The sequence below is a fragment of the Salvelinus alpinus genome, chromosome 21 (assembly GCF_045679555.1).
Source record: "Salvelinus alpinus chromosome 21, SLU_Salpinus.1, whole genome shotgun sequence".
Taxonomy (NCBI): Eukaryota; Metazoa; Chordata; class Actinopteri; order Salmoniformes; family Salmonidae; genus Salvelinus; species Salvelinus alpinus.
In genome coordinates, this window is record NC_092106.1 from 18745926 (window position 1) to 18818014 (window position 72089).

A 72089-nucleotide genomic window follows, 5' to 3' on the forward strand; every position below is an offset into this window, starting at 1 on the left:
ACGCAGAAATTATTTGATATTGAGAAGGAAAAAATGGCTGCATTGGACCTTTAAACAAGTGGACAATCAGATATTTACTGTATCTGATGCCAGGTTAACTTGAACCAGCAGTCTGCTTACTTTATGACCAGTTCAAGCTAGTGCACAGCCTACATGTGCATCCCCTTTCACCATACTCATCTTGGGGATATTTAAGCCAAGATGACCACATTTAGAACTTGATGGTGTTTGACAATGAAACACTAAAGGCAAGCTAAGTTTTCACTATCTGTGCATGCAATTGCTGAGCACTCCTTTGCCCTCTTCCTTAGCCCTTAGTAAGCACACACTAATCTTGCATATGTCTGCACAGCAAATCAAAATTGGTTCTCTGAGAATTCCCAGAACATTTGTTTAGATTGGGTGTAATGTTCTCATAACACAAAAACTGTCGTCGTGGTGATGATTATAGAATGTTTGTATATAAAACATTGATGTTGCAAGAATGTACAGTCGTGGCCAAAAGTTTTGAGAATGACACAAATATTAATTTTCACAAAGTTTGCTGCTTCAGTGTCTTTAGATATTTTTGTCAGATGTTACTATGGAATACTGAAGTATAATTACAAGCATTTCATAAGGGTCAAAGGCTTTTATTGACAATTACATGAAGTTGATGCAAAGAGTCAATATTTGCTGTGTTGACCCTTCTTTTTCAAGATCTCTGCAATCCACCCTGGCATGTTGTCAATTAACTTCTGGGCCACATCCTGACTGATGGCAGCCCATTCTTGGATAATCAATGCTTGGAGTTTGTGGGTTTTTGTTTGTCCACCCGCCTCTTGAGGATTTACCACAAGCTCTCAATGGGATTAAGCTCTGGGGAGTTTCCTGGCCATGGACCCAAAATATCAATGTTTTGTTCCCCGAGCCACTTAGTTATCACTTTTTTCCTTATGGCAAGGTGCTCCATCATGCTGGAAAAGGCATTGTTCGTCACCAAACTCTTCCTGGATGGTTGGGAGAAGTTGCTCTCGGAGGATGTGTTGGTACCATTCTTTATTCATGGCTGTGTTCTTAGGCAAAATTGTGAGTGAGCCCACTCCCTTGGCTGAGAAGAAACCCCACACATGAATGGTCTCAGGATGCTTTACTGTTGGCATGACACAGGACTGATGGTAGCGCTCACCTTGTCTTCTCCGGACAAGCTTTTTTCCGGATGCCCCAAACAATCGGAAAGGGGATTCATCAGAGAAAAGTACTTTACCCTAGTCCTCAGGAGTCCTATCCCTGTACCTTTTGCAGAATATCAGTCTGTCCCTGATGTTTTTCCTGGAGAGAGGTGGCTTCTTTGCTGCCCTTCTTGACACCAGGCCATCCTCCAAAAGTCTTCGCCTCACTGTGCGTGCAGATGCACTCACACCTGCCTGCTGCCATTCCTGAGCAAGCTCTGTACTGGTGGTGCACCGATCCCGCAGCTGAATCAACTTTAGGAGACGGTCCTGGCGCTTGCTGGACTTTCTTTGGCGCAATTGAACCGCTCTCCTTGAAGTTCTTGATGATCCGATAAATGGTTGATTTAGGTGCAATCTTTCTGGCAGCAATATCCTTGCCTGTGAAGCCCTTTTTGTGCAAAGCAATGATGACGGCACGTGTTTCCTTGCAGGTGACCATGGTTGACAGAGGAAGAACAATAATTCCAAGCACCAGCCTCCTTTTGAAGCTTCCAGTCTGTTATTCGAACTCAATCAGAATGACAGAGTGATCTCTAGCCTTGTCCTCGTCAACACTCACACCTGTGTTAACGAGAGAATCACTGACATGATGAGAGCTGGTCCTTTTGTGGCAGGGCTGAAATGCAGTTGAAATGTTTTTTGGGGATTCAGTTCATTTGCATGGCAAAGAGGGACTTTGCAATTAATTGCAATTCATCTGATCACTCTTCATAACATTCTGGAGTATATGCAAATTGCCATCATACAACCTGAGGCAGCAGACTTTGTGAAAATTTATATTTGTGTCATTCTCAAATTTTTTGGCCACGACTGTACCTAGAACACATTTAATCTGTTCTTTAAAGGTTCCCAGTGGTTGTTACAGATGTTGTGCACAACATTTTAGTGAATGTTAGGGGAACATTCCAAGGATATTTCATTAAAGAAAAGATATATACACTATCAGTCGAAAGTTTGTACACAGCTACTCATTCAAGGGTTTATCTTTACTTTTACTATTTTCTACGTTGTAGAATAATAGTGAAGACATGAAAACTATGAAATAACATATGTGACTCACCACCTGGATTCGGTCTTATGTAGCAAAATTTGAAATTGTGTTTTTTTACATTAGATAAAAGTAGAGACTCAGAGCTACAAAATGGTATATCATACACTGCATTTGAGGAACAATGGGAAAGTAATTCTGCTTTGAAAGTTGATCAACTTGTAAACTCACTTTTGAGAAAATCGCCTTTGAATGTTTTGCCATCTAGTGAAGAGCTCTTCTTTGTCTACACCCATTCAGCATCGTTCACACCCTCACCCATCTCGTTTCGCTCTCGAAGCGCACACTTGACGCTCTGGCCGATGATTTGTTTACCTCTGGATAGCATGAAAGCAGCCTAACCAGCTCTGCTGGCAACAGTTTTATTACAACCATGTTCAATGTTAGCTAGCTAGCGTTAGGCTCTAACTAGAACAGCACACGGCTCTGGGAAATGAATAATAATGTCAGCTAGGGAGCCAACCAGCTAACTAGCTAGCTAACAGTACACTTTAGCTTAAGACATATAGCTAGCTAGGTAAACAATGTACCTAGCTAGGTAAACAAAGTGTATGTTCACACACACGTCACATAACCTTAGCTAACGAGCCAGCCAGCTAACGTTAGCTAATTAAACAACAATGAACAGTGCCAACAATGCCACAGTGCTGGATCTAACCAACCATGTTCAATGTTAGCTAACTAGAACAGAAAACGGCTCTTGGAAACGAATGATAACATCAGATAGAGAGCCAGCCAGCTAACGTTAGCTAGCTAACAGTACACTTTAGCTTGAAATGAAACCACTTTCGGTCAAAATTAGAAAACGTGTAATATCTGAAAATGTAGCTAGCTATCGCTAGACTATCTTACTGTATACATCATTGTGCATGGACGCATCTCCCTGTCAGGAATGCCATATCACGGTTGCCCTTAGTTTGAAGATGCAATCTGGAGAAAGGGGTTTCCTCCATCTCTTTAGCTATCATATTCTAATTCCACTGATTTCAAAACTTGATCCTCCAGAAAGTGGAGAGCCACACTTATGCAGCTCCACTACACAATACATTTTTTTTAAAGCCGAGTTCGACAGGATTACCAACACAGACTGACGAAATTCTATGGCAGACCAATCCGAACTCCTCTCTCGACATGTCCAGCCCACTCATTATCTCAGGCAATCATGGCTAGTGGGAAGGTTGCTACATTTTTCTGTGGCTTAATCAACAAAGGCTCGTAATTTAACAATTTTATTCGTATTTACAGATGGCATACACGTTTGTTATTAAGGCACATGAAAGTTCACATGTTGAAGAAGGCATTTCTGTCAAAAAACATTTTGATTTAAAAGAAATATACATTCAAACAGCTCTCCTGTGAAATCGTGACTTGCGACATTCGCCTAGTATCCTGAATCGGGTCACGTACAGTTGAAGTCGGAAGTTTACATACACTTAGCTTGGAGTCATTAAAATTCGTTTTTCAACCACTCCACAAATGTCTTGTTAACAAACTATATTTTTGGCAAGTCGGTTAGAGCATCTACTTTGTGCATGACACAAGTCATTTTTCCAACAATTGTTTACAGACAGATTATTTCACTGTATCGCAATTCCAGTGGGTCAGAAGTTAACATACACGAAGTTGGCTGTGCCTTTAAACAGCTTGGAAAATTCCAGAAAATTATGTCATGGCTTTAGAAGCTTCTGATAGGCTAATTGACATAATTTGAGTCAATTGGGGGTGTACCTGTGGATGTATTTCAATACCTACCTTCAAACTCAGTGCCTCTTTGCTTGCATCATGGGAAAATCAAAAGAAATCAGCCAAGACCTCAGAAAAAAATTGTAGACCTCCACAAGTCTGGTTCATCCTTGTCTGGTTCATCCAAACGCCTGAAGGTACCATGTTCATCGGTACAAACAATAGTATGCAAGTATTAACACCATGGGACCACGCAGCCATCATACCGCTCAGGAAGGAGACGCATTCTGTCTCCTAGAGATGAACGTACTTTGGTGCGAAAAGTGCAAATCAATCCCAGAACAGCAAAGGACCTTGTGAAGATGCTGGAGGAAACCGGTACAAAAGTATCTATAACCACAGTTAAACAAGTCCTATATCGACATAACCTGAAAGGCCGCTCAGCAAGGAAGAAGCCACTGCCCCAAAACTGCCTTAAAAGAGCCAGACTACTGTTTGCAGCTGTACATGGGGACAAAGATCGTACTTTTTGGAGAAATGTCCTCTTGTCTGATGAAACAAAAAGAGAACTGTTTGGCCATAATGACCATTGTTATGTTTGGAGGAAAAAGGGGGAGGCTTGCAAGCCGAAGAACACCATCCCAACCGTGAAGCACGGAGGGACTGGTGCACTTCACAAAATTGATGGCATCATGAGGAAGAAAGATTATTTGGATATATTGAAGCAACATCTCAAGACATCAGTCAGGAAGTTAAAGCTTGGTTGCAAATGGGTCTTCCAAATGGACAATGACCCCAAGCATACTTCCAAAGTTGTGGCAAAATGGCTTAAGGACAACAAAGTCAAGGTATTGGAGTGGCCATCACAAAGCCCTGACCTCAATCCTAAAGAAAATGTGTGTGCAGAACTGAAAAAGCGTGTGCGAGCAAGGAGGCCTACAAACCTGACTCAGTTCCACCAGCTCTGTCAGGGGGAATGGGCCAAAATTCACCCAATTTATTGTGGGAAGCTTGTGGAAGGCTACTCGAAACATTTGAGTTAAACCATTTCAGGGCAATGCTACCAAATACTAATTGAGTGTATGTTAACTTCTGACCCACTGGGAATGTGATGAAAGAAATAAAAGCTGAAATAGATCATTCTCTCTACTATTATTCTGACATTTCACATTCTTAAAATAAAGTGGTGATCCTAACTGACCTAAGACATGGAATTTTTATGAGGATTAAATGTCAGGAATTGTGAAAAACTGAGTTTAAATGTATTTGCCTAAGGTGTATGTAAACTTCCGACTTCAACTGTATATGGAATCATGTAAAAAAAACAAAAGTGTTAAACAAATCAAAATACATTTTATATTCTTCAAAGTGGCCACCCTTTGCCTTGATGACAGTTTTGCACACTCTTGGCATTCTCTCAAACAGCTCCACCTAGAATCAAATCAAATCAAGTTTATTTTATATAGCCCTTCGTACATCAGCTAATATCTCGAAGTGCTGTACAGAAACCCAGCCTAAAACCCCAAACAGCAAGCAATGCAGGTGTAGAAGCACGGTGGCTAGGAAAAACTCCCTAGAAAGGCCAAAACCTAGGAAGAAACCTAGAGAGGAACCAGGCTATGAGGGGTGGCCAGTCCTCTTCTGGCTGTGCCGGGTGGAGATTATAACAGAACATGGCCAAGATGTTCAAAATGTTCATAAATGACAAGCATGGTCAAATAATAATCAGGAATAAATGTCAGTTGGCTTTTCATAGCCGATCATTAAGAGTTGAAAACAGAAGGTCTGGGACAGGTAGCACGTCCGGTGGACAGGTCAGGGTTCCATAACCGCAGGCAGAACAGTTGAAACTGGAACAGCAGCAAGGCCAGGTGGACTGGGGACAGCAAGGAGTCATCATGCCCGGTAGTCCTGACGCATGGTCCTAGGGCTCAGGTCCTCCGAGAGAGAGAAAGAAAGAGAGAAGGAGAGAATTAGAGAGAGCATACTTAAATTCACACAGGACACTGGATAAGACAGGAGAAGTACTCCAGATATAACCAACTGACCCTAGCCCCCCGACACGTAAACTACTGCAGCATAAATACTGGAGGCTGAGACAGGAGGGGTCAGGAGACACTGTGGCCCCATCCGATGATACCCCCGGACAGGGCCAAACAGGAAGGATATAACCCCACCCACTTTGACAAAGCACAGCCCCCGCACCACTAGAGGGATATCTTCAACCACCAACTTACAATCCTGAGACAAGGCCGAGTATAGCCCACAAAGATCTCCACCACAGCACAAACCAAGGGGGGGCGCCAACCCAGACAGGAAGATCACGTCAGTAACTCAACCCACTCAAGTGACACACCCCTCCTAGGGACGGCATGAAAGAGCACCAGTAAGCCAGTGACTCAGCCCCTGTAATAGGGTTAGAGGCAGAGAATCCCAGTGGAGAGAGGGGAACCGGCCAGGCAGAGACAGCAAGGGCGGTTTGTTGCGCCAGAGCCTTTCCGTTCACCTTCACACTCCTGGGCCAGACTACACTCAATCATATGACCTACTGAAGAGATAAGTCTTCAGTAAAGACTTAAAGGTTGAGACCGAGTCTGCGTCTCTCACATGGGTAGGCAGACCATTCCATAAAAATGGAGATCTATAGGAGAAAGCCCTGCCTCCAGCTGTTTGCTTAGAAATTCTAGGGACAATTAGGAGGCCTGCGTCTTGTGACCGTAGCGTACGTGTAGGTATGTACGGCAGGACCAACTCGGAAAGATAGGTAGGAGCAAGCCCATGTAACGCTTTATAGGTTAACAGTAAAACCTTGAAATCAGCCCTTGCCTTAACAGGAAGCCAGTGTAGGGAAGCTAGCACTGGAGTAATATTATCAAATTTCTTGGTTCTAGTCAGGATTCTAGCAGCCGTATTTAGCACTAACTGAAGTTTATTTAGTGCTTTATCCGGGTAGCCGGAAAGTAGAGCATTGCAGTAGTCTAACCTAGAAGTAACAAATGCATGGATTAATTTTTCTGCATCATTTTTGGACAGAACATTTCTGATTTTTGCAATGTTACGTAGATGGAAAAAAGCTGTCCTTGAAACAGTCTTGATATGTTCGTCAAACGAGAGATCAGGGTCCAGAGTAACGCCGAGGTCCTTCGCAGTTTTATTTGAGACGACTTTACAACCATCAAGATTAATTGTCAGATTTAACAGAAGATCTCTTTGTTTCTTGGGACCTAGAACAAGCATCTCTGTTTTGTCCGAGTTTAAAAGTAGAACGTTTTCAGCCATCCACTTCCTTATGTCTGAAACACAGGCTTCTAGCGAGGGAAATTTTGGGGCTTCACCATGTTTCATTGAAATGTACAGCTGTGTGTCATCCGCATAGCAGTGAAAGTTAACATTATGTTTTCGAATGACATCCCCAAGAGGTAAAATATATAGTGAAAACAATAGTGGTCCTAAAACGGAACCTTGAGAAACACCGAAATGTACAGTTGATTTGTCAGAGGACAAACCATTCACAGAGACAAACTGATATCTTTCCGACAGATAAGATCTAAACCAGGCCAGAACTTGTCCGTGTAGACCAATTTGGGTTTCCAGTCTCTCCAAAAGAATGTGGTGATCGATGGTGTCAAAGGCAGCACTAAGGTCTAGTAGCACGAGGACAGATGCAGAGCCTCGGTCTGACGCCATTAAAAGATCATTTACCACCTTCACAAGTGCAGTTTCAGTTCTATGATGGGGTCTAAAACCAGACTGAAGCATTTCGTATACATTGTTTGTCTTCAGGAAGGCAGTGAGTTGCTGCGCAACAGCTTTTTCAAAAATGTTTGAGAGGAATGGAAGATTCGATATAGGCCGATAGTTTTTTATATTTTTTGGGTCAAGGTTTGGCTTTTTCAAGAGAGGCTTTATTACTGCCACTTTTAGTGAGTTTGGTACACATCCGGTGGATAGAGAGCCGTTTATTATGTTCAACATAGGAGGGCCAAGCACATGAAGCAGCTCTTTCAGTAGTTTAGTTGGAATAGGATCCAGTATGCAGCTTGAAGGTTTAGAGGCCATGATTATTTTCATCATTGTGTCAAGAGATATAGTACTAAAACACTTAAGTGTCTCTCCCGATCCCAGGCCCTGAATGCTTTTCCAACAGTCTTGAAGGGGTTCCCACATATGCTGAGCACTTGTTGGCTGCTTTTCCTTCACTCTGCGGTCCAACTCATCCCAAACCATCTCAATTGGGTTGAGGTCGGGTGATTGTGGAGGCCAGGTCATCTGATGCAGCACTCCATCACTCTCCTTATAGCCTTGGAGGTGTGTTGGAAAACAAAGGATAGTCCCACTAAGTGCAAACCTGATGGGATCGTTGCAGAATGCTGTGGTTGCCATGCTGGTTAAGCATGCCTTGAATTCTAAATAAATCACCGACAGTGTCACCAGCAAAGCACCATCACACCTCCTCATTCATGCTTCACGTTGGGAACCACACATGCGGAGACCATCCGTTCACCTACTCTGCGTCTCACAAAGACACGGTGGTTGGAAACAAAAATCTCAAATTTGGACTCATCAGACCAAAGGACAGATTTCCACCGGTCTAATGTCCATTGCTTGTGTTTCTTGGCCCAAGCAAGTCTCTTCTTCTTATTGGTGTCCTTTAATAATAGTTTCTTTGCAGCAATTCGACCATGAAGGCCTGATTAATGCAGTCTCCTCTAAACAGTTCATGTTGAGATGTGTCTGTTACTTGAACAGTGCTGCTATGGTGACCAGTGAGCTGAGATAAGGCAGGGCTTTTCCTAACAGAGACTTTTGTGCTAATATTCTATAAGAGGTTCAGGAGCTCAGGCAGTAGAAAAATGTAGGTGCCGGTACTCAGCTCCTGCCCAAGTCAAGCTCTGGAGCAATTACAACAAACGTGAGCCCTGCAGCTGTTCTCTCTCCTCCTGCCTGTTAGTTTCTGTCTTACACGTCTGGCTGCACTATTTTCTAATTTGCTCTAAAACAAATACATTTCCATTGATGATACTGGATACATCTCTTGTTCTTTATTCCCTGTCTGCACTCATCCTAAATGAGAGTTCTAATGAGTGTAGCCAGAGTGTAGGTGAAGGAACGGAGAGAAGGTCGCTTTAGATTTACACAACAGACTTACATAACACAATGTCACAGGGATAATGGCGGACCGAAGACAGGGTGGTGCGGCAGGTGCCCCTTCTCATACGAATGCTGTTATTTTATCTAAAACATCAGGTGTACGCCGACCCCAGCGAAGTAAATCATGCAAAGAGTTAAAGTGCAATTATGTGTTTTATCTCCAGTACTTTGCCATGATTGTCAGTTATGCAGCTGCTCTACTGATAATCTCAGTGCGTCCTTAGCTGGGATGACACAACTCTACTGCCGGAGAATATCAACACCAAACACATTGGTTCACCGTTCCACGGGAGCGGACAGTACACAGCATACCATAATGTTCTGAATAATGGCCAAGTCTACCTCGCTCCCTATTCCACTGAACCGCTTAGGCGTAACAAACACAAGTCCAACATTTATCGGAAACTGTTCAACTACCTGTTCACTGCTCTCCGGGGATGTGCAACTCAACCCTGGGCCTAACATCACCGAGCCAGCGATACTCACCGGAGTGGATGGCCTCGTCCACTGATCGTCGCTACTGTGGAGGTGGGTGAGTGCTATGGTCCCATGGTTTCTCTCGACTCACCCGGCTCTAGGATAGATTTTGACTCTTCAAACATACCCAAGTCGCTATATGCGATCCCTGACTCTGCTTCTGGTACGCAAACTGTTTTAATTAGTTCCTCGCATCCAGTGCAGGCGGGAGGGATTGTTAATTGCGCTACCGAACTGCCCCTAATCAAAACGGCCTAAACCCAGTCGTCAGAATACACAGAAAATGTCACTTTTAACTCAACTTTTAACTTTGACTTTTTTCAATGTGTCAATCACTCTTGAGTCATCTGGGACCCACGAGCTAAGCCCAAGGGACTACTAGGGGGGCACTTGAACATTCGTAGTGTCATTCCAAAAAGTGATCAAATTCAACATCTTCTCACAGACTCCAACCTTGACTTCCTCTGCCTCTCAGAGACATGGCTCCATAAAAACTCTCCATCTGCTGCTTTGATTGTGCCTGGCTACAATGTTTTCAGGAGAGACAGGATTGAAGGAAGAGGAGGGGGTGTGATGATTTACATATCCGATGTAAACAAATTGAGTGGTCATGTGATCATGAACTAGAATGTATTGGCCTGAACGTTACACTGTTTCCCCAAATGTCTTTTACCCTTATTGGAATGTATAGGCCACCTTCCACCAAAAGTGTGTTTTTTGATCAGTTTAATAACATGCTTAGGGAATGTGATTTTGGGAAAGAGGTCATCTTAATGGGAGATTTTAATATTAATTATGAAGACAAGTCTTGTAGGAAAACCCTCAAACGGATCACTAATACCTTTGACCTTACACAGCTAGTTAAAGGACCAACCAGGGTGACTTGTTGCTCTAAAACTCAGATTGATTTGGTGTTCAGTAATAAACCAGAGAGTGACTAAATCATTCAATATGGTTACTGGGCTATTTGATCATAATCTGACACTTATAGCCAGAAAGCTGTCTAAGAGCAGGTTTAACCTCTACTGTTAGAAAGCCGGATCAACTAAGAATACCTAAGAGTGAATTAAACTATTTTGAAAACGCAATTAAGGGTATTAACTGGAATGATCTCTTGTCCTATACATACGTGGAAGCTGATAGTCAGGTTTGTCTATCCAGACTACAATAAATGGTTTCCTGAAGAAAATGGCCAAAAGAGCACTCTTCCTTGGCTAAATGGAGAAATCTGGAAATTGATGAAAGAACGAGATTATGCTCTAAAATTAGCCCTAAGATCCTAATTAGAGAATGACAGACGTAGGTTTAGGTGATGAAAGAAATCAGACAGGCAAAGGCAAAGGCAAACTTTTTTTATTAACAGAATTGGTGAAGCAAAGGGAAATTCTAAATTGATCTGGGAGAATCTAAAAAAGCTAACAGGGAAAGACCATAGTAACACCGCAAAAAGACTAGAACCATAATTTGCAAATAAATTCATAAAAAATCCTACAATGTGATTTTCTGGATTTTTTTTTCTCATTTTGTCTGTCATAGTTGAAGTGTACCTATGATGAAAATTACAGGCCTCTCTCATCTTTTTAAGTGGGAGAACTTGCACAATTGGTGGCTGACTAAATACTTTTTTGCCCCACTGTATATATATATATAAACTCAGCAAAAAAAGAAACGTCCCTTTTTCAGGACCCTGTCTTTCAAAGATAATTCGTAAAAATCCAAATAACTTCGCAGATCTTCATTGTAAAGGGTTTAAACACTGTTTCCCATGCTTGTTCAATGAAACATAAACAATTAATGAACATGCACCTATGGTCGTTAAGACACTAACAGCTTACAGACGGTAGGCAATTAAGGTCACAGTTATGAAAACTTAGGACACTAAAGAGATCTTTCTACTGACTCTGAAAATCACCAAAAGAAAGATGTCCAGGGTCCCAGCTCATCTGCGTGAACGTGCATTAGGCATGCTGCAAGGAAGCATGAGGACTGCAGATGTGGCCAGGGCAATAAATTGCAACGTCCGTACTGTGAGACGCCTAAGACAGTGCTACAGGGAGTGTCAGACACGTGTAACAACACAGGATCGGTACATCCGAATATCACACCTGCGGGACAGGTACAGGATGGCAACAACAACTGCCAAAGATACACCAGGAACGCACAATCCCTCCATCAGTGCTCAGACTGTCCGCAATAGGTTGAGAGAGGCTAGACTGAGGGCTTGTAGGCCTGTTGTAAGGCAGGTCCTCACCAGACATCACCGGCAACAACGTTGCCTATGGGCACACACCCACCGTTGCTGGACCAGACAGGACTGGCAGAAAGTGCTCTTCACTGATGAGTCACGGTTTTGTCTCACCAGGGGTTTATCATCGAAGGAATGAGCGTTACACCGAGGCCTGTACTTTGAAGCGGGATTGATTTGGAGGTGGAGGGTCCGTCATGGTCTGGGGCGGTGTGTCACTGTCACGACTTCCGCCGAAGTCGGTCCCTCTCCTTGTTCGGGTGGCGTTCGGTGGTCGGTTGTTTGTCTTGTCTTCCCACACACCTGGTTTCAATTCCATAATTACATGTTGTGTATTTAACCCTCTGTTTCCCCCATGTCCGTGTCCGGAATTGTTTTTCTCAAGTGTTTGTGCACGTTATGTCTGGTGTGCTACGGGGTTTTGTCCCACTTTATATATTGTTTTTGTTTTTGTTCACAGTGATTATATTATTAAACTGCGCCGTTGTAACACAGTCTTTGCTCTCCTGCGCCTGACTTCTCTGCCGCCAGTACGCACTCATTACAGAATTCCGGACCAATATATGGAGTCAGCAGGAGCAGGTACCCCGGGTATAAGGGTGGAGGAGCGCGTGCTCCACCATCTTGGCAATGCTCCACCATCTTGGCACCGCCATGGACTGCGTTGTCCAGGCAATGGACCGCACCGCTGGGAGAGACAGGGAGTTCTCCCAGCGCCTCCACCAGCACAACCGGGGTCTTCACTATGCGCCCCTCCTTCTCCTGGTTCCAGTGGAATTCGTCTCTCCCTTCCCCAGGAATATGATGACGGCTGCGAACTGCCAGGGGTTCCTATTGCAGGTGGACTTATACCTGGAAACTGTCCACCCGGCTCCTTCGGGCCGTAAGAGGGTGTCCGCCCTCGTCTCGCGCCTCACCGGGAAAGCCCTGGAGTGGGCTGAGAGAGGGAGAGGCTGTGTTGGACCAGTTTGAGGAGTTCACCCGCCCAAGGGTAGAGCGGCGGGTGAGCGCCTCTTCCATCTGAGGCAGGGGACGAGGAGCGCCCAGGAGTTCGCCCTGGAGTTTCGGACCCTGGATGCCGGCGCGAGATGGAACGACAGGGCCCTGATCAACCATTATCGCTGCAGTCTGCGCGAGGACATCCGTCAGGAGTTGGCCTGCAGAGACACCACCCTCACATTCGACCAGCTGGTGGACCTGTCCATCCGGCTGGATAACCTGCTGGCTACCCGCGGACGTTCAGATCGGGGTCTGTTGGTTCCATCCCCCCGCACCCCCTCTCCGATACCCATGGAGCTGGGAGGGGCGGTGCGCAGGGAGACCGGAAGGGGTTCCAGCTCGTGCACCATCTGTGGCCGCAGAGGTCACACTGCCGGTCGGTGCCGGGTTGGTTCCTCTGGGTATCGAGGCAGCAGGCAGGGCGCTCTGGCTCCACCCCAGGTGAGCCGGTACCATTCTCTCCCAGAGCCCTCTGTTGCACAGATGTTTGTGTATGTCACTTTCCTACAGACCAGGCTCCCAGAAGGTGAAGGCAGACGCATTGTCCCGGCTGTATGACACAGAGGAGCGGCCCATGGATCCCACTCCCATACTCCCCGCCTCCTGCCTGCTGGTGCCGGTAGTGTGGGAGCTGGACACGGACATTGAGCAGGCGTTACGTGCAGAGCCTGCTGCCGTCCAGTGTCCCGCTGGGTGTCTGTACATCCCGTCTGCTGTTCGTGACCGGTTGATCTATTGGGCCCACACGTCACCCTCCTCTGGTCATCCTGGAATCGGTCGGACAGTGTGCTGTTTGAGCTGGAGGTACTGGTGGCCTACCTTGGCTAAGGACGTGAGGGTTTATGTTTCCTCCTGCTCGGTGTGCGCCCAGTGTAAGGCTCCTAGGCACCTGCCCAGAGGGAAGCTACACCCTTTACCCGTTCCACAACGGCCTTGGTCACACCTGTCGGTGGATTTTCTTACCGATCTTCCCCCCTCACAGGGTAACACCGCGATCCTGATCGTTGTGGAGCGGTTTTCTAAGTCCTGTCGTCTCCTCCCTCTGCCCGGTCTCCCTACGGCCCTACAGACTGCGGAGGCCTTGTTTACGCACGTCTTCCGGCACTACGGGGTGCCTGAGGATATAGTGTCTGATCGAGGTCCCCAGTTCACGTCTAGGGTCTGGAAGGCGTTCATGGAACGTCTGGGGGTCTCGATCAGCCTTACTTCAGGGTTTCACCCCAAGAGTAATGGGCAGGTGGAGAGAGTAAACCAGGATGTGGGTAGGTTTCTGCGGTCCTATTGCCAGGACCGGCCGGGGGAGTGGACGGCGTTTGTGCCCTGGTCCGAGATGGCACAGATCTCGCTTCGCCACTCCTCCACTAACCTCTCTCCCTTCCAGTGCGTATTGGGGTACCAGCCGGTTCTGGCGCCTTGGCATCAGAGTCAGACTGAGGTTCCTGCGGTGGACGACTGGTTCAGGCGCTCGGAGGAGACATGGGAAGCTGTCCGTGTTCACCTTCAGCGTGCCATGCTGTGCCAAAAGGAGAATGCAGATCGCCACCGCACCGGGTCTGGCTCTTGACCCGAAACCTGCCCCTCCGCCTGCCCTGCTGGAAGCTGGGTCCGCGGTTTGTGGGGCCATTTAAAGTCCTGAGGAGAGTGAACGAGGTTTGTTATAGGTTACAGCTTCCACCCGATTACCGTATTAACCCCTCGTTCCATGTGTCTCTCCTCAGGCCGGTGGTGGCTGGTCCGCTCCAGGAGTCTGAGGTGCGGGAGGTTCCTCCGCCCCCTCTGGACATCGAGGGAGCCCCGGCGTACTCCGTTCGCTCCATACTGGACTCGAGGCGTCGGGCGAGGGGCCTTCAGTATCTCGTGGAGTGGGAGGGGTACGGCCCGGAGGAAAGGTGCTGGGTTCCGGTCGAGGACATGTTAGACCCTTCTTTGCTGCAGAAGTTCCACCGTCTTCGTCCGGATCGCCCTCCGCCTCGCCCTCCGGGTCGTCCCCGAGGCCGGTGTCGGCACGCTGCTGAAGCCGCGTGTCAAGGGGGGGGGGGGGTTACTGTCACGACATCCGCCGAAGTCGGTCCCTCTCCTTGTTCGGGCGGCGTCCGGAATTGTTTTTTGTAGGTGTTTGTGCACGTTATGTCTGGTATGCTATGGGGTTTTGTCTCATTGTATATATTGTTTTTGTTCACTGTGATTTTATTATTACACTGCGCCGTTGTAACACAGTCTTTGCTCTCCTGCGCCTGACTTCTCTGCCGCCAGTACGCACTCATTACAGTCACAGCATCATCGGACTGAGCTTGTTGTCATTGCAGGCAATCTCAACGCTGTGCTTTACAGGAAAGACATCCTCCTCCCTCATGTGGTACCCTTCCTGCAGGCTCATCCTGACATGACCTTCCAGCATGACAATGCCACCAGCCATACTGCTCGTTCTGTGCATGATTTCCTGCAAAACAGGAATGTCAGTGTTCTGCCATGGCAACGAAGAGCCCGAATCTCAATCCCATTGAACATGTCTGGGACCTGTTGGATCGGAGGGTGAGGGCTAGGGCCATTCCCCCCAGAAATGTCCGGGAACTTGCAGGTGCCTTGGTGGAAGATTGGGGTAACATCTCACAGCAAGACCTGGCAGATCTGGTGCAGTCCATGAGGAGGAGATGCACTGCAGTACTTAATGCAGCGGGTGGCCACACCAGATCTGACTGTTACTTTTGATTTTGACCCCCCTTTGTTCAGGGACACATTATTACATTTCTGTCTGTGGAACTGTTAAGGCTGTGTAAGGGAGGCGAAGTCAGGTGCAAGGAGAGCAGAGTAGAGTAAACAGGCGCACTTTTATTTCATTCAACAATAGGCACAAAATAATTACGTAAGTGCCCAAAAACACGGAACATAAACTATAAAAGTATCGCGCGTGAACATACACCGTTAACAATGAACAATTACACACAAAGACTTGATGGGGAACAGAGGACTAAATACATGTAGATTGATTGGGGAATGAAAACCAGGTGTGTATGGAACAAGACAAAACAAATGGACATATGAAAAATGGAGCGGCTATGGCTAGAAAGCCGATGACGTTGATCGCCGAACGCTGCCCGAACAAGGAGAGGAGCCGACTTCGGCGGAAGTCTTGACAGGAACTTGTTCAGTTTATGTCTCAGTTGTTGAATCTTATGTTCATACTCATATTAACACATGTTAAGTTTGCTGAAAATAAATGCAGTTGACAGTGAGAGGACGTTTCTTTTTTTGTTGAGTTTATATATGTATATTTAAACATTCATACATATACACATATACTACCGTTCAAAAGGTTGGGGTCACTTAGAAATGTCCTTGTTTTTGAAAGAAAAGCACATTTTTTGTCCATTTAAAATAACATAAAATTGATCAGAAATGCAGTGTAGACATTGTTAATGTTGTAAATGACTATTGTAGCTGGAAACGGCTGATTTTTTTATGGAATATCTACATAGGCGTACAGAGGCCCATTATCAGCAACCATCACTCCTGTGTTTCAATGGCACGTTGTGTTAGCTAATCCAAGTTTATCATTTTAAATGGCTAATTGATCATTAGAAAACCCTTTTGCAATTATGTTAGCACAGCTGTAAACTGTGGTGCCTTCTTTAGACTAGTCGAGTATCTGGAGCATCAGCATTTGTGGGTTCGATTACAGGCTCAAAATGGCCTTTCTTCTGAAACTCATTCTTGTTCTGAGAAATGAAGGCTATTCCATGCGAGAAATTGCCAAGAAACTGAAGATCTTGTACAATGCTGTTTACTACTCCCTTCACAGAACAGTGCAAACTGGCTCTAACCAGAATAGAAAGAGGAGTGGGAGGCCCCGGTGCACAACTGAGCAAGAGGACAAGTACATTAGAGTGTCTAGTTTGAGAAACAGACGCCTCACAAGTCCTCAACTGGCAGCTTCGTTAAATAGTACCCGCAAAACACCAGTCTCAACGTCAACAGTGAAGAGACGACTCCGGGATGCTGGCCTTCTAGGCAGAGTTGCAAAGAAAAAGCCATATCTCAGACTGGCCAATAAAAATAAAAGATTAAGATGGACCAAAGAACACAGACACTGGACAGAGGAAGATTGGAAAAAGGTTTTGGACAGACTAATCTAAGTTTGAGGTGTTCTGATCACAAAGAAGAACATTTGTGAAAAGATGCTGGAGGAGTGCTTGACGCCATCTGTCAAGCATGGTGGAGGCAATGTGATGGTCTGGGAGTGCTTTGGTGGTGTTAAAGTGAGAGATTTGTACAGGGTAAAAAGGATCTTGAAGAAGGAAGGCTATCACTCCATTTTGCAACGCCATGCCATACCCTGTGGACAGCGCTTAATTGGAGCCAATTTCCTCCTACAACAGGACAATGACCCAAAGCACAGCTCCAAACTATGCAATAACTATTTAGGGAAGAAGCAGTCAGCTGGTATTCTGTCTATAATGGAGTGGCCAGCACAGTCACCGGATCTCAACCCGATTGAGCTGTTGTGGGAGCAGCTTGACCGTATGGTATGTTAGAAGTGCCCATCAAGCCAATCCAACTTGTGGGGTGAAATGGGGTGAAATCTCTGGGTGAAATCTCTTCAGATTACCTCAACTAATTGACAACTAGAATGCCAAAAGGTCTGCAAGGCTGTAATTGCTGCAAATGGAGGATTCTTTGACGAAAGCAAAGTTTGAAGGACACAATTATTATTTAAATAAAAAAATATTATTTATAACCTTGTCAACATCTTGACTATATTTCCTATTCATTTTGCAACTCATTTCATGTATGTTTTCATGGAAAACAAGGACATTTCTAAGAGACCCCAAACTTTTGAACGGTAGTGTATGTATACATACATACCTTCATGTCTTAAAATAATGATGCAAACTGGCTCTAACCAGAATAGAAAGAGGAGTGGGAGGCCCCGGTGCACAACTGAGCAAGAGGACAAGTACATTAGAGTGTCTAGTTTGAGAAACAGACGCCTCACAAGTCCTCAACTGGCAGCTTCGTTAAATAGTACCCGCAAAACACCAGTCTCAACGTCAACAGTGAAGAGACGACTCCGGGATGCTGGCCTTCTAGGCAGAGTTGCAAAGAAAAAGCCATATCTCAGACTGGCCAATAAAAATAAAAGATTAAGATGGACCAAAGAACACAGACACTGGACAGAGGAAGATTGGAAAAAGGTTTTGGACAGACTAATCTAAGTTTGAGGTGTTCTGATCACAAAGAAGAACATTTGTGAAAAGATGCTGGAGGAGTGCTTGACGCCATCTGTCAAGCATGGTGGAGGCAATGTGATGGTCTGGGAGTGCTTTGGTGGTGTTAAAGTGAGAGATTTGTACAGGGTAAAAAGGATCTTGAAGAAGGAAGGCTATCACTCCATTTTGCAACGCCATGCCATACCCTGTGGACAGCGCTTAATTGGAGCCAATTTCCTCCTACAACAGGACAATGACCCAAAGCACAGCTCCAAACTATGCAATAACTATTTAGGGAAGAAGCAGTCAGCTGGTATTCTGTCTATAATGGAGTGGCCAGCACAGTCACCGGATCTCAACCCGATTGAGCTGTTGTGGGAGCAGCTTGACCGTATGGTATGTTAGAAGTGCCCATCAAGCCAATCCAACTTGTGGGGTGAAATGGGGTGAAATCTCTGGGTGAAATCTCTTCAGATTACCTCAACTAATTGACAACTAGAATGCCAAAAGGTCTGCAAGGCTGTAATTGCTGCAAATGGAGGATTCTTTGACGAAAGCAAAGTTTGAAGGACACAATTATTATTTAAATAAAAAAATATTATTTATAACCTTGTCAACATCTTGACTATATTTCCTATTCATTTTGCAACTCATTTCATGTATGTTTTCATGGAAAACAAGGACATTTCTAAGAGACCCCAAACTTTTGAACGGTAGTGTATGTATACATACATACCTTCATGTCTTAAAATAATGATGGACTGTCATTAATCCGTCTCAATCCAAGATGGCGTAGCAGTGTAGACGTGTTTCTTTAGTCCTCTTGTGTACGTTCGTATTTTTTCGTATTTCTTGTATATATTTTAACATTTTTTTTTCTATCTCTTTTCGATTTTTAATTCGATTATACCTTCCGGTAACCTACCTCACCCAATGTGATACGGAATCGCTATTATTTTTTAACTTTGGAACACTTTCAAGAACCCCCAGTAGCTAACCAGCTAATCAGCTACAAGCTAATTTAGCCATTTTTTGCCGCTGCTAGCAGCTTTTACCTTCTGCACAGACACCAGCCCTGTTATTAGCCTGGATATTACTCACCAATTTACCAGCATCGGACTGTCTCTCGACAACAACGCCGGATTCCTGCCGTAATCCCTGAGCCACTACTTCTGATCCTCACAGCTAGCTTGCAGCTAGCGCCACTGCCACGAAGCTAGCACCAGTTAGCAAACACAATTCTACAATTCACAACCTCTCTTTCGCCATCGCCATCCGGCTTGGATTCTCTGTCGACACGACCACGTCTGGTCTGCAGACGCATACCCCATCCGCTGTGCCCTCAACCGGCCTCCGTCTGAGCAGACCCCCTCCGTCTGAGCAGACCACCCCCCGGGCTACTAACTTTAAACGCCGCGTGCTAGCTTAGTGGAGGCCTCCCTGCTCCATCTACGACTGCCCCCTGGACACTATGATCACTTGGCTACATAGCTGATGCCTGCTTGACTGTCCATTAATTCACGGTACTCCATTCTGTTTATTTGTGTTTTATCTGTCGGCTCTGTGCTTTAACTCAGGATCTGTGTGTAGTTAATCCGACCCTCTCTGCCTAGTCGTCGCCATTTTTACCTGTTGTTGCTGTGTTAGTGGACTAGCTGCTGTTATCTTACCTGTTGTTTTAGCTAGCTCTCCCAATCAAGACCTGCAATCACTTTATGCCTTATTGTATGTCTCTCTCAAATATCAATATGCCTTGCATACTGTTGTTCAGGCTAGTTATCATTATCATTGTTTTGGTTTGCAATGGACCCCGTAGTTCCACTCTCCGTACCTCTGATACCTCCTTTGTCCCACCCCCCACACATGCGGTGACCTCACCCATTGAGACCAGCATGTCCAGAGATACAACCTCTCTTATCATCACCCAGTGCCTGGGCTTGCCTCCGCTGTACCCGTGCCCCACCATACCCCTGTCTGCACATTATGCCCAGAATCTATTCTACCACGCCCATAAATCTGCTCCTTTTATTCTTTGTCCCCAACGCTCTAGGCGACCAGTTTTGATAGCCTTTAGCCGCACCCTCATCCTACTACTCCTCTGTTCCTCGGGTGATGTGGAGGTAAACCCAGGCCCTGCATGTCCCCAGTCACCCTCATTTGTTGACTTCTGTGATCGAAAAAGCCTTGGCCTCATGCATGTCAACATCAGAAGCCTCCTCCCTAAGTTTGCCTTACTCACCGCTTTAGCACACTCTGCCAACCCTGATGTCCTTGCCGTGTCCGAATCCTGGCTTAGGAAGGCCACCAAAAATTGTGGGATTTCCATACCCAACTATAACACTTTCCGTCAAGATAGAACTGCCAAAGGGGGAGGAGTTGCAATCTACTGCAGAGATAGCCTGCAAAGTTCTGTCATACTTTCCAGGTCTATGCCCAAACAGTTCGAACTTCTAATTTTAAAAATTAATCTCTCCAGAAATAAGTCTCTCACTGTTGCCGCCTGCTACCGACCCCCCTCAGCTCCCAGCTGTGCCCTGGACACCATCTGTGAATTGATCGCTCCCCATCTAGCTTCAGAGTTTGTTCTGTTAGGTGACCTAAACTGGGATATGCTTAACACCCCGGCAGTCCTACAATCCAAGCTTGATGCCCTCAGTCTCACACAAATCATCAAGGAACCCACCAGGTACAACCCTAAATCCGTAAACATGGGCACCCTAATAGACATTATCCTGACCAACCTGCCCTCCAAATACACCTCTGCTGTCTTCAATCAAGATCTCAGCGATCACTGCCTCATTGCCTGTATCCGCCACGGGTCCGCGGTCAAACGACCACCCCTCATCACTGTCAAACGCTCCCTAAAACACTTCTGCGAGCAGGCCTTTCTAATCGACCTGGCCCGGGTACCCTGGAAGGATATTGACCTCATCCCGTCAGTTGAGGATGCCTGGTCATTCTTTAAAAGTTACTTCCTCACCATATTAGACAAGCATGCTCCGTTCAAAAAATGCAGAACCAAGAACAGATATAGCCCTTGGTTCACTCCAGACCTGACTGCCCTCGACCAGCACAAAAACATCCTGTGGCGAACTGCAATAGCATCGAAGAGCCCCCGCGATATGCAACTGTTCAGGGAAGTCAGGAACCAATACACGCAGTCAGTCAGGAAAGCAAAGGCCAGCTTTTTCAAGCAGAAATTTGCATCCTGTAGCTCTAACTCCAAAAAGTTCTGGGATACTGTAAAGCCAATGGAAAACAAGAGCACCTCCTCCCAGCTGCCCACTGCACTGAGGCTAGGTAACACGGTCACCACTGATAAGTCCGTGATAATCGAAAACTTCAACAAACATTTCTCAATGGCTGGCCATGCCTTCCTCCTGGCGACTCCAACCTTGGCCAACAGCCCCGCCCCCCTCGCTGCTACTCGCCCAAGCCTCCCCAGCTTCTCCTTTACCCATATCCAGATAGCAGATGTTCTGAAAGAGCTGGAAAACCTGGACCCATACAAATCAGCTGGGCTTGACAATCTGGACCCCCTATTTCTGAAACTGTCCGCCGCCATTGTCGCACCCCCTATTACCAGCCTGTTCAACCTCTCCTTCGTATCATCTGAGATCCCCAAGGATTGGAAAGCTGCCGCGGTCAAACTGTTACAGACCTATATCCATCCTGCCCTGCCTATCTAAGGTCTTCGAAAGCCAAGTCAACAAACAGATCACTGACCATCTCGAATCCCACCGTACCTTCTCCGCTGTGCAATCCGGTTTCCGAGCCGGTCACGGGTGCACCTCAGCCACGCTCAAGGTACTAAACGATATCATAACCGCCATCGATAAAAGACATTACTGTGCAGCCGTCTTCATCGACCTGGCCAAGGCTTTCGACTCTGTCAATCACCATATTCTTATCGGCAGACTCAGTAGCCTCGGTTTTTCTAATGACTGCCTTGCCTGGTTCACCAACTACTTTGCAGACAGAGTTCAGTGTGTCAAATCGGAGGGCATGTTGTCCGGTCCTCTGGCAGTCTCTGTGGGGGTACCACAGGGTTCAATTCTCGGGCCGACTCTTTTCTCTGTATACATCAATGATGTTGCTCTTGCTGCGGGCGATTCCCTGATCCACCTCTACGCAGACGACACCATTCTATATACTTCCGGCCCTTCCTTGGACACTGTGCTATCTAACCTCCAAACGAGCTTCAATGCCATACAACACTCCTTCCGTGGCCTCCAACTGCTCTTAAACGCTAGTAAAACCAAATGCATGCTTTTCAACCGTTCGCTGCCTGCACCCGCACGCCCGACTAGCATCACCACCCTGGACGGTTCCGACCTAGAATATGTGGACATCTATAAGTACCTAGGTGTCTGGCTAGACTGCAAACTCTCCTTCCAGACTCATATCAAACATCTCCAATCCAAAATCAAATCAAGAATCGGCTTTCTATTCCGCAACAAAGCCTCCTTCACTCACGCCGCCAAACTTACCCTAGTAAAACTGACTATCCTACCGATCCTCGACTTCGGCGATGTCATCTACAAAATAGCTTCCAATACTCTACTCAGCAAACTGGATGCAGTTTATCACAGTGCCATTAGTTTTGTTACTAAAGCACCTTATACGACCCACCACTGCGACCTGTATGCCCTAGTCGGCTGGCCCTCGCTACATGTTCGTCGTCAGACCCACTGGCTCCAGGTCATCTACAAGGCTATGCTAGGTAAAGTGCCGCCTTATCTCAGTTCACTGGTCACGATGGCTACACCCACCCGCAGCACGCGCTCCAGCAGGTGTATCTCACTGATCATCCCTAAAGCCAAAACCTCATTTGGACGCCTTTCCTTCCAGTTCTCTGCTGCCTGCGACTGGAACGAATTGCAAAAATCTCTGAAGTTGGAGACTTTTATCTCCCTCAACAACTTTAAAAATCTGCTATCCGAGCAGCTAACCGATCGCTGCAGCTGTACATAGTCCATCTGTAAACTACCCACCCAATTTACCTACCTCACCCCCCATACTGCTTTTATTTATTTACTTTTCTGCTCTTTTGCACACCAGTATCTCTTCTTGCACATGATCATCTGATGATTTATCACTCCAGTGTTAATCTGCTAAATTGTAATTATTCGATTTATTGCCTACCTCATGCCTTTTGCACACATTGTATATAGATTCTCTTTTTTTCTACCATGTTATTGACTTGTTTATTGTTTACTCCATGTGTAACTCTGTGTTGTCTGTTCACACTGCTATGCTTTATCTTGGCCAGGTCGCAGTTGCAAATGAGAACTTGTTCTCAACTAGCCTACCTGGTTAAATAAAGGTGAAATAAAATAAAAAAATAAAATAAAAATTATCTTTGCTTATTTGAGCGATTCTTGCCATAATATGGACTTGGTCTTTTACCAAATAGGGCTATCTTCTGTATACCAACCCTACCTTGTCACAACACAACTGATTGGCTCAAACGCATTAAGAAGGAAAAAGAATCCACCAAATTAATTTTTAACAAGACATTCCTGTTCATTGAAATGCGTTCCAGGTGACTACCTCATGAAGCTGGTTGAGAGAATGCCAAGAGTGTGCAAAGCTGTCCTCAAGCTAAAGGGTGGCTACTATGAAGAATCTCAAATATAAAATATATTTTGATTTGTTGAACAACTTTTTTGGTTAGTACATGATTCCATATGTGTTATTTCATAGTTTTTATGTCTTCACTATTATTCTACAATGTAGAAAATAGTAAAAATAAAGAAAACCCCTTGAATGAGTAGGTGTGTCCAAACTTTTGACTGGTACTGTATATATTTTGTTATCAAAAACGATCTCTGAATGTTTTGGGGATGTTATCATCCTGATGTTAGATAAAACGGAATATTGGCTAATGTTCTGGGAAAGTTCCTAGTTTTCTGGGTAGTCAGCTGCTCTCTGGCATTGTCTATTACTGCCTACACATGGCATGTTTTTCCCAAGGACGTCCTGAACTCCAGTCTTTATCAACAGTTTTAGAGTCATTTTAAAGAGCAAAGCATGTTTCCCACCTGTGAGAATGTCAGAGGATGGAAACTACTGTGATCGTTCAGTTACGCCCCCTGACCAGTAGAGGGGATAGGCACTCCAAGTGTGGCTGTCCAGGCTGCTCGGCTCATTGTCTCACTGCGCAAGGTTGTAATTGTTTTCTTCCGCCCCATATCTAACAGCCCATCTGTATGGGATCTGATGTCACACCTCATCACAACACAGCAGCAGGAGAGGAGAGGAGTTGGCCATTTTGAACCGAACCAGCCTTCTTCTCCCTCCAGTGTCTCTCTGTCAGCTGGTGCAGTTCATTTGTCTCTGAATTAGATAAACAGAAACCTGGCAGTATTTGAGATGGATCTGTCTCCCTGCTCGCGGGTCAGCATCAACAGAGACCCACAGGGAAACCAGAGAAGTATAATCCCTTTAAAGGGGTGGTGTTGGTGGCTGTATTGTTCCACAGGCTTTGTCCCAAAGGGCACCCTATTCCCTATATAGTGCACTACTTTTGACCAGAGCCCTATCGGCCCTTTGTGCCATTTGGGACTCAGCCACAGACTACTAGGGAGTCTGTCGGGAGGAATTTCCTCATTGGCTCCCAGTGGCTTACACACATAGCGGAGCACATAATGGAAATCCTGTCACCAAACTACATTGAACCTGAAGAGGGGAAAGGCGGATGTGAAGGAGGGGGAAAGGAGGCCGGAGGATTGTTGGAGCCCTTTTGCTTGCCTTGGCCAGCCGGACATCACATAGGCTCTGGCTAGAGGTGGCAATGGGCTTAGCTGGTGAGGGCTGAGGGCTGCAACCAACCATAGAAATATAATCTATATATGGCAGTCCCCATTAAAGCCAGGACTAGCATCCATTGCTAGAGTACCCATGAATTTAGCAGTCATATTGCCAGGATAAAGGTTACAAAACCCTTATGTGGATTATATGTCTATGGCCACAATGCAACAAGCTGTAGCCTATATTTGGCATGCTGCCCAAACTGCGGCCTACCCGACTGTAGGCATACCGGTAACTGCCAAAATAAATGAAACACTTGAGTAAACAAGGGATACAAAGTACATGTTATGGTGTAGGGTGCATTTTCCTGGCATGGTTCAGGTCTACTTGTAGAATCTATGCCAAGGCGCATTGAAGCTGTCCCTTTTTTAGACACTTTATATTTCTTTCATTTTGGCAGATTTTTTATAAACTATTGATTTTCTGTGGCTAAATGATGCTCTCGTGTGTATTTGAACATCGAGAGTGGGCCATCCTGTGGTTGGAAAAAAAGTATAATAATACATTTATTATAATACATTTGGGCCCCCTATGGGCTTGGGCCCCTGACTCACACAATTGACCAGTCACATTTATTTATTATGCAGTTTATTTAATAAATATATGAATCAGTTACCCAATCAAGACAGGGCCCCCCCAGTTACCCACGAGGGCCCCCTACCTCCTCTCCTCCCCCCATCTGATGTTTAGCAGAGTGGCAGCAGGCTGTCTACACCACAGGAGGTTGCTGGCACCTTAATTAGGGAGGACGGGCTCGTGGTAATGGCTGTGTTAGATGCCATTCTGTTTGCTCTGTTCCACCCACTTTTTTAAAATGATTTTTTTCTTTACATTTTTTGCTGCCTCCACAGGCATGGGCCCAGGGGCTTCAGCCCCGGTAACCCCTGCATGTCCATGAGACACCATCTTAACTGACAACATCCAGCCCTGTCCATGAGACACCATCTTAACTGACAACATCCAGCCCTGTCCATGAGACACCATCTTAACTGACAACATCCAGCCCTGTCCATGAGACACCATCTTAACTGACAACATCCAGCCCTGTCCATGAGACACCATCTTAACTGACAACATCCAGCCCTGTCCATGAGACACCATCTCAACTGACAACATCCAGCCCTGTCCATGAGACACCACCTTAACTGACAACATCCAGCCCTGTCCATGAGACACCATCTTAACTGACAACATCCAGCCCTGTCCATGAGACACCATCTTATCTGACAACATCCAGCCCTGTCCATGAGACACCATCTTAACTGACAACATCCAGCCCTGTCCATGAGACACCATCTTAACTGACAACATCCAGCCCTGTCCATGAGACACCATCTTAACTGACAACATCCAGCCCTGTCCATGAGACACCATCTTATCTGACAACATCCAGCCCTGTCCATGAGACACCATCTTAACTGACAACATCCAGCCCTGTCCATGAGACACCATCTTAACTGACAACATCCAGCCCTGTCCATGGGATACCATCTTAACTGACAACATCCAGCCCTGTCCATGAGACACCATCTTAACTGACAACATCCAGCCCTGTCCATGAGACACCATCGTAACTGACAACATTTGGCTTCAGTGAGCTATTGAGTCTTCAAATAGGAATGAATGGTGTCACGTGATCGATGGCTTTGTCCATTCATATATACAGTCAATGGCTTATCCGCATAAAACATCCTATTTTTAATCTCTATTCTAGTCATCATTGTTTTGTTACTTTTAACCTCTTCTGCACCAATTAGGAACAACCTATGTGACAGTCCTGAGGGCCTCAAGTTGGGCCTACTTGTGTATGTTTTGTTATGGGAATTATTATTGTTTTGTGTGGTGATGGGGGCAAAGATCGATACAGTTGCGTATCACAATATTATTTTGGGACGATATTATATTGATATTTGATATATTGCTTTGTAAAATATTTTTTAAATAGTGAGCCAACAGGATATCTGCACTTTTATTTCCTTGACTGTCCAAAACCTCGTTCTCATGTTCTCTCTTCTCTTTGCAGCAGACATATAGTGAGCACTATGTTTGGAACATCAAATCGCAATTAATTTGCAGTATCGAATCACAATACATATAGAATCGTGAGAATCTCAATACATATCGTATCGGCACCTAAGTATAGGGATAATTTCATATCGTGAGGTCCCTGGCAATTCCCACCCCTAGTTTTGTGTGTGTGTGTGTGTGTGTGTGTGTGTGTGTGTGTGTGTGTGTGTGTGTGTGTGTGTGTGTGTGTGTGTGTGTGTGTGTGTGTGTGTGTGTGTGTGTGTGTGTGTGTGTGTGTGTGTGTGTGTGTGTGTGTGTGTGTGTGTGTGTGTGTGTGTGTGTGTGTGTGTGAGAGAGAAAGAGAACTATAGACTCGGACACTGTCATTGGACATGTTTGTTGTATTCCTTGTGCCCACTGCTCAGGCTAAGGGACACTGTTGTTTTCGTGGCTGGAGCAAAGAGGGAGCAGGGAGAGAGGAGGAGGGAGGAGAGGGTCGGGAGACAATAAGAGAGGTGCTGATTGGCTAAGGAGAATCAGCCTTGGCAGCAATTGGAGGAGGAGAAGAATGCTGGACACGCAAACCTCTGAAAATGAATGTCTCACCCACACAGTGTATACTCGAGCATCATCACACACATATTCCAACACATACACAATACATTCACTTCGATAAACACTGGCTTTAATCAGAGCTATGCAGAGAAAGATTAGGTAATTTTCAGACCATGCATCTGCATCATCAAAGCAGTTTAGAGCCTCCCTCCACCACAACAGTCCATAATGAGATCCTGTTCTGTTCTGTTTGCTCCCTCCAATAACATGTGCATATTTCACTGAGCTGAGGTAACTATGGATTTGGATGGCAACCCGCTTCTACCACGTTATAAGTGCTATGCATTGATTGGTTTCAGGGCCAATTAGGCTGAGACGTAATGCTAAAGCAGAGGGTTTCGATCTTAAGAGTTCTTCGAAGTTCTAGAGCCTGTTTGTTCTGTGTTCCACTGCCATCACCATTATTTTACTCACATTGCACAGCGACGACTCCGCGATCTCAACAAGGCTCGTAGAACTCTAACTTAATCTGCTGGATAAAACACTTAATCCATCCCCCCCATTTCCTCCCTAACGGCTTAATCCTGGACGCTCTCACAATATAATATTTTTTTTTTTTACTGATGCTTTTATCCAAAGCCACTTATTAAAGTGGGAGCCCAGTTTTATACAGAGGGCTTTAGTGGAGCCCACCAGATGTCGGCCCTACCTTTGATCAAGGGACACCGCCACAGTTGTGTCCCACCACCAGAGAGTTGAACCCGCCACAGCCCCCCGATAAGCACACACACATACACATACATTCACTCCCAACACACTTACACATAGCCTTCAGAAGGAAGAATTCAGAGTTCCCAGGGTTCTCTCTGCTCCCTCTGCTGCACTTCCTGTGGCAGCTGGTGGGGAAACATCTCCCAGAAACCTTTTCAGTTTGTGCAGCAGCCTGGCATTGCGTATTAGGTTGACCTCAAGATGGGTAGCTAGATTCTCTCCTTCCTCCCTCCCCTCCTCCCCCACAGCGGATCTCTCCGCATGTGGATCAAATCAGAATCGTCCACTAATTGACTATTTACAGGGCTCCAGAAAGGCCGTAATGGACTTGATATTAAATCCCCCCTCCACTATTTAAAGCGTGTTTTCAGAGTGCCTCGGCTGGGCTGAAGGAGAGAAGGAGTCAGAGAGGGCCCGGGTTTTTTTACAAGGCAGCCCAGTTAAGCCCATCGGAGTGGGTCAGAGTCATCAGAGTGGGTACCGCCCAGCCCGGGTCCGTGTTCCAAATAGCACCCTAGTCCCTATGAGGTACCCTACCCTTGACCAGGGCCCATAGGGCTCTGGTCAAAATTAGGGCACTATATAGGGAATTTGTGCCATTTGGGACGCACCCCCAGGCGGCTCTCAGACGGGATTATGGGATGACAGCGGTAAGGGAAGGAAAGGGCAGCGTGGACTGGAGAGAGGCAGGGGAGAGAGGCACCGGCACAGCCAGATCTCATCACCAATGAGTTCCAGATGGAACCCTAGGACCCCAGTCAGGTTCTCACAGATAGGCTGCATCCCAAATGGCTTTTGACTTTTGAAAGGTAGTGCACTATAAAGGGAATAGGGTTCCATTTTGGACGCATATGTTGATACACTGCCATACCTCCGCAGCTCTAGAGTGGGGATACTGTGCTCTGCATGGGGCTTAAACTTGGCTTTTTTATAACAGAGATAGACTGCATTTTATGTGGAAAGTTCGCATAAATGAATGACTACTGCTACATCTGTCTTTTTATGCTCTATTCAAGCTAGCTACAGCCAGAAAAAGGTCATCATAAATTGAACGATGAGAATTAACTTTAGTTTTTTCCCCAGTAGGTTCTTAATAGTGTCTTTTGGGTGTCTCCTGTTTTACAGGCAGGTTGTTCAAACCACATTATGCTTTTATTTATCTGTCCTCACCTCTCACACCACAGCATTGTTTCTGTTAGCCATCCTTGGCCTCTCATCCATCATAGGACAATCAAATCAATAGAGATTATTTTGTAGTCAAATGACTCTTGACTGAATGGTCCAATATTCCCTCTTTTTCTCTGTTGTGTTTCCTTCCTGCTCTTAGATCTGGTTGGCCCCAGCTGCGGTCCGATTCTGCTCACTCCTCCAGACCTACAGTCCAGCCCAGTAGAACCACCTGCACTCAGTTGAATATCCTCCAAAGAAACATGGAGGCCAGTCTAACTATTCAGCCTCACAACCACCATATCCGCCACACATACACAGCCATCCTAACCATACTTCCTCCTGGTGTGCACATGTGAGAATAACACATTTGTGTATATTACAATACACATGGTTTATTACTAATATCCTGTATCTCATTATTGTCATACTTGTGATTTGTATGAAGCTCTATGTCATAAATATGTCTCTTAATGAATTTGACCAGATATTTTATTTTGTATATAACTGTAAAGATTTATGGTAAAATTATGATTTGTATCCACAATAGTTAGGCTCTCTTGTGTAGACACACTGCAAGGCCCCACATCCAATAATTTCTACATCCATTTCAGAGAGGAAATTATCTCTATTTCTCGTATCTTTGGTGTATGTATTGTGGGGTGTTTGTCACACCAGTAAAGGTGTATACATAACCTAAGTTGCTCATACAGTATATGGGAAAATACATGCATTGTCACTGTCATTTTAAGTGCAAATGTTATTCATGTTCAAGATACTAACAGGATCTCTGTTGAAAATATCAGCACCCCTCTTATCAGGCAAAGAAAGGTTTAGTCACCATTATCAGTGCACCAAGTTCTCACCCACCGTTTGACATGGTGGACATTTCATCCTGTCTGAGGACCCTAGATCTCTTGCCATTGATTAGTTGGAGTGGGAAGTTATCCTCCTAGATAGAGAGAAAGAGAACGAGGGAGAGAGATAATGAGAGAGAGAGAAGAACAAGGAAGAGAAATAGAGAGCGAACGAGGTATAGAGAGAGAAAGGAGGTGCTGACAAGAGCCAGGGCAGAACCATCACCATAACTCAGGACCCTAATGATTGCTGTGTGTGAGAGAAAGCAGAGGGCTACAGGACCCGTATGTATGTATGCCCTGGGAGATCTGACCTCCTTTACCTCTACCATTCACCTACATATTTTACTGTACAGCCACGCTGCCCTGACACACACACACTGACATATGACAGACACAAATGATTTCATTTGATAGATAACTAACCCAGTCAATGTTCATGGTATGATGTCATTTAGGTGGGTGTAGTTGTTGTTTATGTTTAATATCTTTGATAGCTTGATTGGTTTTTAATAATAATAATTTGGTGGGTGCTTATATTTGTCCAATTTCACACAAGTGTGTATTAATACGCAGGTGTGAATTGGAAATGTGATTTTTGCATATCCAACCTCTCCCTGAGAGACCCTCTGAGAGTGAGTTCATGGCCGGGGTCTGCCATTATAATCGGCAACCTTGGAGCCTTGCTCAAGGGAAATAGAAATATAATTTATATTTCTGTGGGCCCAAAGCTCTAACCTGCTAGACTACCTGCCGCCCGTAATGATTGATGTGAGCTTATGTGTCTTAGATCACCAATGACAGGTAAGTGCTAGTGGAGGATAGACATAAATTCATTTCATACTGAATCCATTACCATTATTATTACCAATATAATACATCCGCAAAGCTACTCTGTTGACCTTTTCAACTCTATCTGACCTCTTCAACTTTTCGGAGTAAACATAACGCTAAGCAACAATGGGAGGCATACAAATATTTATTTAATCAGGTGTGCAAAAAAAGAAGTTATATCGAATATCAAAAAGAAATGAAAGGATAACGTGGGTCTGCTAGGTAATAGACCACCATATTGTTCTATTATTATCCATTCCTACTTGTCAAGGTCAGACAGGCCAGGCCTTGCCGAATGTTACACGGTTGTCCCTGCTTCAGTTCAGCTCAGCTTGACTTCACAATGTGGCTCCTCGCCCGCCCCGCTCGGGCTGTTTTACATTTGAAGTCTTGTAAGGATTTTTCCAACTCAAGTCATTTGGGGCTGGGATTTGTGCGGAGCTCTGTGTTCTGCACTAGCGTTGACTTAACAGCGATTCCTTAAGCTCCCATCTGGTTGGCCAGGGACCTTCTCCGAAGTCCCACTTCAACAGGCGGGAACGCTGCTTTGGAACGGACCTCGGGTTTGTAGCCAAAGTGCTAAGCGTTTACTACCCTATTGTGGTTCAAAGACATGGGCTAATGCTAACTAAGGGCCGTTAGCCTAGCGGATGTTTGGCTTCATGCTAAGTGGTGTCACGCTAGCTTACAACATGGCTAGCAGAGGCTTATGGCTGAAGGTGAGATCTAGACCTACAAACACTTGAGTTCTGCTCAAATGGACTGCATGGGTGGGCTTGTTGTGTAGTTCACCTGCAGCCCATGTTTAAAAGTTCAACAGATTTCTAACTGGCAAAGTTTCTCAACACAAGCAGAGAAGGCAAATTAAATGAAGGCTTTACTCAAGGTCTCAACAAAACATTTGGACTGTTACTTCAATCTCTTTGCACATACACATCCATGTCCCACTCCGTCGTTTGCTGATAATAATATGATAAAGTTTTGCATTTAAATGTTTTTCTTAGAAACGTTAATCAATTCATTACTGGTACATACGTGTCCATCTTAATCCTAAACACACTACTTCAAACACATCAAAGGCATAATGTATACTCTTCACTTTGCTGAACACATCTCCTTTTGACACTGTTTGACATTGGTAATTTTTTAAAGCCATTATATGGCACGCTATAGGAGGGGTTCTTCCTCTGGAATACTCATCATCATCATCATCACAGTCCTGATGCTCCTCCAGTCAGGATAACATTGGTCTGAAGGTGCAGAGCTTTTGGGCAGATGTAGGCTTCTATTGGAGTTTGGCCACTCTGATTTGCTTCTCCTCATGCTAAACTACTATAGCTTCCACTGTGCAACTTGGCAAGGTCATCATGGCTGTATTTCAACATAATCTCACTTCAGATGCCTCACAGGCAGTTCAAAGTTGGCTGGCTGGCTAGGGGGAGTCTGGTTGATTCTGGACCGACCGGGTGGGTGGACATCGCTGCTGCCTCAGGAGCCACACAGCACCCCATAGCCCTAGCTATCATTCCAGTGGGCCCCTACACTGCTCTGCCCCATCTGGTACTGGTAGGATGGGTCCCGGATGGATGGGGGGGCGCTCTGTGTTGGGAAGGCCGAGAACTCCCTGTGAGGCAGGAGAGGAGACCCAGGCCCAGGCTTCCTGTGGTACAGAGGAGGATAGACCAGCGGCCTACTATCCCTGGAACCAGGAACCGGTGGAGAAGAAGACGAGACGGAGGATGACGAGGGGATGACGGCCAGGCCTCGCTGTGCCGTGGCTGGACTGTAGACTCCTATGTCGGGCTGCGGGCGTGAGGGACCGGAGGGGGTGTGGTGGGGCACCACGGAGGTGGCGGTGGCAGTACTGGTGAAGTGAGCAGTGAAGGGCTGGTAGGGGACGGCTTCCACTGTCTGCACACTGTACCGGGGGTAAGGCTGCACCGACGCCCACACGTTGCAGTTCAGAGAGGGGGGAACCAGGTCGTCAGCACCCACAGCCCCGTGGCCGTTCTCTCCTTCCATCCCTCCGTACATACAGGCCTCCCTGGAGCTTATGGCCTCACCGCAGTAGGGGTGGGACAACAGTGGAGGCTCATAGGAGGGAGGAGAACGGAAGTAGTGTTCCTCCGAGACTGCTGGAGGAGCCGTGTCCAGATACGGCCGTTTACAACCCAGTTCCAAGTGCCTGGTGTTATCTGTAAAGAAATGAAGATTGAATCATCATAACTGAATGCAAAAACTCAATGTATCACCCTGCTGTCCTATGATGCTTCTTCATACTGTTCGGAACTGTGTACGAATCCATTTATATTGTGTGATATTGATGTGTAGCACCAAAAGATGTGTTGCAAGACAACAAAGTTTTCTGAAAGACTAATGAGGACTGCCCATTTTCTGTGATTGACAGGTGTGGAGATTTTCAGGTAGGTCTGTAGCTAACACACCTCTGTGTTTAAAGCAGTGGTAGAGCAGGCTGGGCTCTCGGCTGGGAGGGAAGGAATTGGAGATGTGTTCCTGGTGGTCTGAGTTCCCCAGGGGCACCCCACCCTCATACTGGTAGTGGGACAGGACCTGGGGGTGCCCCGACAGGTGTACCCCAGCTCCCAGCTTCCCCGTCAGGTGACCGTGTGAGGATAGGAGCCTCTGGCGAACCATGTTCTTAGAAATCACTGGGTAGTCTTTTCTACGGACAGGAAGGAGAAACAAGAACGGAAGGATTAGCGTTACAGTGTTGGGGAAGCTAGTCTGAAAATATAGTTTACCAAGCTACCAATTACTTCACACTGGAAGAAGTTAAGCTACACTAAAGCTACCCTTAAGAAAAATATAGTTTACTAAACTAAGTTACTTTGAAAAAGTAGTTCACTACATCCAAACTACTTCGTGAAAAATGATCATATCTAAATCTGAAATGTCATAGACTACAAACTGCAAGAACAGATCACTCTGGAGTCGGATGTTAACAGAATGTGTAGTTTAAACACCAAAAGTGATTATGCAAAAAAGAATTGGGCAGGTCTGATGTAAAAAAGAAGGTACATTCTTGCCTACACCCATATGTTATTTTTGCTACATGGCAACTACTGAAAACACTACCAAGATTTGAATTTAGTTCAACTACCACCAAGCTACTGCAAAATGTAATTAAATTACTAAATGTAGTTCACTACTCCCCAACACTTGCGTTAATAGATTCTACTTTGCAGAGAGAGAACGATGTATTAAAGGAAGCAAGCACAGTTAATCCATTCACAGGTGGGAGAAGAATCTGCTAAAGGAAGAAAAGGAACAAGTTCCAAAAGGAAAAAATGGTTCCAATGAATGATGTACTGTGTCAAAAGAAGAATTGTTTCCATGATAAAGTAAATATTCCATATACTTTTATTGAGTGTCACATTCCCATAAACATACAGAACATACCCCTGGAGTCTGGAGACACGCAGGTCCCCTTCGTCGCTGCCCCGGAAACCCTTGGCAAACGGATTGTTCTCGATCTTTAGCTGAGTTATCTGGGAACACAGCAACAAATATTGTCACTGCACTGACTCATCATGAAATGTGCAGCTAGGTTCAGTCAAAACTTCACTACGAAAACTTGACTTGATCTATAACTGTCCATTTTGGATTTGGAACATTTCTCCTGCAGATAGTGTTTTGAAGACACGCTCTCGTATTACTGACATTAGAAACGTGTCAGACTATGTGCAGAAGACATTGAACATCAGACAGCAGGTGGACAACTACATGGGTGGCACACATACTGTACCTTATGGTTCTGGTAGGAGGTGACGGAGATGAAGGCTGTCTCATGAAACACGTGAGTGCAGTAAGCTGTGTTCTTAGACCCAAAGGCGTTGTTCTCGTCGGCCTTGACGATGTGGAGCCGAGGCTGGTACTTGTGCATCGAGTTCAGGATGATCTATCAGTGGGAAGGAAGGAAATGTAGAAGAAAATAAAACCAGTAGAAGGTCAGACGAACAAAGTCGATCCCAGCACACAGTCCTCTTAGAGGCACCAGTGAATGACCGGCCACCACCACAGTCTTGAGACTTTTTAAGATATGTTTGTTTAAGAGGTTAGTTTTTCCCCCTTTAAATTAATGGCTGTCCCTGGCCTAGATGCTAAATGCCAAGTGATGTAATTGTATTGACTTGAATAGACTCATAGTGTGAATGGGGTGCTTAAGATGCTCATGTTTTCCATGGCTAGCCTTTTTTGGAGGTAGGCCTATTTTAATGCTCCTGGAGTCGGCGTTAGTGTGCATACAATGCCCAACTTTGTCCATACAATGTGGACATTTGTCAATGTACTGTAGTTCAATGTGTTGATACTGAAAAGTGGGCACCCCTTTGTCACACTTGAGTTGCAACTGTATAGTGCATTAATCAGCACGTGTGGAGCGTGCTCAATGTTTGGGTTGGGGGGGGCTAGGTCAGCACATCGGCACCAGTCTGCTCAGAGTAGCCCAGTAGCCTAGGAACATGCTCACTGGAGTGTCAGCAGCACTGGAGCAGGGTCATCTCCAGCGTAGCTCTGTCAGGACCGATGAGCATCAAGCTCTCCCACCTCTCCTACCTTCTAGACTCACAGCCCGCTGGTACCAGAGCCTTGACTTAAGAGGCCAGCCCCTCCAGGAGGCTACCACAGAAAGAGGTTAAGACTAATTTGGGAGGACAGGCTCATAGTAATGGCTGGAACGGAATAAATTGAATGGTATCGAACACATCAAATGCACGGTTTCCATGTGTTTGACACCATTCCATTCACTCCATTCCAGCCATTATTATGAGCCATCCTCCCCTCAGCAGCCTCCTGTGCTATCAGGGCACAGGCGGCTGGGGTCATAGTTGCACCCTGAACAGCCCAATGCTCACATGCCCCTTCCCCCCTTTTGTTGAGGCAAGGTTCAGACAGAGATAATCAATTGGTTCATTGGCTGACTACAGACTCTGTAGTGACGGAACTGATAGAAATAAGCTAGTGGTTGGTTGACTGGAGACTATGCTCACGACCTTTGTCTAGTCTGCTAGTCTGGCCGGGGTCTGTCTGGAGGCAGTGCAGGAAGGAGTCTGACTCTCTCTGTGCTGTATGGTTGCATTCTCTCTTTCATCTTTTGGGTAAAAATGCCAGCCCCAGACAGTCTGCTAACTGGTTTATAAACCAAGACACTCAGTGACAGCTGGGAAGTGACAGCATTTCAGGAGTGATTCCTTGGACCATCTCTTGGTCAAAAGTAGCAGGGGTCAGTGGGAGCCCAGATCCCAGATCAGTGATAGTGTTTTTACTGCTGATGCTGACAGGTCAGCAGCAAAAGGAGGGGAAGGGCAGAATTTGTGGGGGATGGTCAGGAAGGGGAAGGGTTGTCATAGATCTGAGACCCCTGGGTTGAATCAAGCTGATGGTCATCCTGCTCTGGACTGTGGACTAGCAGCCATGCTGACCCACATACTTGCACACACAGTCATGCAGACCGCATTCTCACATATACATAAACAAACAATCTTGAAAAGACACACTCTCAAATGCACAAACAACAGAGTCTGTCATTGACTGTCATTAGCTCACTTCACAAGCTGTTCTATTTCAACTGTGCGTCAGTTTATAGCAGAGGTGTCAAACTAATTTTGCCTCTCGGTCTTCAATGAGGTCCGGAGGGTTATATTTCCTAGGAGTCAAAATATGCAAAAAATTGTCCTCTATCCATCGTTTTTAGAATTTTCTGTGCTCCCTGACTGTCTAGCTTTCATTTCAGTGATTATTAGCAAGCTGGATTTTATCCCCCCCGCCCCTATGGGCCGTATGCCATATGTTTGACACCCCTGGTTTAGTGGGTCAGGTGGGTGGTGGATCCAGTGCTATGCAGGCCAGAGGGAGGGAGAGGCTCTCTGGCTCCCCTGCTGGCGTGGGCTGTTCTATCAGCAGGGCTTAGTAAGACCTGGCCCCTCTCTCTCTCTTTGTCCTCATTACTCGCCCTTATCACTATCCAGGCGGCGGACTCAACCTGACAGCGGGCCCCGCCACTGATCCCAGGGGTTATGAACCTAATGAGCTCGCCTTCTGACGGGATGGCTTTGGACAAGCCTGCTCAGAGTTCCGCCGTCACACTTCTCACTCCCTCTGTGGCAAGATGCTCACTTTCTCTCGTATGCTTTCTCTCTCTCCCTCTCTTCTCTCACCGTCACTCCCTCCACTTCAGTCCATCTTTCCCCCTCTCTCCTGCTCTCTTCCTTTTCCTCTCTGGTCATCCTTCCTCGAGTCCTTCCCCCTCTCTCCTCTCTCCCTCTCATTCAATGAAGACAGCTTTATGACTCTGTCTCTTGTTAAAAAACACATCTATTCGGCTGTTGTTTTAACACTAGTCTATTTAAGTCTCATGTACTGTGTAATTTTTACAAAATGAGCTGTGTCCAATCACCTTTCTTGTTTTACATGACCAGGAGAAGTGATAAGCTCTATTGTGTGAAATGACCCAGTGCCTTCCTGGGATGTGAATTCACCTACATTGTGAGGCATCAGTAAAGGGAAAGAGGGATACCTAGTCAGTTGTATAACTGAATGCGTCTTCTGCATTTAACCTAACCCCTCTGAATCAGAGAGGTGCAGGGGGCTGCCTTAATCAACATCCACGTCATCGGCGCCCGGGGAACAGTGGGTTAACTGCCATGCTCATGGTCAGAACGACAGATTTTTACCTAGTCAGCTCGGGGTTTCGTTACCTGCCGCCCAGCTAATCATCTCTCTCTCTCTCTCTTAACCCCTTTACAGTTAATTGAGCTTAAAGATTATAAATGTTGACATTAGTTTGTAGACTGAGGGTCACTCACATGCCCAAAGGGGTCCAGGTGGTTGTTGGTGAGCTTTAGCTTCTGGAAGGACACCATCTGCCTCATCCAGTGGGCTCCTGTAGCCGGGGAGTCTGGATGGACATAGAGCCTCCCTGGCATGGCTGGCTCCGCCTTGCCTGCCACCATCCTGAGTAGAAAGAGAAGGAGAAGAGAGAGAAGAACGAGAGTGGGAAGGAAAGAGAGGGAGATGAAGAGAAAAATTAAGGTGCAACGTTGTGATCGTCATAAGGACCCCTTGGCTAGCAGCAACCAACGGCCATTACTCTGCCAAGATGTCTCAGCCATTGTGGCAATCCAGCAACCATATGCAACCCAGCAGCCCAGTGATCTAGCAAACCCTATTGTCAACTTCTTGTCACGGCATGGCTAAATCTTCCAGCAGCCACACGACTCCATTCAGGCTCACTGATTGTCCTCTGAGACTGAAGAATCCCTTTTTTATAACAAACACATGTAGCTACAGTCAGTAATGGCAGCGGTTTCAGCCCTCACACTATGGGCTAGAGGAACCATTCCCCCAGACTGGAGGCTGCTTCAACCGTAACATCACTGCTAATTACGCTCCTCCAAGGTGTCGCTGAGAGACTCCAGAACCCCACGCTGGCAAACGCTGGGATTCCAGGCCCTCCCAGCCCATCCCACAAAGATCGGGAACAAATGGCTGTAAAACAAGAAATGGCTGGGTTTCTGCTAGAGAAAACAAAGCACAGTTGTGCATTTTATGGGGGCTTTGTTTGGGTCTCAAATGGTACCCTACATTGTGCACTACTTTTGACTACGGGCCCTGGGATTAGGGTGCCATTTAGGACGCAGACTTTTCTTTTCTTGGCGTGACGTCGGGTTCTGGTTTCAGTAAACCCTACCCTGGAGACGGTTGTTTTGTCATTTGCACGGCCAGCAGTGTCAACGGTTGATGCTGCTCCGGTGGGCAGTGGCAGAAGCATGCTGTGGTGGCATCACCGGTCATGGCTAGAGGGATACAGTTTATATCAAATTGATGTCAAAAGTTGCATTTTTTTGCATTTTAGCTAAACCTAACCCTTTTCCTAACCTTAACCTAATTCTCCTAACCTGCTACGTTAATTCTCCAAACCTGTTTTGAAAAGTCAATTCTTTCTGGTCAATTCTAACATAAGTTGTTTCCTCTCTAAGCATCACCCAAAGTAAAGGGTCACTGGAAGGCCAGTGGGTACAGCCAAGCTGTTTTTATCCCATAGGTTTTGACAGGTGGCTTGCCAGTGCCCTGCGGTAATGAACTGTGTGCTAATGACAATCCGTAGCTACAGTTAAGTTTGCGCAGCGACTGAGACATGAGGTTCTGGTCTTGGTGTGCTCTGAAAGAACAAAGGAGCATGCATGGCATGGCATACTATTGTAACATGACCTCAATAACAACAAAGTTGCCTGTGGACAGCCTTGTCACTTAAAATATTACAGTACTAGAGATTTTGATGATCATCATACTGTATTTGCGTCCTCTCTCTCTCGTTCTGAGAAGTGGTGATTTTTCTCTGCAGCCAGGATGTTTGAAAATGGTTGGAAGAATGTATTTTTAGACGTAAACGATCCCGTTTTTGTGGGAAGAGGGGATTAGGGTGCAATGATTAAATTGACAGAAACCAGTTGGTTTTCCTCATTATTCAACCTCAACAGACTAAATTCAGACATCCATGACTGGAGGCAGCAAGTGCCTGGACTCACGCTCCATCTCTCCATTCCATCAATGATAGAGATGAATGAATGAACAGATGAGTGGGAGATGAACATCACACATGTTGGTCTTGAACACAAAGCAAATGTTGTTAACCAATACACACAAAAAAATGAGGGTTCCTCAAGGGTTATTTGTGAAGGGTGATGGTTCTATGTGGAACCATACTGACCCAAAGAACCCTTTGAGCCCTTCAATAGTTCTTTGCAGTTTGCGGAGTCAAAAAAGGGTTATTTCCAATTTCAGTGATAATTAAAATTATTAAACTCATTATAATATTTTGGGGGGTGGTTTGTGCACCACTCTTTTTGTACAACAGTGAGTGAGTGTCATTCCAGTTTATCTAATCTTTTTTGTTATGCCATGTTAAAAATGACTATGGCCAGTGACAGTGTTTTGTGAAAGACTCACATATGGCCTTGTGTCAATTGAGAACTGTTGTGTAAGTCAGTGGTTCTCAATTCTCTCCTTAAGGACCCCCAGCTGTTTCAGAGCTAGCACACTTGATTCAACTTGTCAACGAACACTTAAGCCATAAGGCCCGAGGGGGTGTGGTATATAGCCAATATACCATGGCTAAAGGCTGTTCTTAGGCACAACGCACCCCGAGGTGCCATATTGCTATTATAAACTAGTTACCAACGTAATTAGAGCAGTAAAAATACATGTTTTGTCATACCCGTCGTATACGGTCTGATATATCACGGATGTCAGCCAATCAGCATTCAGGGCTCGAACCACACAGTTTATAAAATAATATAACCTATGGAATTTTAACAATATAATATGGCTAACCAGAAAAAAAGAACCCTGTATGGTTCTTCAAAAAGGTTATTTGTAGAACTTTTGAGTTTGAAAAAGTTTTTTTATAGAACCATTCTCCATAAAGGTTCTATATTACAAAGTGTTGTACTGTATAAAGCACCGAAAAGGGTTGTAACCATAGCGGAACCCTTTTTGGTCCTATAGAGAACCTTTTTTTATAGTTCTTTATAGGAAAGGGTTATTTAACGCACCATAAAGGTTCCATTTAGAAACATATGAGCATAGTTCTTTATAGAACCTTCAAAAAAGGGTTCTATACAGCACCAAAAAGGGATCCGCTATGGTTACCATCCTTTTTGGTGCTTTATACAGTACAACACTTTGTAATATAGAACCTGGTATGGTTACACATGTAACAACGTTACATTATCCAACATGACATTTGTGAAAGGCGAGGAAGAGAGGGAGGTATAAATAAAGAATATAATGCAGAAAACATGTTAATTTGTACCCTTCCATTTATTTGGTTTGCATAATGATGTCACAGCATGTAAAGTGTTTGTTCCAGAGCCTGCCGGGAACAGTGCCCTCCACCAGGGATGTGTGTGTGCGTGTGTACTGCTTGTCTGTGTGTATACTGAATGTGGGAGGCAGCATCACCTCAAGCATATAAAACTGTCTGAGAGTGTTAAATGTCTCTCTCATTTGCACCCACCGTTATTGTCTACTCTACAGCACTGGGGGTTGTTTTCCTAAGGTGAGAGGAAGGCCTCTACAGAGCGGTGGGGCTGAAGCTGTGGATCTGAGAAGATGAGAGCTATTTTCACCTTCCTTAAGCTCACCGCTCCCTCCCCACCCTCCCTCACCACCCCATTTCTTGACCCCCCCCCTTTCTAAAGCCATGCAGCATCTGAGACAGGATAGAATGGGTAGATGTCTCATAACAACCATTAAGGATGTTACTCATCTAAACCCTGAGCTTAGAGAAGAACTTGAGCAATACTGCAAACTGGAAGAACCACCCTGACAAGGATTTTGGCAGGATTTTATAATTGTCTTTGTATATTTTGTATACTGTTGTGTTGTATGTATTGCTGTATTGTCTGTTATTAATATGTAGATTTTTGTATTGACTGTATAGGGGCTCCCGAGTGGTGCAGCGGTCTAAGGCACTGCATCGCATCTCAGTGCTAGAGGCGTCACTACAGACCCTGGTTTGATTCCAGGCTGTATCACAACCGGTCATGATTGGGAGTCCCATAGGGCGATGCACAATTGGTCCAGCGTCGTCCGGGTTTGGATTTGGCCGAGGTAGGCTGTCATTGTAAATAAGAATTTGTTCTTAACTGACTTGCCTAGTTAAATAAAGGTTTAAATAAATACATAACAAATAGCTGCTGTGTTGGTGACCAGGTTTCCCATGTAAAGGAGATTCCTTATCAACGGTCTTCCAGGTTAAAGAAAGAATCACATTCTTTAAAAGGTGTCTCTAACTTAACTCACCACTTGTTGTCGCAGAACTTGTAGCGATGGTCGTCGGCAGGGACGATGTCTGTGAGGAGGATGTACTTGGTTTTGGGGTTCATACCCGTCACTTTCACCTTGTAGCTGGGGAACATCCTCCTGTGAAGGACACGAGAAGGGTCTTACATTAAATTAGACATTCCCTAATGACGATGATTTCACCCACCATTATACCCACTAGACATAAAGCTCGCTCCCCAACTCACTCAAACACGAATTGGGTCAGCAGGTGTTTCGTTATTGGTGACGAAGTCACCTCATCCTGATCCAATTTGGAAAGACTGCCATTAGCTTCTAAGCACCTTCAGTATCGTAAGACCCGTAAATACAGAGGTTTATATAATGCCTTTTGTCATCGTGCTGCCCTCACACCTTAGAGCTTTGAGGGATGTTGAACGGGATAAGGCGAGTTGATAAGGCGCTTTAGGCAATGATGTCACCCAAGCTTTTTGAGCACCTAAGTACCTTCCCTCACCTAGCTACCTTACACTGGAAAAGATTTAACTCTTCAGATGAGCTAATGAAAATCTGCTTCAGCCCCAAGGTGTCTCTCCGTGGGGCTGAGGGCACACGGTAAGCATGCATAAGAGGCTCTTCTCCGGCTTTGCAGAAGGGTTTTAGCCAGCCCTGAGTGTAGCATCAGCACGGAAAGTGTTCTCCCCGGCAGGTGAGCGGACGATTAGCGTACAGAAAGCGTATCAAGCCAGGCTTAAAGACTGATTGGGACGAGCTAGAGAGGTCACAGGGGATCTCAAGAGTTGAGGGACATATGTAAAGTACAATCCCACTGGGCACAAACTGGTTGAATCAACGTTATTTCCATGTAATTTGTCAATGTATTGTGACGTGGAATCTACGTGGAAAGTACACGTTGGATTCACGTCTCCACCTCAACCAAAAATAAAAGTTAAAGAATCGGACTAAATCAAAACGTACTTTATTTATAGTGCATTTAAGTTTGATTAGACTAGATTTTTTAACTGAGATTTCTGGTAGAGATGGAGAAGTGAATCCAAAATATAAATGATTCATTTGTAGAAAAAATGTATATTGAATTGTCTTTGGTAGTCAATGCAACCAAATATCCACATTTAAAGAAGATGTGCACTATATATACAAAAATATGTGGACACGCCTTCAAATTAATGGATTTGGCTATTTCAGCCACACCTGTTGCTGACAGGTGTATAAAATCGAGCACACAACCATGCAATCTCCATAGACAAACATTGGCAGTAGAATGGACTTCTTGAAGAGCTCAGTGACTTTCAATGTGGCACCGTCAAATTTCTGCCTTGTTAGAGCTGCCCCGGTCAACTTTAAGTGCTGTTATTGTGATGTGGAAATGTCTAGGAGCAACAACGGCTCAGCCACAAAGTGGTAGGCCACACAAGCTCACAAAACAAGACCTCCGAGTGCTGAATCGCTTAGTGCGTAAAAATCGTCTGTCCTCGGTTGCAACACGGTTGCAATACCGAGTTCCAAACTGCCGCTGGAAGCAACTTCAGCACAAGAACTGTTCTTCAGAAGCTTCATGAAATGGGTTTCCATGGCCGAGCAGCCGCACACACACCTAAGACCAAAGCTTGATGCCATTGGACTCTGGAGCAGTTGAAAAGTGTTCTCTGGAATGATGAATCACGATTCACCAGCTGGCACTCCAACAGACTAATCTTATTTTGGTATTTTATTAGGATCCCCATTAGCTGTTGTAGTGCAAGGAGTTTTGAATATTCGTTTTATTTTAAAGCTACTCTTCCTGGGGTCCACAGAAAAATGACAAAATACAGAACATTAATAGACAAGATCAGCTCAAGGACAGAACAACATAAACATTTTTTAAAGGCACACGTAGCCTACATATCGATACATACACACAAACTATCTAGGTCAAATAGGGGAGAGGCGTTGTGCCGTGAGGTGTTGCTTTATCTGTTTTTTTTAAACCAGGTTTGCTGTTAATTTGAGCAATATGAGATGGAATTTAGTTACATGCAATAATGGCTTTATATAATACTGTACACTTTCTTGAATTTGTTCTGGATTTGGGGACTGTGAAAAGACCCCTGTTGGCATGTCTAGTGGGGTAAGTGTGTGTGTGTCAGAGCTGTGTGTAAATTGACTATGCAAACAATTTGGGATTTTCAACACTACTGTTTCTTATTAAAAAAAGAAGTGATGCAGTCAGTCTCTCCTCAAATCTTAGCCAAGAGAGACTAGCATGCATAGTATTTATATCAACACTCTGATTACAATTAAGAGCAAGTCATAGAGCCTCCCGGGTGGCGCAGTGGTCTAAGGCACTGCATCGCAGTGCTAGCTGTGCCACCAGAGATTCTGGGTTTGAGCCCAGGCTCTGTCGCAGCTGGCTGCAACCGGGAGGCCCATGGGGCGATGCACAATTGGCCAAGTGTCGTCTGGGTTAGGGAGGGTTTGGCCGGCAGGGATATCCTTGTCTCATTGCGCATTAGTGACTCCTGTTGCGGGCCTGGTGCAGTGCGCGCTGACCAGGTGTACAGTGTTTCCTCTGACACATTGGTGCAGCTGCCTTCTGTGTTGTGCAGTGCGGCTAGGTTGGGTTGTGTTTCGGAGGATGCATGGCTCTTGGCCTTCGCCTCTCCTGAGTCTGTACGGGAGTTGCAGTGATGAGACAAGACTTCAACTACTACCAATTGGATACCATGAAATTGGGGGGTAAAAATAAATAAATAAATGTATTTTTAAAAGCCGTTCTGTTCCGTTAAAAAGCCGTTCTGTTCTGGGCCAGCTGCAACTTAACTAGGTCTTTACTTGCAGCACTGGACCACACTAGACAATAATAAAGATTAGACTAAACCAGAGCTTTTTGGAGTGTGGTGTCTAAAAAGCAGAGCTTCTCTTTATTACGGACAGACCTCTCCCCATCTTTACAACCATTGAATCTATATGTTTTGACCATGACAGTTTACAATCTAAGGTAACGCCAAGTAATTTAGTCTCCTCAACTTGTTCAACAGCCACACCATTCATAACCAGATTCAGCTGAGGTCTAGAATTTAGGGAATTATTTGTACCAAATAAAATGCTCTTAATTTTAGAGATGTTCAGGACCAGTTTATTACTCGCCACCCATTCCAAAACAGACTGCAACTCTTTGTTAAGGGTTTCAGTGACTTCATTAGCTGTGGTTGCTGATGCATATATCGTTGAATCATCAGCATACATGGACACACATGTTTTTCTTAATGCCAGTGGTAGGTCATTGGTAAAAATAGAAAAGAGTAGAGGGCCTAGAGAGCTGCCCTGTGGTACACCACACATTACATGTTTGACATGAGAGAAGCTTCCATTAAAGAAAACTCTTTGAGTTCTATTAGATAGATAGCTCTGAATCCACGATATGTCAGAGGTTGAAAAGCCATAACATAAGTTTTTTCAACAAAAGGTTATGGTCAATAATATTAAAGGCTGCACTGAAATCTAATAGTACAGCTCCCACAATCTTTGTATTATCAATTTCTTTCAACCAATCATCAGTCATTTGTGTCAGTGCAGTACATGTTGAGTGCCCTTCTCTATAAGCATGCTGAAAGTCTGTTGTTCATTTGTTTACAGAGAAATAGCATTGTATTTGGTCAAACACTATTTTTTCCAACAGTTTGCTAAGAGCTGGCAGCAAGCTTATAGGTCTGCTGTTAGAACCAGTAAAGGCCGCTTTACCACTCTTGGGTATGGGAATTACTTTGGCTTCCCTCCAGGCCTGAGGACAAAGACTTTCCTCTGGGCTCAGAATAAAGATATGACAGATAGGAGTGGCCATAGAGTCAACTACCATCTTCAGTAGCTTTCCATCTAAGTTGTCAACGCCAGGAGGTTTGTACACCTATCCCACATTAACTTTACAAAATTCTAACTTGCAATGCTTTTCTTTCATTATTTGTTTTTTTTATGCATGAATATGATGGCGCACTGTTCATTGTTGGAATTTCCTGCTTAAGTTTTCCCACGTTGCCAATGAAGTAATCATAAAATAATTGGTAACATCAAATGGTTTTGTGATGAATAAGCCATCTGCTTCGATGAAAGATGAAGTTGAATTCTCCCCATAACTTAATTTAAAGTACTCCAAAGTGTTTTTTCCATCATTCTTTATATCATTGATCTTGGCTTCATAATACAGTTTCTTCTTCTTTTGTTAAGTTTAGTCACATCATTTCTCAATTTGCAGTAAGTCAGCCAGTCAGATGTGCAGCCAGACGTTTTAGCCACTCCTTTTGCCCCATCTCTTTCAACCATACAGTTTTTCAATTCCTCATCAATCCATGGAGCCTTAACAGTTCTAACAGTCAGTTTCTTAACAGGTGCATGTTTATAAATAATTGGAAGATGCAATTTTATAAATTCATCAAGTGCAGCATCTGGATGCTCCTTATTAATCACATCAGACCAACAAATATTTTTAACATCATCCACATGAGAGTCACAGCAAAATATTTTGTATGATCTCTAATACACTATTTTAGGCCCAGCTGATGACAGGAGAACGCTACCTGCCTGAATGCATAGTGGCAACTGTAAAGTTTGGTGGAGGAGGAATAATGGTCTGGGGCTGTTTTTCATGGTTCGGGCTAGATCCAGTGAAGGGAAATCTTAACGCTACAGCATACAATTACATTGTAGACGATTATGTGCTTCCAACTTTGCGGCAACAGTTTTGGGAAGGCCCTTTCCTCTTTCAGCATGACAATGCCCCCGTGCACAAAGCGAGGTCCATACAGAAATGGTTTGTCGAGATCGGTGTGGAAGGACTTGACTGGCCTGCACAGAGCCCTGACATTAACACCATTGAACACCTTTGGGATGAGTTAGAACACCGACTGTGAGCCAGGCCTAATCAACCAACATCAGTGCCTGACCTCACCAATGCTCTTGTGGCTGAGTGGAATCAAGTCCCCGCAGCAATGTTCCAAAATCTAGTGGAAAGCCTTCCCAGAATAGTGGAGGCTTTTTTAGCAGCAAAGGGGGACCAATTCCATATTAATGCCCATGATTTTGGAATGAAATGTTCGACGAGCAGGTGTCCACATACTTTTGCTTGGATAGTTCCATCTGTGCCACTGACTTAGTCTGGCTTTAATTCCAGTTTGTCTACAAATGAATCATTGATATGTTGGATTCACGTCTCCATCTCAACCAAAAATCTAAATGAAAGACTAGGACTAAATCAGACTTTAAATGCACTTTACATAAAGTTTGATATGATTTAGTCCTATTCTTTAACTTTGATTCTTGGTTGAGATGGAGACGTGAATTCTACATCAATTATTAATTTGTAGACAAACTGGAATTAAAGTCAGTGGCACAAAAGATACATATCCTTCAAATGTTGATATTTGGTTGCATTGACAACCAAACACAATTCAATATGGAGCCGATTCCAATGACGTGCATACTGACCTTGAACTTAAGCATGAGAATAGCAAGCTTTTCACCTGCTATTCCTTTTGGGTGGAGATCGAGTAAATGAAAGTGTGGCTGAGGTGTGTCTACAGATACGCTGTATTCTGACCTTTACTTAATTCCCTCATAACTCCACCACCTTTACGCGCAAGGAAACCATTAAAAAAAGTCTGGTGAACATCCTGGTTCCAAGAGAAAAAAAGCATCAACATAATTTTTTCCCTATATAAATAACACCATTCTCCATGGACTGTAATTTACAACTTGACAAGAGCTATTGATAAGAGCTAGGTAAATTATTAATCTGTTTGGATAAGGGAATTGACAAATATAATAATAATATAACGTTTTAGATATATTTTACCTTATAATCTCTGGAGAAAAATGTGAAACCAGTCTTATGGCAGCAAACTGAGGCATATCAACATAACGTTCCCACAGTAACGTTTATGAAACGCTGTGCCATTATGCAGAATTTTAATTGTACGGCCTTTTAACTTGCAGGGATAGCCACTCTTGAATGTCTTAATTATAGACTACCTCAACTTTCTCTGTCTATCATGTTAAATATTAGCCACTATCAGTATCGACCATCAGTAGGCCTAATAACAACAAATATTTAACTGCCAATTTACTGTTAGTTCCCTTCAGTTGGTATATCCTACATTATCATTCCATTTAATTCCATTTTTTCATTTACCTTCCTTTGCTTCTTCTGTAAACGTCGTCACCGCCATGTGGTTGTTACTGAGGATCATTAGTAACAGTTGATAATATTTTTTATTAAATCGTTATGGAGCTGAGTGCAGACCAAGCTGTAACAGTTTGAACCCGATGCATAGAGCAATACTTGGCTGTGTCATCACACAGTTCCATGGTTAGTGCAGGCAATAGACGAGGGTATAGCCTACTCTTGTACACTATTCTCCCTGTTATAATTCTACGTACACTAATCTTCCAACATTACCATGGGTTAAAGAACTGAATGAGGCAATTTTCAGAATGAATCAAACTACAGTTTTCTATCTTTCATGCATAAAGGCTCTCCTAACCTGTTTTTTATGATTCCTACATACTTTCCAAACCCAAAATAATCTACGAGATCAGAGTATTTTTAAATCTACCAATTGGTGCTGACACAGAAAAATATGCATATATTTAGATGGCTTTTCTTTCTTTCCTAATATTCTGAACCCGTTATTTATTCAAACTTAAAATGACTAACACATCTACGGCCACATGTTGAGGTTAGCCTACTGTAATTATGAATGTCTTCTTGTATCATCGTAGAAGCGTGCATGTTCAAGACAGCACGCAAAGATCGCAGGTCGGTCGAGATCTTCACAATTGCTATAATAATCTGTGCAGAATCTCAAACAGCATTGATCCCCTACACTATGTACTTTTGATGTAATCTCAACTACAATCCATGTAATTTGGTTGTGCTATTAGATGAAGCACAGTGATAACACATTAAGTTGGTGTATGAATACAACATATCCGATATTGTTTTCCCATTTGAACTTTACTGTGCTTCAAAATGTTTGAAAGCGCAGTGATAACACATTTCGATGACAACTGGAATTTGGTTGTGCTTTTAGATGGTTGAAAGCATAGTGATAACACATCAGTTATTCAACAGACTTCTGGCTGTCTTTTTGAGTGGGGGGATAAAGGTTGAAATCTCATTGATCAACATTTCAATCAAATTTCCGGGTTAAAATGACATGGTGTTCCCAGTGGGATGTTCTTAGAACTCACATGATGGTTTTTGAGAGTGCAGCGGCAGCAGCGCCATAAAAAGACAAGTGTAGGAACGCTGTGAGTGTAGCTCTCTGCTCTCATCCGTCTCAGAGAGAGAGGGAGACTTAGGAATGATAGACAGAATATGCTAATATAGCAGACAAGGCCATAAAACACATGAATGGCGCTGCCTTCCGCGACCTCTTCCCTGAGAAACGGCTCTCTTTTTCATCACATCTGCGTCAAAGCAAAAAGTTGCAAAGGGATCTGCAGCACCCCTTATAAACCCCTAAGTGCTTTTTAATGGCGGTTCGGATCAGACAGCAGTTTTTACATCTGACTTGTCATCGTACCGCATCACCCCCTGAGAGTATGGTCGGTCAAAGGGTCTGTACTCCAGTACAGTTGATCTGCTGCTTCCCCTTCTCCTGGCAACAGGTTTAAATAGAAGAGAGTGAGACACACTTGTGAAAGGCTGACGGTGACATGCTCTCTGAACAGATGAGTGTAAGAGCGAGCAGATAGCTGGGGCCGCCAGGCAGACCAAGCAAAAGGCTCTGGGTGCATCAAAAGTAGTGCACCATATAAGGAACAGGGTGACATTTGGGACCCAGCCTCTATCTGCTGCTAACGCACAATGCTTCAAAGGACCCAGATCTTTCTGGCCTGACAGGACCCCTTGCTAAAGCCTTGTTCATGGATCACAAATACTCAACCCATCCTGTACGGTAGAGGGCATTCAAGGCAGGTAATCTCCCTCTGTCTCTCTCTCAGGCTCCAAATCCAATCAGTGTGGAGATCAGTCCTGGTGTCATGCTCACAGAAAGACATTTTAATCTGAGGGGAACATCCAAAACAGACCTACAGCTCATCCCAGCCCCACTCACACCATCCAACCAGGCCCATATTGAGGCCTGTGTCAACAGATCAGGAGGTCTCTAGAAGGATATAAGGCTATTTCTATGTAACCAAGCCTGACATTATTGCTGATGGCTTTTCAGCACATCCATAAGAATGATTCCATTTTCTGACAAAGACATGACTCATGAGTTGAAATAGTGGTGTATAGTTACGGTGGAAACCGTGTTCGATTGGGCCCCAGAATTACCCTCTCCCTATCTGAGTCCATTACCAAAAGACTCATCTCCACGACGGGGTCCACAGCATAGCTCAGCGAGGGGGCCCACACTGAATCACTTAGCATTGCTAATGGCTAATCGAGGACCTCGATGGCTCAGCCACCTCAGTCCTGCCTGATGACAGATACTGTGGTTTCCATGGCAGAGCTGCCAAACAGCCATGATGAAATATCTAAGCTTTACTGCCCATCCCCTTGAGGTGCAGGACTTTACTCTAAAGCACGCCTTTGTGTCATCAAAAACGGAATATGACAATGATGAACAATGGAAAGGGACGCGTTTGTTAGAGCGAGTGCCTGTCAAAACAAGGTCAAACAAGTCAGGACAAGCTGATTGCCACATTTTCCCAAGGCATGTGTTTTCTGTGAACATGCGTGCCTGAGAGACTGTTTGTGTGTGTAGAGGACTGGAGAGAATGAGAAATGGAGATGGAGAATGTGTATGATATCAGTGTCAGTGTGTGGGTGTGTGTTTGTGTGGTGTGTGCCAGCTGTTTCTTTCCTAGCAGCCCAGCACTATGAGCCTCCCTGCCTCCTAGGCCCTCCAGTCAAGGGATCTATCCAGGCTGTTCCCAAATAGAACCCTATTCCATTTATAATGTGCTACTTTTTACCAAGGCCCATAGAGCTCTGGTCAAATCTAGTGCACTATACAGGGAATAGGGTGCCATTTGGGACTCTCATCCAGTCTCTGGGAACATCCAACACTGAGGGAGATCAAAAGGAGCGGCAGGGGGATGATGGAGCGATCCAGGCCACCGCTAGACGCTGCTGAAAGCCGGCCCCGTGGTCCTCTTATCACCCCTCTGCCACCGCTCCCACTGACTGGCTGTGTACAGACAGAAAGAGAGGAGAGAATGAGCACTGTGTCTATAGAAAGAGAGAGAGGGGAGAGTTGGAGCACTGCCTAGGTACGTTGAAGAGCAAGGATTAAGACTGGGATTGCTGCACTCACAATAACAAACTACATCTACGTTCCTCAGTAAGGAGTTCACTGACTGCACTGTAAGAGGCTGAAGGGCCAAGCTGCACTGTAAGAGGCTGAAGGGCCAAGCTGCACTGTAAGAGGCTGAAGGGCCAAGCTGCACTGTAAGAGGCTGAAGGGCCAAGCTGCACTGTAAGAGGCTGAAGGGCTGAACTGGCAGTATGTTCCCAAGCCACGGTCTAGTCTAAAGACACAGCCATAACTTCTTCCTAGCCCTGCCCCCTCACTCTGCCCCTTCCAAGGAGTGCTGACCGGACACTGCACAACCTCTATAGCATGTTGACCTCTCACTGTCATCCCTTACAAGAGAAAATGTTCCTGAGAACCTTCATTCATTCATTTATTAATTTATTCATACATTCTTCAAGTACTGAGAGGTATTAAAACCTGCTAGCTCGTCAGATCCTTTAGCATCTAGCAGCACCTAGCACTACTGCTTGATGCTCCTTCCAGATTCTTCTCTGAAAAAGTTGGTGTTGGAATAGATTGGCATTGAATTCTCAGTTGCAAATTGAACAACAATATTTCTGTTAGAGCATGCAGTGCAAAATGTCTAGCTCGAGCTGGTGTAGCAGTGAAGCAGCCTTGCTATGTTTACTCATCATTTTTACATAGAAATATACCTGCAAAAAATTCAGATTACGATTTTGGCCCCTACAGTTTTTCGTTATCCTACCTACAACATTCTCGACAAAGCCAACTCTCGCCCACAGTGTTGTGGCCTACAACTGGTTTCATTTACAATCCATTTTTTTGTTCAATAACATTTTATCTTCACATCAGTTCAGACAGAGTTCATTCTTAGAATTGTTGAATTACGTACTGTAGCTGCTCCTGCTCCATTACCGAGCAACATAAACCTGGCATGCGTCCCATATAGCACCCTATTCATGCTCACCATCGGCTCAGGTCAAAAGTAGTGCACTATAAAGGGAACAGGGTGCCATTTTGGACGCCGCCCTGCTCTTCTCTGGCTTCTCAGGCTGACTGACTGTATAAGCCTATTCAGTCAGTCAGGTTTTTCAGCTGAGTGCAGCTGGTGGAGATGCGTAGCTAAGCATCACTCTGAGGCCGGGCCCTTCAAAGGTTTTAAAGGATTCTCAGCGCACTTTATCAGCTGGACAAGGTAAAGCCCATCTTTCACAGTGATGCGGCATTAAAGAAAAATTGTGGTGACCTTTTACATTTTGGACTGGGAAAAAGCCCCTGTGAGGAATGAGGGGTGGGCGGAGGTTGGTTAGAAAGCATCTAGTCATCTTCTGGTTAAAGTCCAGGTTAAGGGCCAGACTGTCTAATCCATGGGGCAGCATTAAATCTAACACAGAGCAGAGCTGTGGGTTTGTGTTTTCAATTAGATGTTCACTGGGGCAGAAATGATGTCTCTTCATTTTCTCTACCTGAGACCCAGCGTGACATAACTGTAGCATGGTGTAATTGGTTGCCTTAGCTCCAACAGATGGCCATAGCTACTCAAAATGGAGGTGCCATAATGACTACATTTTAACACTAATGAAAGCAGCTACTCAATTTGCAGAAGTAACACATATTTTGGGGGAATCTGAGATGAGTCTAGTACAGTTTAGTATAGTATAGAATGTGTAGTGCTAGTCTACTAATATGGTATAGCCCATGTATTGCTGTGATATATGAACTGTAGGTACTCACCTGCCTGCTTTCGTTATGATCATCTCTGTTCCCGCCTCATGGAACTTCTTCCACAGCTCCCTCTCATGAAGAAGAACCTTGATGTTCTCAATATTCTAATAGAGAAAGGTAGAGACAGCCATGAGGGTTGGCGACCTGTTGTGGGCTTATAGACAACTCACATTATGCCATCTGCATTTTTAAGTTAAACCAGTTCATTCTCAATAAATCAATCACAATTGATAGGGTGTCCACCTACTCTGCCCCGACAAGAAATAAAAACACCCACGATTTAATATGGCCAAAAATGTTGTTAACAAGTCAACGACTTCCTTAATAATAGCTAAAACCATTGACATTGAGAGCAAGGAAACATACCCATTTCGTAATTTCCAAGAATAGGAAACTTCTGAACATATAATAACTTTGCAGTTGTGGTTCTGGCTCTGTGTTGAGAGCCTACAATACCCATGATTACCTGGTCTGGCTCATTGCCCTGGGGGATGCTGGGAGTTGTAGGCAGGCCCAGGTGAGCGGAGTCAGGGCTGAGGTCTGGGGGCCCAGGCTGGACCCCAGTCACACTGTCATCCGTCACAGCTGAGGCCTTCTCCTGGAGCATCTCTATGAGACGAACAACGGCTTCAGTTCAATACACAGACTTACAATACATAGAGCATAGAATTACATATAGAACTTATATAGAACTTATATAGTAATGTAATAGGATATCTGTGACATAGAATTACTATAATACTCAGATAAAACAGAGCATCTCTACAGATAATAACAGACTTACAATACACAGACTGACTCCAAACCAATACTAAACTGTCTCGTAAAATACTTAAATAACACATTCCCATGAAATGGACTGGACAAAATACGAAATACACCATGCCCAAACAAAATACAAAGATGAACCCCGCCCCTAAAAACATAGCCTAATATTTAATTTAGCTATTATTTATTTTTTCAACTACTAATTGACATGAAGAGCATTTACATAATGTACTTATACATTATTTCTACAATAATTATGTCTATTAATACTGTAACACATCTTACTGGAAAGCTGATAATTAATTCAATATTAATAAAAAAATATTGTAAAAAAGGTTTTATCAGATCATTAATTGTTGTCATCCCACACCTTGAATGATGTTCTTCAATGGAATTCCTGTCTGTTTTAGAAAGAAAATCTGGTCTGCGTAAAAGACACGTCTACTTCAATTTGTGTCGGTTATTTACACAAGAAAAGTATATATTTTTTATGAATTACTATTTATATTGAACGATGAATCAAAAGTAAATTGTTTAAATGTTTTAACATTTCTGGTAGATACAATTATTTAATATCAAAACGTACAAGGAAATTTCAAGGATACAGAAGTCAATGCCTCATTCTTGCACTGCAATAATACACACTTGAAGGTGTGTATTCAACAACAAATATTTGCAACGAGAGAATAAAAAAAATAAAAAACTCAACTGCATATTAATTCATTCAGGCATGCTCTCTCATTGTGGGACATTTCTTGGAATTCATTTTTCAGTTCTTGGAAACCAGGTCACTGTTTTGTCCCCAAGCTACTAACCATTGTTAATAGAAATATCTGTTGAATTGTGTAGGCAAAGACATTTCAAGGTGGATCACTGCAGCAAGGGCCATGTGCCATTGGGGGAATTTGGTCACAATGACCCAAATACTGTATGATGATGGGCCTTCATTCATGCAAAATAGAGCCGATCTATGTTTGCAGTGAGGTCCCATGTGAGTTTAAAGGAGGAATTGTCTACTGTATACTGCATCCTCTGCTCTGCTCTCCCCTCATATGAAAAGATTGAATAGTAGCTAGCAAACTTGATTGTTCCACACATAGAATTTGAATTACCGGACCCATTCAAGTGACGTTATTCCCACATATGACTACACTGTTGTGCTTATTAGTTCATCGTAAATACACAACTACTAAGTAATCATAAATATTCAAGCAACATTCTGGCCATAGAATTACAATTACTAGAATGGACAATCCCATTCAAGTCTGAGCTCTGTGATGGGTGGACCAGCGGCCATATTGAATACTTCTATTTCTGTTATAGCATCTCCATTTTGAATCTCTGACGTTTAGTTTGATGAATGAAATTACAATATTCCCAATATATATTTGCAAATTAACACCGTAAATCATAAGAAACTCTAGACATAAGCTAATTACTCAGCCTGCATGCTTGTAGACCACGGTATGAAGCACATGGGGTCAAGATGAATTTGTTCTTCAGAAGAGTTGGATTAAATATTTACTCTTCTAGCATACGGCGGGATAGTTTTATGTAACGGCTCCTAAACACTGTTCATTCCATTAGTCCAGATCACCAGCTAAGCTTCGCGCTCTCACAGCTCTAAACCCAGCTCAAAGACAAACATCTTTTCATGAGAGACACAGACACACAGACAGCCTGGTATAGCCTCGTCTGCTCCATACAGTTCAGTTTCACAAGACTCTCTCCTCTCCCATAGCAACCATTCCCCCAGCCATTTTACCATACAGACTCAAACTGTAGGTCTACATCCCAAATAGCATCCAATTCCCTATATAGTGCACTACTTTTGAACAGAGTCCTATGGGCCCTTGTCAAAAGTACTACACTATATGAGGAATAGGGTGCCATTTGGGACGCAGATATAAAGGTATACAGTGTACATTTCGGATAGTTTTTACACTCACCCCGGCCCGCCCTTAATCTCAGGCATGTAAACAATGTGAGTGCTCTCTCTCAGGATGAAAGAGAAGGGGCTCCAACTGTAAACCAACCCAGACATTTGCTAAAGCGAATAAAGATAAGGCGCGCTGCAAATCAGCCGTGGTACTTTGTTACCCTCCTGAACAGGGCCCTTTCACTTACCCTGTTTAACTAAACACACTGAGCTAGCCCTCTGTTTATATCTGTGTCACTCCCAGACATATAATCCACTAAACTATTCATGGCAGATTGTCCTGTGTGTGTGTGTGTGTGTGTGTGTGTGTGTGTGTGTGTGTGTGTGTGTGTGTGTGTGTGTGTGTGTGTGTGTGTGTGTGTGTGTGTGTGTGTGTGTGTGTGTGTGTGTGTGTGTGTGTGTGTGTGTGTGTGTGTGTGTGTGTGTGCGTGTGCGTGTCTTTGCCTGTATCTGTCAGTGTATCTGTGTCTGTGTTTTCGCCTCCCAGTTTGAAATGCATAGCCATGATGCATGTTATTGAGACAGCTACCATAAATTCAAACCTGACCTACCATTTTGTGCAGCAGCCAGTCTCATGCATCTGGTGATGTGTTGCAGAGAGAGAGAGAGAGAGACAGAGAGAGACAGAGAGAGAGAGAGAGAGAGAGAGAGAGAGAGAGAGAGAGAGAGAGAGAGAGAGAGAGAGAGAGAGAGAGAGAGAGAGAGAGAGAGAGAGAGACAGAGACAGAGACAGAGACAGAGACAGAGACAGAGACAGAGACAGAGACAGAGAGAGAGAGCACCTTTATTGTTGTTGTATGTACGTCTCTGGCAGCTACAACTCAGCGATGTCAGTAGAATCACATCACGTAGCCTTGAGCTTGTTAGCACACCATTTGTGCAAAATTATTTTGGAAGTGAAACTGACTGATCACAACAAAAATGTAATGGTACCAAAGTAGTAAGTGAGTATGGTGCTGTAAAATCTCTCACCTGGAAAGCAGTTCTCTAATGTTCGATTCCCTCCACAAAAGTGAATTAGGCCTATGTTTTAATCAGTTGTTTAGTTGATTGATTGGCTTCAAATGTCAGTATACTACTTAACAGAACATCTCAGGATGTAATGTTTAGAGTCAAATTAAAAATAAAATATGATTTTATTTATTGTAAATTTGTGGAATTGTTTATAGTCCACATTGTAGAGACATCCAACATAATTGTTTGAGTTATGTATTTAGGTATTTCTTGAATGAAAAGGACATTATTTAGACTCTTATTTGTAGATGAAATTATTTGGTTGTAATTTGTGATGATATAATTCTAAAAGCATGTTCTAAAATCATTATCTGGCAGTCAGTCTGTATAAACTAATTAAATATATTATTATGAATATTAATGATAGTTTTATCATTATCATTATTCATCGTTAACTATTATAATAATGATACTAATAATAATATTTGTAACATTATTTAAGGATAATAACTATTTTTCATCTTAAACAGAACAGATAGAATTGTTGTTTGTTTAACTTTTTATATTACCTTAAAGCTTGAATTGAAAGTTGCTACACCAATTTTGGACTTATAAATGAATACACCCATTGATTCTTGAAGAATATGACTTATAAATGCCTCATGAGCTTAGTTCAACTGTCTTACCGCCATCAGAACCCAAAATAAAAGATTGTTTTAAGTCCAATGTTTGTAAACAACGTAATGTAAACAAACACTGTATAGCGTCAAAACATGGTTAAAACTATCATTTTACTATAATGGATGGTCAGTCCTTTAGTCCATAGTTCTCATCCATAGTTCTCATAGCTTTAATGTCAATAAGCTTTGAAAACCATCACAGGGCCCTGAAACATGTATCAGACTGGTATTTTGGTGTTTTATATGACATTTAATGTAATTTCTACACAGCATCTAGGCTACTACCCATAAAGAAACGTACAATCTCAGACAAGGGCTCTTGAATTTTTTTAGAAATTGAGTAAATTATGTAACAACTGTTTTCATCATATTTATAGTAACCTCAAAATGATATTGTGAAAATAAGAAGCATATAGCCTATAACTTCTTTGAGCATATGTGAAATGTAAAGAAATTGTGACTTTCAAATTGAACTATAGGCTACATGTTCATATCAATTATAATGAAATGTTTTATAGACCGTGTGACCATAGACTGTTATACATCTCCATAATATCACCGCATCATATAACAACGGTTAAGGACACTGCTTTAACTGTTATTGTTGGGCTACAGATAGCGTTGTCACGTTCACCATCACTATCAAGGAAGTCAAATAACGCTGAAAAAAAGAAAGTAGAAAGTACATCCTAACACTAATCGCATTAAAGAAGCTGAGCCTATCCAACTATGGCGTTTTAAGATTGACTCCATGCCTGAGCTTGTTTACAAAGCACAAAGCACCTAGATAGGCAGGTTACAATGAAGATAGGAAATAATATTATTATATTACCTCATGAAATATTATGAGCTTGAATCCATTTATTTTCCAAATGGTACTTTTCTGTCTTCACCAAGGAAATAGCAGGAAGTTACGTTCCATTGGGACGTAGTTAGGGAAAGTCGTTCAGCATCTCATCTTAATAGACTTGCTTATCTTTCTCCAGCATAACGGTTCTCGAGTAAACTCCCGGACACGCGTGAGCGCCCGTGTTAACCCTGACTTGGTGTGATTCAACTCTCGTGAACTGACTGTTGCCTACACTGCGCGTGTGCAGTGCGCCTTGAGCTAGAGAGAACGAACTTGGTGTGTGATGTTTTCTTGGAAACAAAAAAAAGAATTGGCTCAATCCCTTGAATTGTTAAAACACCGGGATGAGTGAATTATTTGACTCGTTCCCCCCTCTCCCTTCCACGCAGACCTGACGTCGCTCCTCGAACGAAGAGAATACCTTACAGCGCGATGCACTGCTCCTCTGGAGCCAGAATCTCTCCTCCAACGACTATTGGACTAATAAATGTTGTGTATGACATGAATACAACCTCATCTCCTCCCCCATCCCACAGGCTATTGGTTACATCATTAAAAATACGAATCCAATGATATAGGCTATATAGCCTATAACTAGATATAGCTGAAGAGTTTGATAGGGCCTATGGGATATTATTATACATAATATAGTATAGGTTTCATTAATAAACAATTCAGAGAATAATTAATAGTTTGCCTGATAGGCCTTTTCTACTAGATATAATTTTTTCAACCAACTCAGAAGAGCACAAATTGATAATTGAAGCATCCGCTCTGGGTCTTCGTCAATCAGGTGTCACTATGCAAACAGACATCTGAGGAACTGAGTTACCTGTGAGGTGAACCATGTCCAAATCAGGATTGTTGGGGTAACAGAGTCTCTCTGTTCCAGTGTGAGGTCAAATGACCTCTGAGGGCCACAGTGAAGACGATTGGACTAGCCTATAACCAACCCATCCTCTGGTTCAGTTAGGTTCTAGATTAGATTTCTTTACCGTTATTTCGCACGCCATGTTTTCCTTTCAAAACAGCAAATGACCTCTGAGGGCAACAGTGATGACGAGTGGACTAGCCTATAGCCTACCCACCGTCGGGTTTAGTTATAGATGGTATTTCTGGACCGTTATTTCGCACGCTATGTTTTCCTTTCAAAACAGGGATAGGCGTCGAAGAATGACGCTAAAACGATCATACATTTTCAGGTGAAATATGGTTGTGGTTTTGGAATAAATGGGTCGAAGCATAAGGCCGAAAGACCAATAAATCAACAATAGAAGTTGGCGGGTCGGATTGGTCGGGGAGAGTTTGACTTATATCTACTGGTGACATGACCAAATGAACGAGAACAGCCTAAATGTCCTTCCAGCGACAGTTTGTCATTTTCAGCCCTTTCAATATTTCTCTGCCAAAATATGACTAGTGAGGAGGCATCGAATGATCAGACAGTGGTCATTTCTTGAGTCTGTTGAATGTTTGGACGTGGGTGATGTATTGTGTCGGCTAATGTCATGTTTTAGAGACCTATTGATGATTTTGTCGGCTCAGAATATAGATTTCCATATACATTATAATTAACAAATGGCTTGATTTTGGTATCATTTTGAGAACAATAAATTGCATCTAGGCTGATTATATTTGTCAGTTTATTGAAATCTTGTTTTTTAAAGTGAAAATCGGCTGAAATGTAACACACTAGTTGCATTTAATTTCTTTACTTTGTAGATGGGGTGATTTTCTTTTTATGTTCGTCCATTTAATTTATGATTTTTTTATTTTTTACTAATAATAGTTGTAATATTTCTTTATTGTAAACATAGCCTACTACAACTACTAATAGCCTAATAATAGGGTAATAATCATAGGCTAATCTAATTGAATGCACACTTGCATTTTTTCGATAGGCCTGTCATCTTTATTATATGATACAATAAATATTGACGTTTTTTGTCAGGGAACAATCAAGCAGAATAGTCCGTTTTCAATGGTTTTCCATCTCATATTGCTATATCAACCCCTTCGCTAAATGGGACTCTAATCTGTTTTTAGTAATCTGTCTTAAGTCATGTGGCGCCAAAAGGCCAAAGCCTCTTGAGTTCGGCCTTTTGTGAAGGCCTTTTGTTCCATATCGAACATACAGTACATCCAAGATCTAACGCAGTCTTCCAAACATCAGTCATTTGCGCGGGAAGAACATATTTAGCGATACATGTAAATATTGACCCTAAATTCATTGCATCATATAAATACAATGCCAGGCTGTGTTTACACAAATACCTCGTACATGTTGGACAGAAAGGAGTATTTAGAGGATGTTTCTGTCATATTGCTAATGTGCGCCACTAATAAAGGATATAGTGAAGGCTTGAGGAAATGCAGATGTGCCATTCTATCTCTTAAATCATATATATTAGCCTACCTCATGAAAGACAAAAAAAATGGTATGACCATTGACCAACAATAAATATACCGAATTTAAAACGCCCAAAGGCTAATACTAAATGATGTGTAACTGGCCCTCACAAACATAACACGTGATGTAAAAGTAGCCGTTCTTACCTCCACGTTATTGCTCAGCCCTTAACACGAATTTGACCTCTGCTCTGTACTCCCCTTTAGCTGTGCTTTTCTTCCGAGAATCTTAGTCCCACAACGACAAATCTTAGCCGCCGTGGTATAGAAGATGCTTCTGCTATAAAATGGTAGATTTTTTTAATAGGAGCTGAATTGAGATGGGTTTCTGAAAGGGAATTTAAACTTGACTCACTCCCACAGTCACGTGGTGCAGAAATTAGGAACAGGAGTTCAGTGGGGTTGTGGTGGGCTAGTGGACTTGGAGCAAAGCTGGGTGTTGCTGAGGGGACAATGTTCAAGCATCGTTAAAAACTCCAATATTATATATACCGATTCCTTGGCGTTTTGGTCTCTGGTCCGAAACTAATAGTGTTTGTTGGTTTAGTAGTTAGGCAATTTTTAAGTTTTTGAGAAATACTAGGCAGAAAAATAGAAAAGTCCGTTCCTTTTATTCATGTGTCAATATGTTACCTATGGCTCTGATGGGACCATTAAAAAACCTTGCTAATGTGATGATCATTTTGGTTTTATTAATGAAAATATCTGTAGCCAAAACATGAATTCCAATACAAACATCAGCTTGTTTTCACACGTAAGAAAAACAAATGTGTGCCAATTGTCTTATTTGTATAGTCTATTTTGAACCATTTTAATTCGTTATTTCGGTATCAAATTAAAGCAGAAACAGTTTTTTCCAAACTTAAAAAGACATGAATGGTGAATGAACATTGACCTTTGGTCCTGAGTAGATAAGCATGAAGTGCAGTACGGTCGCAAACAATTCAGGATGTGTTACATTTCTCTGAACGGTCCGTAGAATATATTCGTTTGTTTCATGGAGTTATACCACTATTTTACATACAAATTAATATTTATTAAAAACATTCTAGCAGAAAAAACTAGCATCAGTTTAATTTTAAAAAGGTACGCTTACGTTTTTGATATGTATGTATATGTATGTATTTATATGTTTTTGTTTTTCTTTAAATTTAGCAATTAGAAAAGCAGATATTTTAGTCATTATCGTGATTGGAATGATATACACTAACTCTATGTATTATTGTTAGTATATGCCTATTCAGAACCAATTACGCATCTCTAACGAATTTGACATTTCAAATACTATACATAACAATGAGATATTTTCATTTACAGTGCATTCGGAAAGTATTCAGACCCCTTGACTTTTTACCGCCTTATTCTAAAATTGATTAAATTGTTTTTTTTTCTCATCAATCTACACACAATACCCCATAATGACAAAGCAAAAACAGGTTTTTAGAAATTGTTGCAATTAAAAAAATAAAAAATAAATGAAATATCACATTTACATAAGTATTCAGACCCTTTACTCAGTATGTTGTTGAAGCACCTTTGGCAACAATTACAGCCTTGGGTCTTCTTGGGTATGACGCTACAAGCTTGGCACATCTGTATTTGGGGAGTTTCTCCCATTCCTCTCTGCAGATCCTCACAAGCTCTGTCAGGTTGGATGGGGAGCGTCGTTGCAAAGCTATTTTCAAGTCTCTCCAGAGATGTTCGATCGGGTTCAAGTCCGGGCTCTGGCTGGGCCACTCAAGGTCATTCAGAGACTTGTCCCGAAGCCACTCCTGCGTTGTCTTGGCTGTGTGCTTAGGGTCGTTGTCCTGTTAGAAGGTGAACCTTTGCCCCAGTCTGAGGTCCTGAGCGCTCTGGAGCAAGTTTTTATCAAGGATTTCTCTGTACTTTGCTCCTTTCATCTTTGCCTCGACCCTGACTAGTCTCACAGTCCCTGCTGCTGAAAAACATCCCCACAGCATGATGCTGCCACCACCATGCTTCACCGTAGGGATGGTGCCAGGTTTCCTCCAGACGTGTTGCTTGGCATTCAAGCCAAAGAGTTCAATTTTAGAATTTTTTTGAGACCCTTCCCCAGATCTGTGCCTCGACACAATCCTGTCTCGAAGGGCTACGGACAATTCCTTCGACCTCATGGCTTGGTTTTTGTTCTGACATGCACTGTAAACTGTGGGACCTTATAGACCAGTGTGTGCCTTTCCAAATCAATGTCCAATCAATTGAATTCACTACAGGTGGACTCCAATCAAGTTGTAGAAGGATGATCAATTGAAACAGGATGCACCTGAGCTAAATTTTGAGTCATAGCAAAGGGTCTGAATACTTATGTAAATAAGGTATTTCTGTTTTTTATTTTTATAAATTTGCACAAATTTATAAAAAACATTTTTTGCTTTGTCATTATGGGGTATTGTGTGTAGATTGCGGAGGACATTTAAAAAAAAAAATGTTATCAATTTTAGAATAAGGCTGTAACGTAACAAAATGTGTAAAAAGTCAAGGGGGCTGAATACTTTCCGAAGGCACTGTATGTGCCAATTTTACCCAAAACCTTTTGATGTTATTAACATTTATATAATGTTGTATGAGTACATGTTCCCTCAATCTATTCCATCTGACTGTATGGAAGTAGACTTAGCTCTGTTACAATAATATATTTGACATTTCCCCTCTGATATATTGCCGTACATACCATTGTATTATATAGAAGTTTGACACCACTCAGCCTTTTATGGTTTCAGAATTGCTTTTATGCTTTGTGACAAGGACTTAAATTCTGGTGTGGGGTTAAAATAGGGATGTTCTATTCTGTTCGATAAAGGACAATGCTTATGTAGCTGGAGTTGTGTCTACGTGATATTGTCTAACTAGGGTGAGTGTTGGTGTCACAGCATACAGAGTAGTCCATTGGCTGATTTATGTTGGAGGGAGTGAGGGTTTTTCTTTCCTTGGGAAAACATTTGCCTGTGTAATTGGCAGTGGGTGAGAGAGAGGGGTCTCGGCTAATAAAAAACAAAAGAGGGGGACGACGTGGTTCCCCATCTCTCTCTCTCTCCCTCTCTCTCTCTCCCATCGCTGTCTTCCTTCTCTTTAAAGCCACACTCCGTAAGGTGTGCGTATGTCATATTTTTCCAAATCAAGGAGTACATAATTCATTAGTTGAAATCATCTTACAGACTGTTCAATCTTGCAGACTGTGGCTTGAAGAAGCCAGTGCCTCTCCTTGCTGATTTGAGTGTAGTCAAAATGGCGGAGATAGAGAGAGTGGTGGATTTGGGCTTATTACACCTACAGTGCTCAGATGCCTATTAGCTTAGCAGTGAGCATAGTGCTAGCCAGTGCACAGAGGCTATTTCTCTCACTTACACCTCCCTGACCAAGGCCTTTCTCCCCTGATTGCACAGTTTGGCAGGGCGGCCAGCTCTAGGAAGAGTCTTGGTGGTTCCAAACTTCTTCCATTTAAGAATGATGGGGGCCACTGTGTTCTTGGGGACTTTCAATGCTGAGATTTGGTTCAGAGATTTTTTGGTACCCTTCCCCAGATCTGTGCCTTGATACAATCCTGTCTTGGAGCTCTACGGACAATTCCTTCGATCTCATGGCTTGGTTTTTGCTCTAACATGCACTGTCAAATGTGGGACCAATCAATTGAATTTACCACAGGTGGACTCCAATCAATTTGTAGAAACATCTCAAACAGGATGCACCTGAGCTCAATTTCGAGTCTCATACCAAAGGGTCTGAATGCTTATGTAAATAATGTGTTTCTGTTTTTTTTATACATTTGCAAACATTTCTACAAACCTGTTTTCACTTTGTCATTATGAGGTATTGTGTATAGATTGATGAGGATTTTTTATTTATTTAATTCATTTTAGAATAATGCTGTAATGTAACAAAATGTGGAAAAAGTGAAGGGGTCTGAATACTTTCCGAATGGTGGGTGGCGGGCACACTGTATGAGTCCAATCAGACTGTCCCTATCCCCTCCACTAGCCAGTCAGGGGGATAAAGAGCCAGTCGGACCACCAGCTGGATCTATAGAAAGAGAATAGTCACGTACACTTCCTGTGTGAGCAGCCAATCAGAACCATGGGTTTGCCTAAATTAGCCACCCATGGTTCTGATTGGCTGCTCACACAGGAAGTGTAAATGACTATTCTCTCTCTATAGATCCAAATGGTGGTCCGACCGGCTATCTTTTCCCCAGGCTCTACTCTATGGCCATGGTGCATCATGGGAAACAGGAAGTGGCCCAGCACATTGACCTAACATGGGGGCAGATTAACTGTACATGGGGCTAATGTTACGACCCTGTTACATTACGTTAACTTGAAATGTTAATTGTTAAATGTTAATGATGTTACAGAGACACACACCATGTCCCAATTGTCACAGCTTAAGTGTCCGTTGACTGTTCAGTTTGGTAGACCTTCAGTAATGAATTGTGTGTGCAGTTCTATTAGGTAATGTACTAACTAGTATGAAATGGTATTATTCATATAATCAATATTAGGAGAATCTTCTGATTTAAGATTCTTTTTTTCCTTCATTTTTATTTATAAAGCAGGCACAATTTATATATTTTTCAAAGTTATCCACCCGATCTGAATGTATCTATAGAGCAATGACCTTGATAACATTGTAAAATTTAGCTCATGATTTTAGTTCAGAATATTCATAGGGCAAGCCTACAGTAGAACTTGTGTTAAATGGCTTCTTGGCAGGATGGGATTTCAGATCCTTCTTGGAGCTCTTGGGGTGGTTCAATCAGAGGAGGCTGGTGGGAAGAGCTATAGGAGTACAGGCTCATCGTAATGGCTCGAATTGAATAAATGGAACGGAGTCAAACATGTGGCTTCCATATGGTTGATACAAGTCCATTTATTCCATTACGGTTTTTACAATGAGCCCTTCCTCCTATAGTTCATCCCACCAGCCTCCTCTGGTTTCAGTCCAACCACAAGTGGGCTGGTCTACTCTGAAACAACAGCCTCAAAAGAAGCTTTAACCCAATTATGTTTTTCAAACAAGACTTTGTTTATTTCCATTTTAAGTGACACACACTATAACGTTGTTTTGAATGATGTCAAAAATGAAGTATCCTTAATTTGGGAGGTAAAGTTGAGTCCAAATAGCTGTGGTTGGATTAGATCGAGCATTAATCCCCAAAGGCCAATTAATGTAGAAGTTGTGGTTTGTTGAAAAACATTTTGAATGCAGTCAAAGGTTATCACAGATAATAAGATTGACAAGTATAAGAAGTTGGCTTTTTCTTTTCACCCAATTTCTGACAATTCTATACACTTAGATTGCATTTATAGATATTTGGTCAAATGACATCCTCCAGTATTCTCTCCGGTGAAGTGAAGTCCAGTGCAGATGATTATACTGTATAACAGTGTTCCCAACTGGTGGGGGGAGGCCATTTCAAAAACTTTGAAAACACAAGAAAATCAGCTCCAACTGATTTTGATTTTGGAAATCTGTTCCCAAGTATTCCCACGCATAATAGAGAGACACGAATTTGTATAGAAATGTAAGCAAGGTTTGAAATGATGATGTTTTAGTCAAATATTAGATCTGTTTGGGCTTCTTGCGGTCAATTTGCAGTCTACAGATTATTTGTAATTGTGTTCCAGCCCCCCGACCATCCACTCAAGAAAATACGGCACAGGGCTGAATCTAGTTGATGATCCCTGCTGTAAAATATATCATCATATACTGTATATGCTGTGTTTTCATATACTTCTCAGAAGTTGTCATTCCCATTGACAATATTTAATGATGAAACTACTGCCTTGAAGTTTGCACAGGTGCTGAATAGCCCTGCTTACATACAAATCTATAAACCAAAACAGAGCCATTGATGACCAGTTGACCACTAAGGTATGGGAAAACATTGGATAAGAGCAGAAACTGGGGCTCACCCATACCGAGGCTTACCCCACATGGGGAAAAGTAACTCAAGTGCAGTTGACATCTTCTGGCTTTCTGTCAAGGCAAATGGACAGTTTATACACATGGTTCAGAGCTGTCTGAAGCAGATGAAACACTGAGCCCTGGCTGTCAGCTAGCCGAGGGTGTCATGCTACAAATCTCAGTTGAGACCCACTAGGTTGTTTAGGTTCAGACTCAGGCAGAGGCAGTGGAGAGGCAAGGTTCACATTCCTATCTGAGTGTGGAGGTCCTGGACTGGTAAAAATGACCATGTTACGTCTCTACCAGAGCCATGTGTTTAATTCAATATATATTTAAGGCACGGGGGGGTGTGGTATATGGCCAATATACCACGGCGAAGGACTGTTCTCACCCACGACGCACGCGGAGTGCCTGGATTCAGCCCTTAGCCGTGGTATATTGTCCATATACCACAAACCCCAGAGCTGCATTATTGCTATTATAAACTGGTTACCAACATAATTAGAACAGTAAAAATACATGTTTGGTCGTACTCATACCCATGGTAAACGGTCTGATAAACCACAGCTTTCAGCCGTTCATCATTCAGGGCTCGAACCTCCCGGTTTATAATAATAAATATATGGCTCTGATCATGGCCAACCTGTGTAGGGAGACAGAATATTGGATATATTGGTAGCCTTTTACTTGCAATCCCTTGCTAGTTCTAGTTGTAGATACTCATTGTTGATCGTGAACCCAATGAGCAGACTGATCATGTAACTATTGAAGCTGATTTTAGTTACACTGTGAAGTGTAAAGAGGCCTACGTCTAAGCTGCGAGATAAAAAGTAAGAGGTCAGGGGTCTCAATTTAACCACAGAACCACTCATATAATTGTATTTTCTTTATCCACAATACAAACAAGCACTACTGCACATGTCTCTGTTCTCTGTAAAACCATTCTCATGTTTATTTGGTGGTATTGCCATCAGTACTCCATTACATCACCATAACCATCGTAAGATCCGTCGCTAGCGTAAATTAGAAAAGTAATGCACTCTATTCTTCTGAGATAAGCCCTTCAAGCTTTGAAGTGAAATGGGGTTTGGACAATTAGCGTTCAGTTCATAGCAGTGCAACGAGACATTAGTGTCAGGGTTAATTGGTGTGTTTAGTCCAGTTTAGTAGCTCTCTCCTCTCTCGCTCGGTATGTAGGCATCATGTGCTGTGTGGTTCAGGATACGGTCAAGCAAGCCCCACAGTCTCACAACCACAACACACACACACTTACTTACACAACACACACACTGTGACACACACTGTGACACACACACAAACACAATCACACACAGTCACCTCTTCCTGTCCACCGCTCTTTGATCCCCAAAGGGGAGACATGGGACCTAGTTTGGCCGTCCGACATTACAGAAGCCGTGGGGCTAGTCCTGCTCCACACGCTGTGTGTGTGTGTGTGTGTGTGTGTGTGTGTGTGTGTGTGTGTGTGTGTGTGTGTGTGTGTGTGTGTGTGTGTGTGTGTGTGTGTGTGTGTGTGTGTGTGTGTGTGTGTGTGTGTGTGTGTGTGTGTGTGTAGTGCTGCTTGGACCTCCCAGGGAGACTCCAGCATCCCAGAATCGTCCTTTAACTTGATGGCCCCTTCCTGTGTCTCTTTTTAAAACACACATCTTCCTTGTCATCTTGTCACCTTCCTTGCCAGCGTTGGGTCACCACGAGCCAGAACAGATTCAATGCACCTTGACATAGATTCTACAAGTGTCTGGAACTCTATTGGAGGGATGCGACACCATTCTTCCAAGATAAATGTCATAATTTGGTGTTTTGTTGATGGTGGTGGAAATCTCTGTGTCAGGCGTTGCTCCAGTGTTCAATTGGGTTGAGATCTGGTGACTGAGACGGCCATAGCATATGGTTGACATCGTTTTCATGCTCATCAAACCATTCAGTTACCACTCGTGTCCTGCGGATAGGGGCATTGTCATCCTATGGGGGCTATATAGGGAATAGGGTGTGATTTGGGACACACCCTGCGTTTCTTTGAGTATAGTAACTGAATATGGGTTGGTTCTGGTGAGGCTTTGGATGATGGGACTACTTTCCTAAACCCTCTCGTCTTTGTGTTGCTCTCTATATATGGAATAAGGGAGGCCATTTGTCATGCAACACTTAGTTTTTCCCTCCATTTTTATTGGTAGCGACTGACTTGTAAGTGGTCATCTAAAATGTATTTCAAAAGACTTCCCTAGTACTCAGCCTTTGTTCTCAAGGAAAGAGAAGCATTGAGAGTAGTAGAAACACAGAAACACCAGGACTATAGGAGACAGAAACACCAGGACTATAGGAGACAGATACACCAGGACTATAGGAGACAGAAACACCAGGACTATAGGAGACAGAAACACCAGGACTATAGGAGACAGATACACCAGGACTATAGGAGACAGAAACACCAGGACTATAGGAGACAGAAACACCAGGACTATAGGAGACAGAAACACCAGGACTATAGGAGACAGAAACACCAGGACTATAGGAGACAGAAACACCAGGACTATAGGAGACAGGAACACCAGGACTTTAGGAGACAGAAACACCAGGTCTATAGGAGACAGAAACACCAGGACTATAGGAGACCGAAACTAGACAATTAGGAAGCAACATGGGACGTAAGCCTACTGATGACATCAATTCCCCATCAGCGTGCAGGGATGATGTGTTGTGAGGGTACATGTAAGTGCATGACTGAATGCAAGCTTTTGATTAGAAATGTGTGCATATGTGTATGTATGACCCAGTGAACAAATAGGTTTTAAACATCTGTCTGTCTGTCTGTCTATGGCCTAGATTCAATCAGATCAAGCGTTAACCGGCGATAGCTGACACCTGCATAGCTGATGTTTTGGCGGTGTCGGAGGTGTAACTGCGTTGGAGCTGTCACATCGATGAGCAGCTGCTCTTGTGATTGTCACGAAGCCACACCCGTCCCACTCGCGTTAGAAGTTCAGAACGAGAAAGTTTAGGCCAAGGCAATATAGAAATAATGGTGCTGAAATTGAAAATCATTCAACAAAATATTGAGGATTTCTATCAGCCTAATCAAGGTGTAGGCCTAGATTATATCACACATTCCAGTGTTCGAACTTGTAAACACAGCTGCAAGGGATTCCAACACTTTTGGAAAAAAGGCAATGGTGTAAAGTGCTTTAGTAAAAATACTTAAAAGTACTTCTTAAGTCGTTTTTTGAGGTATCTGTACTTAACTATTTATTTTTACTTTACTACATTCCTAAAGAAATGTATGTACTTTTTACTACCTGACACCCAAAAGTACTCGTTACATTTTGAATGCTTAGCGGGACAGGAAAATGGTCCAATTCACACACTTATCAAGAGAACATCCTGGGTCATCCCAACTGCCTCTGATCTGGAGGACTCACTAAACACAAATGCTTAGTTTGTAAATGATGACTGAGTGTTGGAGTGTGCCCCTGACTATCTGTAAATGATGTCTGAGTGTTGGAGTGTGCCCCTGGTTATCTGTAAATGATGACTGAGTGTTGTAGTGTGCCCCTGACTATCTGTAAATTATGACTGAGTGTTGGAGTGTGCCCCTGAATGTCTGTAAATGACGTCTGAGTGTTGGAGTGTGCCCCTGGCTATCTGTAAATGATGTCTGAGTGTTGGAGTGTGCCCTTGACTATCTGTAAATGATGTCTGAGTGTTGGAGTGTGCCCCTGACTATCTGTAAATGATGTCTGAGTGTTGGAGTGTACCCCTGACTATCTGTAAATGATGACTGAGTGTTGGAGTGTGCCCCTGACTATCTGTAAATGATGACTGAGTGTTGGAGTGTGCCCCTGACTATCTGTAAATGATGACCGAGTGTTGGAGTGTGCCCCTGACTATCTGTAAATGATGACTGAGTGTTGGAGTGTGTCCCTGACTATCTGTAAATGACATCTGAGTGTTGGAGTGTGCCCCTGGCTATCTGTAAATGATGTCTGAGTGTTGGAGTGTGCCCCTGACTATCTGTAAATGATGTCTGAGTGTTGGAGTGTGCCCCTGACTATCTGTAAATGATGTCTGAGTGTTGGAGTGTACCCCTGACTATCTGTAAATGATGACTGAGTGTTGGAGTGTGCCCCTGACTATCTGTAAATGATGTCTGAGTGTTGGAGTGTACCCCTGACTATCTGTAAATGATGACTGAGTGTTGGAGTGTGCCCCTGACTATCTGTAAATGATGACTGAGTGTTGGAGTGTGCCCCTGACTATCTGTAAATTATGACCGAGTGTTGGAGTGTGCCCCTGACTATCTGTAAATGATGACTGAGTGTTGGAGTGTGTCCCTGACTATCTGTAAATGATGACCGAGTGTTGGAGTGTGCCCCTGACTATCTGTAAATGATGACTGAGTGTTGGAGTGTGTCCCTGGCTATCTGTAAATTATGTCTGAGTGTTGGAGTGTGCCCCTGACTATCTGTAAATGATGTCTGAGTGTTGGAGTGTGCCCCTGACTATCTGTAAATGATGTCTGAGTGTTGGAGTGTACCCCTGACTATCTGTAAATGATGACTGAGTGTTGGAGTGTGCCCCTGACTATCTGTAAATGATGACTGAGTGTTGGAGTGTGCCCCTGACTATCTGTAAATGATGACCGAGTGTTGGAGTGTGCCCCTGACTATCTGTAAATGATGACTGAGTGTTGGAGTGTGTCCCTGACTATCTGTAAATGATGACTGAGTGTTGGAGTGTGCCCCTGACTATCTGTAAATGATGACCGAGTGTTGGAGTGTGCCCCTGACTATCTGTAAATGATGACTGAGTGTTGGAGTGTGTCCCTGACTATCTGTAAATGATGACTGAGTGTTGGAGTGTACCCCTGACTATCTGTAAATGATGTCTGAGTGTTGGAGTGTGTCCCTGACTATCTGTAAATGATGACTGAGTGTTGGAGTGTACCCCTGACTATCTGTAAATTATGTCTGAGTGTTGGAGTGTGTCCCTGACTATCTGTAAATGATGACCGAGTGTTGGAGTGTGCCCCTGACTATCTGTAAATGATGTCTGAGTGTTGGAGTGTGTCCCTGACTATCTGTAAATGATGACTGAGTGATGGAGTGTACCCCTGACTATCTGTAAATGATGTCTGAGTGTTGGAGTGTGCCCCTGACTATCTGTAAATGATGACCGAGTGTTGGAGTGTGCCCCTGACTATCTGTAAATGATGACTGAGTGTTGGAGTGTGCCCCTGACTATCTGTAAATGATGTCTGAGTGTTGGAGTGTGCCCCTGACTATCTGTAAATGATGACCGAGTGTTGGAGTGTGCCCCTGACTATCTGTAAATGATGACTGAGTGTTGGAATGTACCCCTGACTGTCCATACATTTGCTTAATATAAGGAATTAGAAATTATTAATACTTTTACTTTTGATACTTAAGTATATTTTAACAATTACATTTATTTTTTATGCTTAAGTATATTTAAAACCAAATACTTTTAGACTTTTACTCAAGCAGTATTTTCCTGGTTGATTTTCACTTTTACTTAAGTAATTTTCTATTAAGGTATATTTACTTGTAGTTAAGTATGACAATTGGGTACTTTTTCCCTCTGGGGAAACGGTTCTACATGGAACCCAAAAGGGTTTTACCTGGAACCAAAAAGGGTTCTTCAAAGGGTTTTCAAATGGGATGGGAACAGCCGAAGAATCATTTTAGGTACTAGATAGCA

General features: G+C 43.6%; 1 protein-coding gene across 1 annotated transcript; it reads right to left on the minus strand.

Moving 5' to 3' along the window:
* Window positions 1-31155: 31155 nt before the first annotated feature.
* On the minus strand, window positions 31156-58149 carry LOC139547961 (T-box transcription factor TBX4-like). Its single transcript, XM_071357195.1, has 9 exons — window positions 58008-58149; window positions 53301-53443; window positions 52844-52938; window positions 41853-41972; window positions 37853-38000; window positions 34795-34947; window positions 34449-34537; window positions 33473-33711; window positions 31156-33223 (listed from the first exon to the last, which is right to left on the minus strand). The coding sequence occupies exons 2-9, from the start codon at window positions 53439-53441 to the stop codon at window positions 32544-32546; spliced, it is 1665 nt and encodes a 554-aa protein (XP_071213296.1). The 5' UTR covers window positions 53442-53443; window positions 58008-58149; the 3' UTR covers window positions 31156-32543.
* Between the last annotated feature and the right edge of the window lie 13940 nt (window positions 58150-72089).

Coding starts and splice junctions, on each gene's coding strand:
- LOC139547961 (XM_071357195.1), bottom strand. CDS start 53,441: ATGCTCCAGGAGAAGGCCTCAGCTGTGACGGATGACAGTGTGACTGGG. Junction 41,973..52,843: donor ATCATAACGAAAGCAGGCAG/GTGAGTACCTAC, acceptor TGTCCTTCACAG/GAGGATGTTCCCCAGCTACA. Junction 34,948..37,852: donor ACCTGGACCCCTTTGGGCAT/GTGAGTGACCCT, acceptor TCCCACTGATAG/ATCATCCTGAACTCGATGCA.